This window comes from Lolium rigidum, chromosome 4 (assembly GCF_022539505.1).
Source record: "Lolium rigidum isolate FL_2022 chromosome 4, APGP_CSIRO_Lrig_0.1, whole genome shotgun sequence".
NCBI classification, from domain to species: Eukaryota; Viridiplantae; Streptophyta; class Magnoliopsida; order Poales; family Poaceae; genus Lolium; species Lolium rigidum.
The window spans coordinates 136,578,100-136,650,188 of record NC_061511.1 but is presented as its reverse complement, the minus strand read 5'-3'; the positions used below and the strand labels follow the sequence as shown (position 1 = coordinate 136,650,188).

Below are 72,089 nucleotides of genomic sequence, written 5' to 3'. Positions count from 1 at the left end.
TATTGGGAAGACCTTTTCTTCGAACCGTTGGTGCTACTATTGATATGAAGGAAGGTAATATTAAATATCAATTTCCTCTCAAGAAAGGTATGGAACACTTCCCTAGAAAGAGAATGAAGGTACCTTATGATTCTATTATTAGAACAAATTATGATGTTGATGCTTCATCTCTTGATGTTACTTGAGAAACACTTTCCGCGCCTAGCTGAAAGGCGTTAAAGAAAAGCGCTTATGGGAGACAACCCATGTTTTTACTCCAGTATTTTTGTTTTATATTTGTGTCTTGGAAGTTGTTTACTACTGTAGCAACCTCTCCTTATCTTAGTTTTATGTTTTGTTGTGCCAAGTAAAGTCTTTGATAGAAAAGTAAGTACTAGATTTGGATTACTGCGCAGTTCCAGATTTCTTTGCTGTCACGAATCTGGGTCTATCTCCCTGTAGGTAGATCAGAAAATTACGCCAATTTACGAGCATGATCCTCAGATATGTACGCAACTTTCATTCAATTTGAGCATTTTCGTTTGAGCAAGTCTGGTGGCCTAATAAAATCCATCTTTACGGACTGTTCTGTTTTGACAGATTCTGTCTTTTATTTCGCATTGCCTCTTTTGCTATGTTGGATGAATTTCTTTGATCCATTAATGTCCAGTAGCTTTATGCAATGTCCAGAAGTGTTAAGAATGATTGTGTCACCTCTGAACATGTGAATTTTTATTATGCACTAACCCTCTAATGAGTTGTTTCGAGTTTGGTGTGGAGGAAGTTTTCAAGGATCAAGAGAGGAGTATGATGCAATATGATCAAGGAGAGTGAAAGCTCTAAGCTTGGGGATGCCCCGGTGGTTCACCCCTGCATATATTAAGAAGACTCAAGCGTCTAAGCTTGGGGATGCCCAAGGCATCCCCTTCTTCATCGACAACATTATCGAGGTTCCTCCCCCGAAACTATATTTTTATTCGGCCACATCTTATGTACTTTGCTTGGAGCGTCGGTTTGTTTTTGTTTTTTGTTTTGTTTGAATAAAATGGATCCTAGCATTCACTTTATGGGAGAGAGACACGCTCCGCTGTTGCATATGGACAAATATGTCCTTAGGCTCTACTCATAGTATTCATGGCGAAGTTCTTCTTCGTTAAATTGTTATATGGTTGGAATTGGAAAATGATACATGTAGTAAATTGCTATAATGTCTCGGATAATTTGATACTTGGCAATTGTTGTGCTCATGATTAAGCTCTTGCATCATATACTTTGCACCCATTAATGAAGAAATACTTACAGCTTGCTAATTTGGTTTGCATATTTAGTTTCTCTAGAGTCTAGATAACATCTAGTATTGAGTTTTGAACAACAAGGAAGACGGTATGGAGTCTTATAATGTTTACCATATGTCTTTTATGTGAGTTTTGCTGTACCGTTCATCCTTGTGTTTGTTTCAAATAACCTTGCTAGCCTAAACCTTGTATCGAGAGGGAATACTTCTCATGCATCCAAAATCCTTGAGCCAACCACTATGCCATTTGTGTCCACCATACCTACCTACTACATGGTATTTATCCGCCATTCCAAAGTAAATTGCTTGAGTGCTACCTTTAAAATTCCATCATTCACCTTTGCAATATATAGCTCATGGGACAAATAGCTTAAAAACTATTGTAGTATTGAATATGTACTTATGCACTTTATCTCTTATTAAGTTGCTTGTTGAGCGATAACCATGTTTCGGGGACGCCATCAACTATTCTTTGTTGGATATCATGTGAGTTGCTATGTATGTCCGTCTTGTCCGAAGCAAGAGAGATCTACCACCTTCATGGTTGGAGCATGCATATTGTTAGAGAAGAACTTTGGGCCGCTAACTAAAGCCATGATTCATGGTGGAAGTTTCAGTTTGGACATATATCCTCAATCTCATATGAGAATAATAATTGTTGCCACATGCTTATGCATTAAAGAGGAGTCCATTATCTGTTGTCCATGTTGTCCCGGTATGGATGTCTAAGTTGAGAATAATCAAAAGCGAGAAATCCAAAATGCGAGCTTTCTCCTTAGACCTTTGTACAGGCGGCATGGAGGTACCCCATTGTGACACTTGGTCAAAACATGTGCATTGCAAAGATCCGGTAGTCCAAGTGAATTAGGACAAGGTGCGGGCACTATTAGTATACTATGCATGAGACTTGCAACTTGTAAGATATAATTTACATAACTCATATGCTTTATTACTACCGTTGACAAAATTGTTTCATGTTTTCAAAATAAAATCTCTAGCACAAATATAGCAATCGATGTTTTCCTCTTTTAAGGACCATTCTCTTTACTTTTATGTTGAGTCAGTTCACCTATTTCTCTCCACCTCAAGAAGCAAACACTTGTGTGAACCGTGCATTGATTCCTACATACTTGCATATTGTACTTGTTATATTACTCTATGTTGACAATTATCCATGAGATATACATGTTACAAGTTGAAAGCAACCGCTGAAACTTAATCTTCCTTTGTGTTGCTTCAATACCTTTACTTTGATTTATTGCTTTATGAGTTAACTCTTATGCAAGACTTATTAATACTTGTCTTGAAGTACTATTCATGAAAAGTCTTTGCTTTATGATTCACTTGTTTACTCATGTCATCACCATTGTTATGATCGCTGCATCCACTACATATGTTTACAAATAGTATGATCAAGGTTATGATGGCATATCACTTCAGAAATTATCTTTGTTATCGTTTTACCTCGCTCGGGACGAGCGAGAACTAAGCTTGGGGATGCTTGATACGTCTCCGACGTATCGATAATTTCTTATGTTCTATGCCATATTATTGATGATACCTACATGTTTTATGTACACTTTATGTCATATTCGTGCATTTTCTGGAACTAACCTATTAACAAGATGCCGAAGTGCCGGTTCTCGTTTTCTCGCTGTTTTTGGTTTCGTAAATCCTAGTAACGAAATATTCTCGGAATTGGACGAAACGAAGACCCAGGGCCCTATTTTTCCACGGAGCTTCCAGAAGACCGAAGAACACACGAAGTGGGGCCACGAGGTGGCCAAGCTATAGGGCGGCGCGGCCCAAGCCCTGGCCGCGCCGACCTATAGTGTGGAACCCTCGTGACGCCCCTTGACCTGCCCTTCCGCCTACTTAAAGCCTCCGTCGCGAAACCCCTGATGCGAAAAACCACGATACGGAAAACCTTACTGAGACGCCGTCGCCGCCGATCCCATCTCGGGGGATTCTCGGAGATCTCCTCCGGCACCCTGCCGGAGAGGGGATTCATCTCCCGGAGGACTCTACACCGCCATGGTCGCCTCCGGAGTGATGAGTGAGTAGTTCACCCCTCGGACTATGGGTCCATAGCAGTAGCTAGATGGTTGTCTTCTCCTCATTGTGCTTCATTGTTGGATCTTGTGAGCTGCCTAACATGATCAAGATCATCTATCCGTAATTCTATATGTTGTGTTTGTCGGGATCCGATGGATAGAGAATACTATGTCATGTTAATTATCAAGTTATTATACATGTGTTGTTTATGATCTTGCATGCTCTCCGTTTCTAGTAGAGGCTCTGGCCAAGTTTTTACTTTTAACTCCAAGAGGGAGTACTTATGCTCGATAGTGGGTTCATGCCCGCATTGACACCGGGACAAGTGACGAAAGTTCTAAGGTTGTGTTGTGATGTTGCCACTAGGGATAAAACATTGGCGCTATGTCCGAGGATGTAGTTGTTGATTACATTACGCACCATACTTAATGCAATTGTCTCGTTGTTTAGCAACTTAATACCGGAGGGGGTTCGGACGATAACCCGAAGGTGGACTTTTTAGGCATAGATGCGGTTGGATGGCGGTCTATGTACTTTGTCGTAATGCCCAATTAAATCTCACTATACTTATCATGTCATGTATGTGCATTGTTATGCCCTCTCTATTTGTCAATTGCCCGACTGTAATTTGTTCACCCAACATGCTTTTATCTTATGGGAGAGACACCTCTAGTGAACTGTGGACCCCGGTCCATTCTTTAATACTGAAATACAAATCTGCTGCAATACTTGTTTTACTCGTTTTCTCTCGCAAACAATCATCTTCCACACAATACGGTTAATCCTTTGTTACAGCAAGCCGGTGAGATTGACAACCTCACTCGTTTCGTTGGGGCAAAGTACTTTGGTTGTGTTGTGCAGGTTCCACGTTGGCGCCGGAATCTCCGGTGTTGCGCCGCACTACATCCCGCCGCCATCAACCTTCAACGTGCTTCTTGGCTCCTCCTGGTTCGATAAACCTTGGTTTCTTTCTGAGGGAAAACTTGCTGCTGTGCGCATCATACCTTCCTCTTGGGGTTGCCCAACGAACGTGTGAAATACACGCCATCAGAGACAAAGTGTAATCTCAAGTTTTTACGGCTTTATGTCACCTCTCCTATATCGGTGTCTTGCGCAACAACTTCTTCATGGAGTGCGCCGTCAAAAACATCTAATACAGAGACCGAAAACAGATGGCCGAACAGGCGACGACCATCTACTTGGCCCGCCTCTGTGTATCTTAAGAGGGGCATCCATCATGTATCCGGTCGAATCGGATGGACCTTACCCAAATAATGTATCTCGGAGTTGGCGTTCTAGCTAAGTGAGAAAAAGAGTTCGACTGAACAAAGTATTAGTGGAAATTTGTTCATTCCCACGGGTATTTGCAAAATTCGAAACGAGTTTGCTTGTACATAGGCCGGTGCTATTAGGAAGCTAGCTTCAATCAGTCAGCCCTGTCAGAACCAGCGGGCCTGTCAGAACATCGCACCACCCAACTACACGCGGGCCTGCACACACCTCCATTCGGATCTGGAGATCCCGACGGTGTAGGGGTGTAAATGGATCGGATCGGATCGGATTTTGCTCATACCATATTCTCTACCGTATATTTTTCTCGGATTCGGATTGGAGCGGATATTGATCGGTTTCGGATTCAATTGAGGATATTTCGGTGTGCGGATTCGAATCGAAAATGGAGCGGACTTGAACCGGAAACAAAAAATAGTCGGATATATGCTCTCATCGGTATATAGTTATAGTTCTTGCAAATCTTGAGAGAGATTTAAACTTTTAATCTTATGCAGTTAAGAAGCAAGAGACATAATGGTACTAGTAGAATAAGGGCCTATAGTCCTGGTTGATAAGGGCATTTAGTCCCAGATTTGCAACCGGGACTAATCAGTCGGGACTAAAGGCCCTCTCCTTTAGTCTCGGTTGTAAAAGGTCTCGCCACGTGGGCTGCTGGCAAGCATCGAGGAAAATGATCTTTAGACCCGGTTTGTAACACCAAACGGGACTAAAGGCTATTTCGTTAAAAAAATTATCCATTTTTGTTAACCTCATTATTTTTCGCTCCCTCTTTGTTTCCATTTCTTTCAAAATTTCTAGTATTTCAGTTAGTCTCGGTTAGCCTCTAACCACACTTAACCTCTAGTTAAATTACTTACCCGTGGTCAAACTTCTAACTTCCCGCTCGGTCACCCATCCTCCCACTACTTCAACACTAGCACACTTTTCCCAACCTGATTCCAAGTGTTTCGCGCGCATGTTGTTGATAGTAGTATCATATCAATCATATTAACATGTTGATCGATATCACACTTCTTTATTGTTTGAATTCCAAACAATTCTTTTAATAAACAAAACTAATGATATAGTAATCCTGGATTATAATTTCTTGTATTATAATTTTAAATTTTTTTAAATATTAACTATTTAATTTGTAGTAGAATTGTTTTTTAATTTTAAAATTTTTAATTTTTTTACCAAACCTGAAAATTTGAGATTCTAAAAATTGGCTAAAATGGTTAATGAATAGTATGCAATTTTAATTAAAAAAAATATAAAATCCTAACTTTCTGGAAAAAACTAAAATCTTTCTACTTTCATATTTTCATTTGGAATTTTGAGAATCTAAAAATTGGCTAACTGGGTAAACCCTGGTGAATTCGGATGTAACTTTTTTCCACGATCATTTTGATATATTATATGCTTTTTATGACGTGGTATGCAAAAGTTAATGTCGTTTTACCTTTTTCTAAACTTTATATGCAAAAAAGTCAAAATTTAAATTTATCAATTTTCCCTAGTAGTAGGTTGCGTAACATACATGAATCTCAAAAACCAAAAATTCCTTTAGTCCCGGTTAGTAAAACGAACCGGGACTAAAGGGTAGACCTTTAGTTCCGGTTGGTATTACCAACCGGGACTAAAGACTTTTGCCCCGGCGGCCACCCCTTTAGTCTCGGTTGGTATTACGGACCGGGGATAAAGGGTCCAAACGAACCAGTATTAAAGGGTTTCCACGATGAACCGGGACCAATGTTCTCCATTAATCCCGATTCATTTTTAAACCGGGACTAAATCTCCGAGGAGTGCTGGACAAAAGGCATGTTTTCTACTGGTGTGCGCTAAAATTCGATCATTGTTAGAAATTTAGATATGAACATGCTTGCCAAATGAATTTGGTTACTTAATAACTACTAAGCTTCCAAGATTGGCCTCTGCTTTTACCTCAAAAATCGGATTATCCGGTTTTAAACCTTCGGATTATCCTAATTAAATTTCGTATAATCCATATCCGCATACTATTTGCTATACTGTATCATATACCATATCCGGAGCATCACATCGGAATCGGCTATCCTAATCCGCCGGATCCTTTAAAATCGGATATAGATACCTTAAAACGAATTCGGCGCCGGTTTCAATGCGGAAATTATCCTATCCATTTACACCCCTACGACGGTGCTACGTTAGAGCATCTCCACTCGTTTCCCGTATAGATTTCGACGCAGCTATTTTTTAGCCCATATGGGGCTCCGGCGCTAAATAAAAAATGTGGGACGACCAGCCTTCATCCGTAAACCCCATACAAAGTGTGCACATTTTAAATAAAATTATTTTTATTTCATTACATAAATAGAAGACTAATCGTACTCATATCTAGGTCTATAGTACAGGTACTTGTAGTCACCGTCGTCGGAGGAGTTGTCGTCGTCGCTCGCCGGGCGCGGCTCGAACCTATGAGGCGGCGGTAGTTGTTGCATCCGCAGATGATGTGATGGCGCACACGGCGGGGATAGATGGCCGCATCGACTACAACATCAGTCGTCGCTGCCACGGCGTGCACGGTAGGCATGTTCCTCCTTCACCCACCATAGCCTCCACCGGCGACGGCAGTGGCGGCTTCAGGGAGGCGCGGATGGCCACGCGTTGACTCGGGAAATCATTCGGGTCACCAGGGCACCTAAAATCGTTGGCGACCATGGCCTGCTCCGGCGACGCCTTCCACTCTGGTCCATCCTCTGGCTCCTCCAGTTGCGGGTGGATATGGCGTCCGGGTAATGAAGTCGCCGCCGTTGTTGCCACCCTTCTTCGGCACCTGGAAGTGAGGGTATCGCAGGCGGGGATAGTCACCCGCCAAAATGTTGTTCATCACTCCCTCAAGGGCCTGGCTGCCCCACCGTAGTCGTCGGCCGGCCTCGTTGTTGTCCACGGGAGGCGGCCCATCCCCCTCGTATCTGGCGAGCTCCATATCCCGGCGATTGGCGAAGAAGGTGTCCCAAGTTGTGGCGTTGTCGGGATCCCAGCAGGGATCCATGCGCTGCTCGGGGGTGAGATCGACGTAGTAGTGGTGGGTGATGGCCGCACACCGAGCTGCACCTTGCGGGCTGGGGGATACTGGTACACCTCCGTCGCTCAGGCGCCAGCCCAGGGGGCATATGAACCCCTGTGGGTAGGGGTAGTTTGAGGCACTAAGCGCCTCCTCCTCCGCGTGCATGAGGGAAAGATCACCAGACGCCATGGGTGAGATGCGTGGGAGAAATTTGTGAAATTAGGATGAGATGTGGCCCTTTCACCACTTCCCGGCTTTATATAGCGGCGACAATGGCAGGAAGCGGTGAAAAGGCGGGAAGATATAGACGGGAACCGGCGAACTGGCGGGAAGATGCACGTCTAGCTGCCAAGGCTGGTCCGCGGCAATTTTCTAGCCATCCGGCACCGCCGCTAGGTTCCCTTTCTACTGGGTTGGGCCTAGGGGCACCGGATGGAAGGTTTGGCCGTGCCAGACGAAAAAATATTTTAGGGTCGCAGTTAGATGCGTTTTTTGATGCGCTTTTTTATGTCGGCACCTCTAAAAATGCATAGGGGATCTTTAAAGAGGGTGAGTGCAGATGTTCTTACGTCCCGAGGCCAACGGCGGCGATAAATAGGAAAGCCCACACCGGAAGCAACTTCCATCCTTCCCGAGACGAGACATACATACAGAAGCTGAAAACAGTCGACCGAGTGGCCGGCGTAGACTACCTAGGCAGTCGTCTGTGTCTTAACGGCATCCATGATGTATCTGATCGAACGGATGAAACCTACCCCAATCCTGTATGTGGAGTCGACTTTCTAGCTAATTGAGAGAAGAAGAGTTCGACCGAACAAAGTTCAAAACAACCAAGACGAAGGAAACCTTATTTCTTTTATTTTTAAATATTAGGTATAGATATGGATAGAACATATAGATATTGTGAAAATACACTTTGTTGTCTATTTATTGGCATTGAAAATATTAATATATTTTTTATAAACTTGGTAAAGACTTTGGAAAAGACGTATACATCTTATTTTTAGGAATAATGGAAGGAGTACTAGACCTTTATAAAGACATTTCTTAGACTTGAAAATTCTATAGCACTCTACCAAGATATTCATATAGTAAAATAAATAAGCATACCACAATAGATAACTATGGCCTAGTAATCCATGAAGATATGTCGCTCTTCTTGTCCTCATTTTGCTTTGGTCGGATCAGCTAAAGAAATTTTTGAAGTGTGGGAAAATAAATTTGCAAATCTAACAAATAGTGCACAAGTGTAATTGTGTATATATGTTACAATTGTATAACGAACATAATACTAAACAATATACATGATGATCACATTGCTTCATTTAGAAAGAGATAAAAATGGTAAGTTACTGGGTGTACAATTGAAAAAAAAAACACATATATCTAGTGAAAAATAGAAAATAAGGAGGTTAAAGAGTTTAGTATAAATATGTGGGTGCCATTTATTCTTACTTATCTCTACTAAACGATTTTAACAAATCTAGCCAGCTTTGGCTGATCCTACACATAATCATCGATGAGGTTTTGGGTTATCACATAAAGAACATGTTTCTCCCGATTAAACCTTTTTTGAGATAACGATGGCCACGACCAGATCTGCGCGATAGTAGCAAAAATATGCTGGATGTCATATGTACGCCCTACATCTGTCACACATCAATCTCCGAATGAGTGTCAAGAGTCGTGAGACCACGCATATAATCAGGCGGTGTTAAAGAAACTTCAAGATATCCTGAGCTACCCTCATTACTAGGAAAGTGAGTGAAAAAGAGGCCGAATGTGTTCATCTTCATAACAGTCATGGAAAAGCTCTTTGTAGAAATTTAAGTTTGTGAAGTTACAATTTGAGTGCTTTTTTTGTAATTATTTATGATTTTTTATAATTAACTTACAACCCACGAATGATAAATTTTGTGCATGGTTGTTGAGTAGTGTAGGAGACACAGTGTAATCTTATTGTTTACGGCCTTATGTCACCTTGCCTATATCGACGTCTCGCGCAACAACTTCTTCATTGGAGTGCACAGTCGAAAAACTCTAAAGGCATGTATAATGGGAGGTGCTTAGAGAGATGATTAGAAAAAAAATTGGTTTTTATCTAAGCATGATGCTTAGTTGTACTATATCAGATGCCTAACCAGACACATCTCATGTACAAATAAGCACATGTACTTAACTGAAAAAATTAAAAATTTCGTTTGTTTTTCTAATAACCTCTCTAAACATCTCCCATTGTACATGGCCTAATACAAAGACCGACAGCCGACCTAACCCGCGGTGACCATCTACTTAGCCTAGCCAACCGTCTCTGTCTTGAAAGGGACATCCATCATGTATGCGAAGAAGAGTTCGACCGAACAAAGTGCAAAACAACCGACGAATGAAGGAAAGCTTATTTCTTTTATTATTAGTTATATATATATATATAGATAGAATATATATTGTAAAAAATACACTCATGGTGTATCTATTGGCATTGATTTTGTAGTATACGTCTTATTTCAGGAAAATGGAAGGAGTACTAGACCTTTTTAAAATATTTCTTAGACTTGAAAACTCTATAGCACTTTCCCCAGATATTTTAGTATAATAAAATAAAAAACCATGCCATAATATATAACTGTGGCCGAGTAATCCATGGAGAGTTGTCATTTTTCTTTACTCATTTGCTTTGGTATGATCTAAAGAAAATTTCATTCAGCTAAAAAAATTGAAATTGTGAAAAATAAAATGTTCACAACTAACAAAATCTTCATAGTGCACAAGTCTAATTCCATATATATGCTACAACTGTATAACGAAACATAATACTAGACAATATACATGGTTATTTATACTACATAATTTAAAAAGAGGTAAAATTGTATGTTAGTACCAACAAAAAAACACATATATCTAGTTGAAAAAATAGAAACAAGGAGGTCAAAGAGTTTAGTATAAATATATGGGAGATCCTACACATAATCATAGATAATATTTTGGGTTACCATGTAAAGCAACCATTTTTCTCGGTTAAACCTTTTTTGAGGTTAGGATGGCACTGACGGGAGCCGGGCCTGGCATAACGATAGTACCATGAGTTTGTTGGATATAGACAACATTTAGTTAGCCAGATATCAATCTCGGGAATCATGGCATGCAGCAGCTAATAGGAAGGTGTTAAAGAAACTTTAAGACATATTGAGATAGTCTCATTGATAGGGAAGTGGGTGAAAAAAGATGCAGAGGGTGTTCATCCTCATAACAGTTGCGAAAAGATCATTGTACCATTCAAGTTTGTGAAGTTATCATTTAAGTGATTTTTTACACAGTTATTCATGATTTTTTATAGTTGACTTATAACCCAAGAGTGAATAATTGTATGCATGGTTGTTGAGTAGTGTTGGAGATACCCTCTAACCTCATGTTTTTTACGGCCTTATGTATCCTTGCCTATATCCATGTCTTATGCAACAACTTCTTCAACGGAGTGTACCGTCAAAAAACTCTAAGGACATGTATAATGGGAGATGCTTAGAGATGTGCTTAGAAAAATAAACCAGTTTTTTTTATCTAAAAACTGCTACTTACCTCTCGTGTACAAATAAGTACTGGTACTTAGCAAAAAAATAGTTTATTTTTCTAAGCACCTCTCTGAAACATGTCCCATTGTATAATGGGAGATGCTTAGAAATGTGTTCTAGCTAATTGAGAGAAGAAGAGTTCGACCGAACAAAGTACCCGCGACAAATTTGAACATCCCTACCGGTATTTGCAAAATTCTGAACGTGTTGCCGTGTAAATGGGCCAGCAGCTGAAATCGGTCGGGTCATGTCAGAACATCGCGCCACTCAACTACATGCAGGCCCGTACGATCCGGTATCCGCGCCGGACCCCGATGACGCTACGTTACGTGCCGATCCTGAACGGCGGCGGCGATAAATAGGAAAGCCCAAACACGAAGAAACTCCGTGGGCCACATCATGACCTGCAAGATCGCCGAGGTACGCTGCTCTGCTCCGCTCCCTCCCTCGCTGACAAAACTCAGCTAGATCGATCTACATGTTAGCTCGTACCATGAGGAAGATGTCAGGAAGGAAGGAATGCGTTAGTCATGTTGCTGAATTATGTGTCGCGTTGCAGAGGTACCTGCCGGAGGACGCCTCCTGCACCCGGCCTCGGTGGCCCATGAAATACCGCACCAGCTCGTAGCTGCGCCCGGGATAAAGTAATACGTCCAGCGCCGCTACGGGCCGGTGCGCCGGCGATATTTCCTATGCCTGTTCCAGACCGTGCCGCATTTTATCACCGGCGGACGGATACAAGAGTATGCCGGCCATATTCAAGCTAATTGTACATCACAATATGTACGTATATACATCAACCTGATAAAAGTTGTACCGTGGTAGCTGAAATAATTAGAAAATCGAGGCTTTCTCTTCAATACGGAGTGACTGAATGAGCAACCATTAGGCCCAGCAATGCAGAAAATCAAGGTTTTCTCTTCAATACGGAGTGACTGAATGAGCAACCATTAGGCCAAGCAATGCAATGCGTAGAAAACCCGTTCGCCATGCTCACCTTCAAGGCTCCAATTAGCCATTCCCCAATCGATCTTCTCATCTGCATTTCAGCACAACGAGTGACCGAGAGAGCTCAGCACACGCCTCCAGGCTAGGTCGCGTGTTGATTTTCTTCGAGGTGCGATCGCGGACCACCGATGGAAGGTTATTTGCGATTCCGCAGATTGACCGAGTGAGCCATGAAACTGGCGTCCATGATGTTGGCTCCGCCCATGATGCCGGCGGTAAGTTGGCACCATCGGCGAGCCTTCGGGGATGTGCGCCGGCGGTAAATCCCGTTGGCGTGCACAATTTTTGGTGTGCCGGTGGTACACCTAGGTCTATAGGCTTTTTCCTAGTAGTGGTCCCTATATCACTGTATTTTGCAACAACTTTTTCATCGAAGTGCGCTGCTAGAAACCTCTAATACAGAGGCTGAAAATAGTCGACCGACCGGGCAGCGCAAACATCTACCTAGCCCAGTCGTCTATGTCTTGATAGGGGCATCCATTATGTATTTGATCGAATGGATGAACCCTACCCCAATCATGTATCTGGAGTCGACGTTCTAGCCAAATAAGAGAAGAAGATTCGACCGAACAAAGTGCAAAAACCAATGATCTAAGGAAATCTTATTTCTTTTATTATTAGGCATAGATAATAGATATTGATGGGACATGCATATATTGTGAAAATACACTTTGTGGTGTATCTATTGGCATTGGTTTTGCATTGAAAATATTAATATTTTTATATACACTTGGTTAAGAATTTGGACAAAGGTCTATGACTTATTTTCAGGAATAATGTATGGAGTACTAGACCTTTTCAAAGATATTTCTTACACTTGAAAAGTCTATAGCACTCTACCAAGATATTTTAATAAAATAAAATAAATAAGCATACCGAGTAATCCATGGAGAGATGTCATTCTTCTTCTCCTCATTTGCTTTAGTCAGATCTAGAAGAAAATTTCATTCAACTAATGAAAATTTTAAATTGTGAGAAAATGAAAATTTGAAATCTAGCAAATAGTGCACAAGTGTAGTTCCATATATATGTTACAATTGTATAACGAACATAATACTAGACAATATACATGGTTATTATACTGCTTCATTCTAAAAGAGATAAAATTGTATGTTAGTGGGTGTACCAATGAAGGAAAAAACATATCTAGTGAAAAAATAGAAATAAGGAGGTTAAAGAGTTCAGTATAAATATGTGGGGACCATTTATTCTAACTCATCTAAGCTAAACAATTTTAACAAATCTAGCTGGCTTTGAACATTCCCATAGGTATTTGCAAAATTCAAAACGCGTTGCCTGTACATGGGCCGGTGCTATTAGGAAGCTTCAATCAGTCGGGCCCTATTAGAATATCGTGCCACCCAGCTATCCGCTTTCATCCGGATCGAGACCGATCCCACGAGGCAAGAGCCCGACGATGCTACGTTAAGTCCCGACCTAACGAACAACGGTGATAAATAAGGAAGCCCAAACCCAAAGCAACTCACATCCTTCCCCGAGACTAGACAAACAGAGCCCTCCCCCTAGTCGTCCTGTCAGCGAAGCAGGGGAACAAATCGTGCAAGCTCCGGTTGTGTCCGTCAAGGTTCTGCTCTTTTCTGTGGTCAAGCACGGCAGCGAGCGTCCGCTCGATTTTCGTATGGAATCGGGATCCCAATCTAATCTGATTTCGTGAGGAGGCTACGCGGCGCGGTTCTTTCCCTGAGTAAATGGGTGGAGGATGTAGGATAACGTTGCATAGAAAACAAAAAATTTCCTACCGCGAACACGCAATCCAAGCCAAGATGCAATCTAGAAGACGGTAGCAACGAGGGGGTATCGAGTCTCACCCTTGAAGAGATTCCAAAGCCTACAAGATGAGGCTCTTGTTGCTGCGGTAGACGTTCACTTGCCGCTTGCAAAAGCGCGTAGAAGATCTTGATCACGATCGGTTCCGGCGCCACGAACGGGCAGCACCTCCGTACTCGGTCACACGTTCGGTTGTTGATGAAGACGACGTCCACCTCCCCGTTCCAGCGGGCAGCGGAAGTAGTAGCTCCTCTTGAATCCGACAAAGCACGACGGCGTGGTGTCGGTGGCGGTGTAGAAGTCCGGCGGAGCTTCGCTAAACTACGCGGACTATATGGAGGAGAAGGGGGCGGCTAGGGTTTGGGAGGGGTGGCCGGCCACTCTATGGGGGCGGCCAGCTTGTGGTCTTGGGGTTGGCCGGCCCCCTCCCCTTGGCCCCTCATTATATAGGTGGAACCCCAAGAGGTGGTGTCCAAGTCTTCGAATAAGACCCGAACCAAAACCTTCCATAGGAGGGGCAATCCTAGCCCAACTAGGACTCCCACCCAAAGGTGGGATTCCCACCTCCCATGTGGGGGTGGCCGGCCCCCTAAGGGGAGTCCACTTGGGACTCCTCCCCCACTAGGGTTGGCCGGCCATGGAGGTGGAGTCCCTTGTGGACTCCACCTTCCTTGGTGGTTTCTTCCGGAATTTTCTAGAACCTTCTAGAACCTTCCATAGAACCTTCCGCGACATTTTATTCACATAAAATGACATCCTATATATGAATCTTATTCTCCGGACCATTCCGGAACTCCTCGTGATATCCGGGATCACATCCGGGACTTCGAACAAATATTCGAACTCCATTCCATAATTCAAGTACTACCATTTCAACATCCAACTTTAAGTGTGTCACCCTACGGTTCGAGAACTATGCGGACATGGTTGAGTACTCACTCCGACCAATAACCAATAGCGGGATCCGGAGATCCATAATGGCTCCCACATATTCAACGATGACTTTAGTGATCGAATGAACCATTCACATACATTACCAATTCCCTTTGTCTCACGATATTTTACTTGTCCGAGGTTTTGATCTTCGGTATCACTCTATACCTTGTTCAACCTCGTCTCCTGACAAGTACTCTTTACTCGTACCGTGGTATGTGGTCTCTTATGAACTTATTCATATGCTTGCAAGACATTAGACGACATTTCACCGAGAGGGCCCTGAGTATATCTATCCGTCATCGGAATGGACAAATCCCACTCGTTGATCCATATGCCTCAACTCATACTTTCCGGATACTTAATCCCACCTTTATAGCCACCCATTTACGCAGGTGGTGTTTGGTGTAATCAAAGTACCTTTCCGGTATAAGTGATTTATATGATCTCATGGTCATAAGGACTAGGTAACTATGTATCGAAAGCTTATAGCAAATAACTAAATGACGAGATCTTATGCTACGCTTAATTGGGTGTGTCCATTACATCATTCATACAATGATATAACCTTGTTATTAATAACATCCAATGTTCATGATTATGAAACTAATCATCCATTAATCAACAAGCTAGTTTAAGAGGCATACTAGGGACTTCTAGTTTGTCTACATATCACACATGTACTAATGTTTCGGTTAATACAATTCTAGCATGATATATAAACATTTATCATAAACATAGAGATATAAATAATAACTACTTTTATTATTGCCTCTAGGGCATATCTCCTTCAGTCTCCCACTTGCACTAGAGTCAATAATCTAGATTACATTGTAATATACCTAACACCCATGGCATTCTGGTGTTGGTCATGCTTTGCCCTAGGGAGAGCTTTAGTCAACGGATCCGCTACATTCGGATCGGTGTGTACTTTGCAAATCTTTACTTCTCCATCTTCGATGTACTCGCGAATCGAGTGGTAACGCAGCTTGATATGCTTCAGCCTCTTGTGTGACCTTGGCTCTTGTGCATTGGCGATGGCACCCATGTTATCACAGTAAATGATTAATGGGTCCAATGCACTAGGAACCACACCGAGCTCTACAATGAACCTCTTCATCCATACCGCTTCTGATGAAGCCTCCGAAGCCGCTATGTACTCGATTCTGTTGAAGACTTCGCCACCGTGCACCGCTTCGAGCTTGCCCAGCCTATCTGCAAGCACCATTCAATATAAACACGTACCCGCATTGTGACTTAGAGTCATCAGGATCGTTGTTCCAACTTGCATCGGTGTAACTTGTTACAACGAGCTCTTGGTCACCTCCATAACAAAGAAACATATCCTTAGTTCTTTTCAAGTACTTCAGGATATTCTTGACCGCTGTCCAGATGTTCCATTCCTGGATCACTTTGATATCTCGCTAGTCAAACTAACGAGCATGTGCTATATCCGGTCTTGTACATAGCATGGCATACATAATAGAGCCTACTCGCCGAAGCATAGGGGATTTGATTCATCCTTTCTCTTTCTTCTGCCGTAGCCGGTCCTTGAGTCTTACTCAAGACCTTGCCCGGTAACATAGGTAAAAACCCTTTCTTACTTTCGTCCATTCTAAACTTCTTTAGAATCTTGTCCAGGTATGTACTCCGTGATAGCCCTATTAGGTGTCTTGATCTATCTCTATAAATCTTGATGCCTAATATATATGATGCTTCACCAAGGTCTTTCATTGAAAAACTGTTATTCAAATAACCTTTTACACTCGCTTAATAGTTCTATATCATTCCCAATCAATAATATGTCATCTACATATAATATCGTGAATGCTACAGAGCTCCCACTCACTTTCTTGTAAATACAGGCCTCTCCATGACACTCGTATAAACCCGAAGTCTTTGATCACCTTATCAAAGCGTCGGTTCCAACTTCTCGATGCTTGCTTCAGTCCATAGATTGAACGCTGAAGTTTGCATACTTTGTCAGCATTTTTAGGATCGACAAAACCTTTGGGTTGTACCATATACAACTCTTCCTCAATGTCTCCATTAAGGAACGCCGTTTTGACATCCATCTCGCCAAATCTCATAATCGAAAAATGCAGCTATTGCTAACAAAATCCTCACAGATTTTAGCTTCGCTACGGGTGAGAAAGTCTCATCGTAGTCAACTCCTTGAATTTGTCGGAAACCCTTTGCGACAAGTCGAGCTTTATAGACAGTAATATTACCATCAGCATCTGTTTTTCTCTTGAAAATCCATTTATTTTCGACAGCCTTTCGGCTATCAGGTAAGTCTACCAAAGTCCATACTTTGTTATCATACATGGACCCCATTTCGGATTTCATGGCTTCTTGCCATTTGTTGGAATCTGGGCTCATCATCGCTTCTTCATACGTCGCAGGGTCCTCATCATTGTTATCCACAATCATGACATTTAGACAAGGATCATACCAATCCGGAGTGGCACGTTCCCTTGTCGATCTGCGAGGTTCAGTAGTTTCCTCGTTCGAAGTTTCATGATCATTATCATTAGCTTCCTCTCGTTGCCGGTGTAGGCGGTACAGGTACATCTTCCGCATCGCGCTACTCCGATCAACGAGTATAGATTCATTAATCTCATCGAGTTCTACTTTTCTTCCAGTCACTTCTTTAGTGAGAAATTCTTTCTCAAGAAAGGTTCCGTTCTTAGCAACAAAGATTTTGCCTTCGGATCTCGTGATAGAAAGTGTACCCTATAGTTTCCTTAGGGTATCCTATGAAGACGCATTTCTCCGCTTTGGGTTCTAGCTTGTCCGGTTGTAACCTTTTTACATAGGCTTCGCAACCCCAAACTTTAAGGAACGACAGACTTAGGTTTCTTATTAAACCATAATTCATACGGTGTCGTTTCTACGGATTTTGATGGTGCTCTATTTAAAGTGAATGCAGCTGTCTCTAATGCATAACTCCAAAATGATAACGGCAAATCAGCAAGAGACATCATAGAACGAACCATATCTAAGAGAGTTCGATTACGACGTTCGGACACACCGTTTCGTTGTGGTGTTCCCGGCGGTGTCAATTGTGAAAGTATTCCGCATTTCTTTAAATGCATGCCAAACTCATAACTTAGATATTCTCCTCTGCGATCAGATCGTAGAAATTTAATCTTCTTGTTACGTTGATTTTCTACTTCACTTTGGAATTCCTTAAACTTCTCAAAAGTTTCGGACTTATGTTTCATGAAATAGATATACCCATATCTACTCAGATCATCTGTGAAGGTTAGAACATAACGATAACCACCGCGCGATGCTATACTCATTGGTCCGCACACATCGGTATGTATGATTTCCAATAAGTCAGTAGCTCTCTCCATCATACCAGAAAATGGAGTCTTAGTCATTTTTCCCATTAGACATGCTTCGCATCTATCAAGTGACTCAAAGTCAAGTGATTCAAGTAATCCATCAGTATGGAGTTTCTTCATGCGTTTCACTCCAATATGACCAAGACGACAGTGCCACATATAAGTAGAATTATCATTAAGTTTAATTCGCTTAGCATCAATGTTATGTATATGCGTATCACTACTATCGAGATCTAACAGAAATAAGCCATTCTTTTGTGGTGCTCGACCATAAAAGATATTATTCATAAAAATAGAACAACCATTATTCTCAGACTTGAATGAATAACCGTCTTGCATTAAACAAGATCCGGATATAATGTTCATGCTCAACGCAGGTACATAATAACAATTATTTAGGCTTAAAACTAATCCCGAAGGTAGATGTAGAGGAAGTGTGCCGACTGCGATCACATTGACCTTGGATCCGTTTCCAACGCGCATCGTCACTTCATCTTTCAGCAGCTTGTCGTTTATTCTTTAGTTACTCGTTTCGAGTTACAAATATGAGCAACCGAACCAGTATCAAATACCCAGGTACTAGAACGAGAACTAGTGAGATAAACATCTATAACATGTATATCGGATATACCTTCTTTCTTCTTCTTGACAAGGCCGCTCTTCGGATCTGCCAAATACTTGGAGCAATTACGCTTCCGAGTGTCCCTTCTCCTTGCAGTAATAGCACTCAGCATCGAGGCTTAGGGCCGTTCTTAGGTTTCATAGGAGGCGTGGCGGCTTTCTTGCCACCCTTCTTGAATTTTCCCTTAGACTTGCCCTCGTTTCTTGAAACTCGGTGGTCTTGTTGACCATCAACACTTGGTGCTCTTTCTTGATCTCAATCTCAGCAGCTTTTAGCATGCCAAAGAGTTCAGGTAACTCCTTGTTCATGTTCTCGCATATTGTAGTTCATCACAAAGTTCTTGTAACTTGGTGGCAGTGATTGAAGGACACGATTAATCCCCAGCTCTGTTAGGAATCACTATTCCCAAGTCACCGAGTTTCTTCGCATGCCCGGTCATGGCGAGCATGTGCTCACTAATGGAGCTGCCTTCTTCCATCATACACCGAAGAAATGTTTCGATGCTTCATAGCATTCCACGGCCGCATGAGTCTCAAAAATAGCTTTCAGCTCATTCATCAACTCATGAGGATCGTGGTGCTCAAAACGTTTTTGAAGATCGGATTCCGGATCGCACAGGATGGCACACTCGAACTTGAGAGTACCGAGTTTTCCGAGTCTCGTAAACAGCTTTTACTTCATCGGTTTCAGTTTCTGCAGGAGGGTCACCTAGCGGTGCATCAAGCACATATTGCAGATTTCCGCCCGAGAGGAAGATCCTCACATGACGGAACCAGTCGGTGAAGTTGCTACCGTTGCTCTTAAGTTTTTCTTTCTCTAGGAACCGGTTAAAATTGATTGAGGACGCCATCTCTACAACATATATTTGCAAAAGTTTAGACTAAGTTTATGACAAATTGAGTTCAAATTTTAATTCAACATAATTAAAAATCTAGGTGAACTCCCACTCAAAACAATATCCCTCGCATTGTCTTAGTGATCACACGAACCAAATCCATCGCACCTCAAATCGATCATCACGAGAAAAGGTGTAATTTCAATGGCGAACACTCAAAGTGTTCATCATATCAATCATATGATTCATGCTCTACCTTTCGGTATCACGTGTTCCGAGACCATGTCCGTACATGCTAGGCTCGTCAAGGCCACCTTAGTATCCGCATGTGCAAAATGCGTCTTGCACCCGTTGTAAGTACTTATCGAATCTATCACACCCGATCATCACGAGATGCTTCGAAACGATAAGACTTGATAACGGTGCTACTAAGGATGAACACTTTATTATCTTGAGATTTTAGTGAGGGATCATCTTATAATGCTACCGTCGCGATCTAAGCAAAATAAGATGCATAAAAGGATTAACATCACATGCAGCTCATATGTGATATGATATGGCCCTTTTGTCTTTGCGCCTTTGATCTTCATCTCCAAAGCACGGACATGATCTCCATCATCTTCGGGCATGATCTCCATCATCGTCGGCGAAGCACCAAGGTCAATGGCGCCGTCTTCATGATTGTCCTCCATGTAGCAACTATTACAACTACTTTGAAATACTACTCAACATGAAATTTAAAGACAACCATAAGGCTCCTGCCGGTTGCCACAATACAATAATGATCATCTCATACATATTCATCATCACATTATGGCCATATCACATCACCAAACCCTGCAAAAACAAGTTAGACGCTCTCTAATTTGGTTTGCATATTTTACGTGGTTTAGGGTTTTCGATATAGATCTAATCTACCTACGAACATGAACCACAACGGTGATACTAATGTTGTCAATAGAAGAGTAAATTGAATCTTTACTATAGTAGGAGAGACAGACACCCACAAAGCCTCTTATGCAATACAAGTTGCATGTCGAACGAGGAACAAGTCTCATGAACGCGGTCATGTAAAGTTAGTCCGAGCCGCTTCATCCCACTATGCCATAAAGATGCAAAGTACTCAACTAAAGATAACAAGAGCATCAACGCCCACAAACCATTGTGTTCTACTCGTGCAACCATCTATGCATAGACACGGCTCTGATACCATTGTAGGATAACGTTGCATAGAAAACAAAAAATTTCCTACCGCGAACACGCAATCCAAGCCAAGATGCAATCTAGAAGACGGTAGCAACGAGGGGGTATCGAGTCTCACCCTTGAAGAGATTCCAAAGCCTACAAGATGAGGCTCTTGTTGCTGCGGTAGACGTTCACTTGCCGCTTGCAAAAGCGCGTAGAAGATCTTGATCACGATCGGTTCCGGCGCCACGAACGGGCAGCACCTCCGTACTCGGTCACACGTTCGGTTGTTGATGAAGACGACGTCCACCTCCCCGTTCCAGCGGGCAGCGGAAGTAGTAGCTCCTCTTGAATCCGACAGCACGACGGCGTGGTGTCGGTGGCGGTGTAGAAGTCCGGCGGAGCTTCGCTAAACTACGCGGACTATATGGAGGAGAAGGGGGCGGCTAGGGTTTGGGAGGGGTGGCCGGCCACTCTATGGGGGGCGGCCAGCTTGTGGTCTTGGGGTTGGCCGGCCCCCTCCCCTTGGCCCCTCATTATATAGGTGGAACCCCAAGAGGTGGTGTCCAAGTCTTCGAATAAGACCCGAACCAAAACCTTCCATAGGAGGGGGCAATCCTAGCCCAACTAGGACTCCCACCCAAAGGTGGGATTCCCACCTCCCATGTGGGGGGTGGCCGGCCCCCTAAGGGGGAGTCCACTTGGGACTCCTCCCCCACTAGGGTTGGCCGGCCATGGACTCCACCTTCCTTGGTGGTTTCTTCCGGACTTTTCTAGAACCTTCTAGAACCTTCCATAGAACCTTCCGCGACATTTTATTCACATAAAATGACATCCTATATATGAATCTTATTCTCCGGACCATTCCGGAACTCCTCGTGATATCCGGGATCACATCCGGGACTTCGAACAAATATTCGAACTCCATTCCATAATTCAAGTACTACCATTTCAACATCCAACTTTAAGTGTGTCACCCTACGGTTCGAGAACTATGCGGACATGGTTGAGTACTCACTCCGACCAATAACCAATAGCGGGATCTGGAGATCCATAATGGCTCCCACATATTCAACGATGACTTTAGTGATCGAATGAACCATTCACATACATTACCAATTCCCTTTGTCTCACGATATTTTACTTGTCCGAGGTTTTGATCTTCGGTATCACTCTATACCTTGTTCAACCTCGTCTCTCGACAAGTACTCTTTACTCGTACCGTGGTATGTGGTCTCTTATGAACTTATTCATATGCTTGCAAGACATTAGACGACATTTCACCGAGAGGGCCCAGAGTATATCTATCCGTCATCGGAATGGACAAATCCCACTGTTGATCCATATGCCTCAACTCATACTTTCCGGATACTTAATCCCACCTTTAGAGCCACCCATTTACGCAGTGGTGTTTGGTGTAATCAAAGTACCTTTCCGGTATAAGTGATTTATATGATCTCATGGTCATAAGGACTAGGTAACTATGTATCGAAAGCTTATAGCAAATAACTAAATGACGAGATCTTATGCTACGCTTAATTGGATGTGTCCATTACATCATTCATACAATGATATAACCTTGTTATTAATAACATCCAATGTTCATGATTATGAAACTAATCATCCATTAATCAACAAGCTAGTTTAAGAGGCATACTAGGGACTTCTAGTTTGTCTACATATCACACATGTACTAATGTTTCGGTTAATACAATTCTAGCATGATATATAAACATTTATCATAAACATAGAGATATAAATAATAACTACTTTTATTATTGCCTCTAGGGCATATCTCCTTCAGAGGAAGACGGTGTGGTGGAAAAAAAAAGAAACATCTTTTCGATTTGCATGGCAGGTACGACTTACAAGTGGCATGGTGGGTAATTTAGATCAATATTGAGGGCAGTTTAAAGTAGGACGAAATTTTTGGCAGAAACATTACTTTCTTTATTACTACTATATATATTAGGTAAAGATTTTATTGCCTCCCTGACAAGTCTAGAGCTACATACAATAAACACGGTTGGGTCATGTTGAAGAAGACTCCATAAATTGGGCTTCTGATGGGTTGGGCTTTATCAAATTATAGGCATAAAATTGCTTATTACTTCTGGATTTGTAGGCCTTTTTGCCCCAGCATAGTTCTGTGAATGTCTGCTCGACGCTGACAACATCGTCCACACATGCTCCTCAATACATTCAGCTACTATACCTACTGAAATTTGCAACGAAGCAATCCATCCATCACAAACCCATCTTGCTAATAGAGGGCTTGAGAAGATTTCTCTCCTGCTAGGGGTGTAAACATTAGGATAATTTTCGCACCTAATCCGGTTCTGGATCCATTTTAAGTGTATAGAAAAAATATCAACAATTGGAATACTATATATATATATATATATATATATATATATATATAGAGCCCAACTATTCTCGAACCCCCCTTAAGAGGGGTTCTAGAATAACTATTCTCGAACCCCCTAAACCGACCAACCAACTCGCACCGAACCGAACCCACCCAGACAAAATTAGACCCACCACACCACCGCACGAACCCCACCTATTCACCACCTTCTTTCTCCACACTTTCTGCCCCAAATCCACGCGCGCCGCTGGCCGCCCCCAAATCCACGCGCGATGCTGGCCGCCCCCAAATCCACGCGCGCCTCCGGCCGCCCCCAAGCTACGCGTGCCTCCGGCCACCCCCAAGCCACGCGCGCCGCCGGCCGCCCCAAATCCACGCGCGCCGCCGGTCACCCCCAAGCCACGCGCGCCGCCGGCCGCCCCAAATCCACGCGCTCCGCCGGCTGCCCGATCCACGGGCGACACCGGCCGCCCCCCAAGCAACGAGCGCCGTCGGGCCCTTCCTCAGGCGCCAGCTCGAGGGCTGCCTCCCTCCCTTGGTCGCTCCCACTCCCGCCTCCTCCGGTGCCAGGTCGTGGGCCGCCAGTCTCCCTGGGTCGCCGCCATTTCCACCTTCCTCGGCCGCGAGGTTGAGGCGCGCCGGCATCCCTGGTCCGCCGCTAGCCGGCTACCCCCACCTTCCTCCGCCGCGAGATCAAGCACAGGGGGGCGCCATGGGCGCAGGACAAACCCCGTCGCGCGAGTTCACATGCCCCGCCGCGGGTAGTTCACATCACTCTACGCTGCCAGCATGTGCAGCTCCATCTTCAGGTTCGTGAGATGTACCTCTCGGCAGTTTGCTGTGCGATTTTAGGGAGTTTCTTGTGCGTTTTGGTGGCCACCCGAGGTGCTCCGGATACCTGGCCTCCCACTGGCTATACCCTGTCCATTTCTCTAAACTGAAGTGCCTTGCCTTGCCCTGGGCAGTGCACTTTTTCGGTGATATAAAAACTATTGCAAGTGTTGTACTATATTTCTTAACTGCTGCTCCGTGTGTGATTTTTTTTCATAAAGATTGTTTGCTAGCTTTGTATTTGAGCAGATGTTGGATGATTGCAGCACATAAAAAACTGTTTCACCTAGTTCACACATGAAGTTTACTCATTTTTATTGGAAATTCGTTTCATAGACTGATTACTATCAAAGCACATAAGCACTAAACTGTGAAGTTCGATTTTATTTAAAATGCAAGTGCACTTTTATTTCAAATGCAAGTTTGCTTGTCCAACTCAAGAAGTTCACCTTTTTTATCGCTAAGTTTTGTTTTGTCAGGAAGTTCACCCCATATGTGGCTGAAAGTTCATCATTAGCTAGACAGTAAACTTAACTGAATAGCTATTCTAGAAGAACTAGGGTGTGATCGAGTAAGAGCAAAAAGTTCATAAGTGCAAATTTGTAATTTCATGTTTGAACTGCCGTAGTCTGTATTTATTCTAATCAATGCACTGGAATACTAGTTCAGTAGTACTGAGATTCTATTTAATGGAAGTTCAGAGAAGCAAGTGAGCTGCTTCTACGTAACATGTATAAGTCTGGTTATTTACTACACCTGGTCGTTTGCTGGTTCGTTCTCTCTCGCTAATGAATTCTCACCTATAGCATTTTCCCTCTACATATTTGTTTGATCTTATTTTTTGTGGAGTTCACTTCAACCTACCAAGGAAATCCATTTATTTTGGTCAGAGAAGTTTTATTAGTTCACACAGTAAGTTTGCATATATTTCTGTTGCCACCACCTCAGTCTGGGTAAGTCCATTTAGTTGTGTTTCAAGGGTTAAGCTACTGTTGTCTGCAAGATTTTGTTTCATAGAGAAAATATGTTCATGTTTGAAGTATTTATATTCCTCAATTGGCATTTTTCTACAAACCTTTGACGTCTGATTTTTCTCTCTTTTACCAAGGTAACTGGGAACCCCTTAACTCAAAGGAAAGATGACACAACTACAGTCTCAGCCCCCAGCTACGTCGCACGTCGCCAGTCCAATTTCGACGACACTACATGGGCAGCATGGGGGAAGTTCACTTCCATTGTCCCATGTTTCTTCTTAAACAGTGCGTCCACAACTGCTAGTCCGGCCTCCGTCTCTATATATGGTGACAAGGCTCTGGGTCGGGCTAGAATTTCATTTCATGTCTGGATTGATTTTGCTGCTGGTTGGTTTTAGAATTGCCAGTGAGGTTGTAGTGTTTCTGAACTACTGCTGGTGTGTCTGAACGTTTTTTACAAGAAAATTACATCACAATATCACACAAATATAATTTCAGAAGTTCACTTTTCGGTATCAGAAAAGTTCATTGCTTGTTTCTCTGACGATGTCTTTTTGGAAAAATAGTACATGAAAATATGCATTTTCCGTTGATGTTTGTCTAATAGGAAATAACTCAAGTTCACCTTTTGTATTGACGAAGTTCACGTTTATATTTCCAGGAGCCTGGGGAGCCGGGGAGTGCAAGGCCATTCTCGATTTGTTGACGTGTCGGTGGAGTCCAGGAGAAGTTCAGATGTGGGAGCCCATTGGTTGCCGCTGCGGGAGTTCACAAGTAAGATAAGAAACAGTATGTTTCTATGTTCTTTGTGAAGGTTTTTACAGCCAACTAATATTTTGTTGGCACATATAATTATTGTTGAACTTTTCCATTTAAACATATTGGCTTATATTATTCATCGTGAATAAGTTTATAAGTGACTTAATGACTAAACTGAACTATGGAATTAGCACTACTGTGTCCTGCAGTTTTGTTTACATGGAATTAGTTAAGAACTTCTGTAGAACATCTTGCAATTCTCACTGAAGTACTAGCACTTACAATAATTATAATACCACCTTCCAAATTCAGAAAACTTCACTATAGCAGAGTTGGAAATTCATCAAAAATGAACTCTACCAATCGCTCCTTGGCCTACCACGAACGCTGGTGTGGGCTCCCATTTTCTCCGATGTGGAATCCCGTCTGTTCACTAGGCGCGCTGCACCGTGCCCTTGATCTGGTAGGCCAGTGTAGGTCACTACAATAAGCTCTGGATAATAAACATCTTCTGTGTGGCAGGACCTTTGAGGCTCCTGATGACAAGCATGCTTTGTATTTTCTAGAAAAATAAGTGTATGAACATGAAGACCAATTTGTTTGGTATGCTTGTGAATTTGGGTTGATGCTGCATTCCAATGATATTTTATTTTATTCTTTGAAATTTAGACGCAACTAATAAACTTGATCCTTGTAATCTATTTGTGTAGAATGAATCATACATGTTAATCTAGAAAATGCATTATTGCCTGTGGATGATCTATTTCTTGTGATTTTTATGCTGATAAGATATGTGGAATTTCTTTTTTGAAGTTCACATTACTTGATTGGTGTAGTACACATTTTGCAGTAATAGAAATGGTAGTAAGCATCAAGATAATTCAGAAGTTCTGAACTTTTAAAAAAGTGAAGTCCAGTTCGTCTCATGCTAGAAGTTCACTTGGTTTTGTCTCGCTGCAATTTGTCATCTGGTAGTGTGCATGGCTTAACTATCTTTATTCTACTAGCTGTCCTGATATTCAGTATTCACAAGCTATATGATGTCATGTGTGTGTGCCAATTCATCTATTATTTCTTATGTATGAAAAATTCACCTTCACAGGGCATGGGCACTCAAATTCTTCATGTTTTACCTCAGGTGATTTCATCCGGGAAGTTCACCGTGCCCCCATCGGTAGTCCACCGTGCTCAGACCTCGCGTGTTGCCCCTGCGTATGCCCGAGTCCTACCCCATTGCTGTGGGAAAAAATATCAGGAAGCTCAATTTAATAACATCAGGAAGTTCATTTTTAACCAAACTGGGTAATAAGTGCTGCTCTACACACATATTTTATTTCATCATTGCCAACTGAAGCACGTCCACAACCCCCGTGTCTTCACTCAGATGCACTGCTAGGCACCATCGACAACAAGACCGGTGCCACAACTTCTCTGAAATGCCCATGTTGTGGTGTCATGGGCTGCCCGTGCTTCCACATTCATGTACAAGATGAAAAAAAGATGGACAGAGGTACACTTACTAAAATTGTATCTCAACAATTCACTTCTATGTATTCTAGCAGTTCACTTTTGTGTTTGGCTCCTATACCAACTTTTTTTTGCAAGAAATGAGAATCATTTATGTGTTGTCATGTGTCCCTCATAAGAAATGAGAAGTTCATTTTACTCACATGGAAAGTTCACTACTCATTTTTTGACACAAATTCACTATTCATTATCATGGAGTTCGTTTTGTCCGCATGTATTCAGTTCACATATTCCAGCAAAAAATTTCAATTCACCCACGAGGAAAAAGTTCAATTTTGTTGTCACGAAGTTCACTATTTTCAAAACCTGAAGTTCGCATCTTGTTCAAAAAGATAGAAGAAAAAATGACCTCTATGAAGTTCATTCGTTCAATTTGGAGAGTGCACTTGTTTATTTACTTCCATCTGAAAATTCAAAATTTTAATCTAAGTTCGATTGTAGTGTCGGAAAAGTTCATTTGAAGTTAACTTCGTCCCTAAAAGATTGAAGAACACTCTGCAAGTTAACTTCGTACCTAAAAAATGAGTTACTATTAAAAGCTGCTCTTAAAAAATGATTTGCAACTTTCATTTCACGGAGTTCACAACTCCAACTCAGGAAGTTAACATGCATTGATACCTGGGAATAGTAGTTCCTCTAATATGTCGTAAATTAGTAACTTCTTTTGTTGATTTATCTCAGTATGAGATTAAGTATCGTAACTTATTTTGTTGATTTATCTCAGTACAAACAGTGTTTTAATTGATGTATGGAGAAGATTACTGTTTGTAGAGTTGTAGATTCATGATATGTGTTCTTTGACCGGCTACACATGAAGTTCACTAAATTAAATATTCGAAGTCCACTTTGCAATTTTTAAGCCGATAAGATTTGTGGGATTCTTTTTTGAAGTTCGCATTATTTCATTAGCACAGTACACCTTTTTTTCATGCGAAGCTCGCTTCTCTTTTTAATAGGACTTAACTACCATAACAGTGCCCACAAGCAGCATGGCAACAAGCTGGGTGTTCTTGCGGCTGCCTCCCGCTGGATGCCATGGAAGCAGTTCCAGATGGACACCATGGAAGTTCACTGGTTAGTTAAATCACCTCTTTTGGGACGGTCCTTTTCTTCCTCTGTATGTATTTGATATAGAGACATAGGTTGATCCTTCTACGGAAGAAAGGTAGTTCACATGGTTCACCACTGTGAGTTCACGTGATATTTTCTTGGAGTTCATTTTCCTACTGACGCTTTAGTTCAAAAGTGAAAAAGAAAAGATACATTGCTTTAAAGTTCACCTTTATCTCTCTGAAAAGTTCGGTTTTAAATTACTAGAATGTTCCCCTTTTTTGAATAAATAAATGATTTTTTGGTTGGAAGAATTTGATTGGACCTGCAAAAATAAATTTAATTTACCATAAAAAGGAAGTCCTCTTATTAAACAACAGTAGCTTATTAGCTTAAAAAAATAGAAGTTCAACAGAGTATAGCTTATTAGCTTCAAAATTCCTGAGGTTCAGTTTTGTATTCTTCCGAAGTTCTGTTTAGAATTTCTTCTGAAATTCAGTTCAAAGTCATGTAAAATAAAATTAGAAACTTCACATTCTCTATTACATACAGTACACTTCTTCGGTATTGGTCGTGCAGATTCGTTTGACAGGATGCAGAGAAGTACAGCCGTCGGGGGCTCTTGCTGAAATGTTGCTGATACGAACTGGTAAGAATTACAGCCGTAGGTTTCTCGCGGACCTGTTCGTATGAATATTAGTTTCCCAGCCCTTTTTCACATGTCAATATGGATGCACTCGTAAGAAAATGCATATGTATGGATGATGCATATATGGCCAACTCTAGTACTTCACTCTTAAAAGCTCCAGTAGTTACTTTTTATGAAAAAAATAATGTTTTTGTCTTGGATGTATGTGTTGAACTAAATAGAAAAGGATGGTGGTTGCCAAGTTTACATTAGTAACGTCAGTTCACGTTTTGTTTTGCAAGGAGTTCATACTTTATATATCGGACAGTTCACGTCTTCCATGTAAAAAAAATCACATGTTTAATCATTGGAGCTCGCTTTGTTTGTGTCCAAATATTATTAGTGCACTGATTCGGTCCGAGCGGTACACTCCAGTTGATGGAACTACAACACTCACATGTAAGGAAGTGCACTCTTTTAGCTCAGGCTGTATATTTTTCGCTGGGGAGTTCAACTAATTTTTATCAAAAGTTCACATCATCGCCAGAAATTTATTTCTTGCTGTCAAACATTTTACTTTATCGATGAAAATAACTGTAAAGTTCGTTGTAGAAAACAAAAGAAGTGCATCCCCAATCTTCGATAGTTCACTGTATGAGATATCGAAATCTAGATGGGTGTTACTAGATGACAATATAATACGGCTATGAACTACTGGTCAACTATCTGCCTTTATTATAATTCCAACTTTTCTGATTTTTAAATTCACCTAATTTAATCAGTTTTGGTGCCTCAATAAGATACACCTGAGATGTCCACTATCATTTTCCAAGAAAATTGTGAAGTTCACTTTTATTAAAAAACAAGTTTGCTACTTATTTGGTTCACAATGTCTGCTAGTGTATTGTGTATCACGCTTGATGGCAGAATGTTATGTCTTACTATCATCCTATTTCGCATGATATAATAATGTCGCGGTAACTTCGGATTGATTTTATATAGGCAGCATTTGTGTTTACTCTGTTGATTTCCTGATGACTCTACTATCTTGTGTAGTTCAGTTTGCTGCTGTGTGTCTCCGCCACATGGTGAAGTGAATACAGATTGGTGTTGCTCCGCCGCTTCTGCCTCCGTGTGTATGATCTTTCAATCTTTTTCTTATCTTTGTGTACTACTAGTACTCTAATTGCTACTTTCTTCTATCATGTGAGAAGCATTTCATCAAATAATCATGTAGCCAGGTTAGATGCATAGGGGGAACACAAGCTAGTGGTGGCCCCTTTTACTTTCAACTGTGGTTTTCTCTTGATCTGGATGTAATTCCCGTTAGCATGTCTAAGTGGGTTGGATTATGGTTTCTTGTTTGTTCTTGAAGTTCCCTAATCACATGAAAAAAATAGGGAGGCTCTATAAGGATAGATATTGTGGACGACCAAGACATCCCACCTGCCATCATATAATAGATCTTTTATTATGTTGGGAGTTTGTTTCAGCTATTAGCAGAAGTTCAATTGGGTTGAAACCATTCGATTGGTTGGAGTTTATATTTTTATGTGAAAGTTCTCTTTTGTAAACAAGAGAATTTCACTTGGAATATGCTCAAAAAATCATCTGGAAAAAATAGTATGTTTAATTTTTTGGAAGTTCATTGAAACGTTTTCCGGAAGCTCAGTTATTATTTGCGCAAAAGTTCATCTTTTTATGCAAAAAGTGTGGTCTTGCTGTGAAGTATAATTTTATTAGATAAGAAGTTCACTTTGACCAACAAATGTGAGTTACCTTTTTTTAATCTACAGAAGGTTTAGTTTATTACAACTGGGGTTATATTTTCTTGTCGAAAATAACATAAGTTCATTGCTACATGTGCAGAAAAGAGAAAAGTTCACGGAAAAAATTAAGAGATGCACCATCTACTCCAAAACATATGTCCAAAGCATGGCAGTTCACTACGCGCTCTCCTGGATTCTGTCGCTTACAGCCACCGGTAGTCCAGTGCGTGAGGCCGAGAGTCCACCTGTGCCTTATGCCGGGAGTCCAATGGACCAGCACCCGGAGTCCACCTCATGCGCGCATGTTTGGATGCTCAGGAATGAGGCAGTGCTTTTGTGTACCATTGCTGATGATTATTTCATTTCTACAGCTTGTGACGTTCACATTTTTTTTCTGAGAAAAGATCACTTTGTAAGCACAGAAAGTTAACTGTAACAAAATATGCAGTATAATTGGCATGAATATTGGTTTCCTTGCCCTTTTTAGCATGTCGATATGGATGTTATGTTCGTCTTCCAAGGTGCTTGCTTTTTTGTTGTCTAATAAAGGTTCATTTATCCTCGCAAACATTGTTCACTTATTTAATCATAGAAGTTTCAGTAATTTTCATTTGATTCTTGGTCCAATGTAGATGTTTGGTTCAGGCTCGTAAGAAGCTCACCTCACATGCGACTGAAGTTCAGTGACGTGAGTAGGGTATAAGTTGTGAACTACCAGGATATTGTTGCTCCTCAATTTTGAAAATATTTCACTTAGATTAAATGTATATGCATGTTGTGAGTTCTGGGCATCATATGGTGAGGTATTTTGTATTTTTGGGCAACCAAGTATTTTCATTATTAGGAGTGACATGTACGATGCTAACCCATTCAAACAGCTGAGTTCTGTTGGGTTTCAATTCTGGGCGGTTATGCCGCTGTTGAAGTCTTTTTACCTTTTTTTCTTGTCAAAGTTCACTATGAATATGGTGGAATTCAATTTCTGAACGACGGAAGTTCACCAATGTAGAAATGCACTTCGGTAAGAATCATCTTTGCCATACCGAAAAGTTACTCTTTGTCGAAATTCACTTTGGTCGGGCGAAAGTTTACTTTGTACCGCGCAGAAGTTCACTTTAACACAAGCCCATTTTTTTTTGTCAAGGTCAACTTTGGTCAAAACGGAACTTTTGTCTAACGGAAGTTCATCTTGTACGGCGTGGAAGTTAACCTTTGGCATGACCAAAATATACTCTTTGTTGAAATTCACTTTGGTCAGGGAAAAGTTTAGTTTGTACCACACTTCACTTTAAACAAGCTAGAAAATTATTTTTTGTCAATATTAACTTTGATCATGGACGAAGTTCGAAATTTATTTTTTGTCAATATTAAATTTAAACGCGGAGGATGTTCACCATGAACATGCTGGAAATTTGCTTTTGATGACCTTTATTTTGTACCGTGCGTGAAAGTTCACTTTGAACCATGTAGGAAGTTCATTTTAAAAATGCCTGAAACTTTTATACCGCGACCGGAAGTTCACTAACAGCTATCGGGAAGTTCACTTTCATATTCGAGCGGCTCATGCACTCCGTCTTTTCCTGGGCGGAAATCATACGCATAGAAATCGTTCGTACGACCATCGATTACAAAAATCGACCAACTCCACATACAATTAGCACTAATATAACTCTAGTAATACCCCAACACACCACAATACCACACCTAATCAATCTAGATGAGCCGTTCTAGTGTCGGCGTTATCTTCGCTTTTGCATATTTCTAAAATTAAATTTAAATCGTTTAGAATTTGGAAAAACATTCAACATGAAAAATATGCGCCTAATCAATATCTTTTCAACTCAATATCATTTGGAATATTCCGACAAGTGGTTCGGAAATAAACCCCAAAAAATAGTACGAAAAACCGAGAAGTTCAAAAAACTGAATCAAGTATTTTCAAATCTGCTCTTAAACTATAAAGAATTTGGAAAAGTGGTCTTCATGAAAAAGATGCGCCTAGTCATCAGCTTTCCAACGGCATATCATACACATCAATCAAATAAACGGTTCGAAAATTAGACCCCCAAAACTGCACGGAAATCGAGAAATCCGCGAAAACGTTGTTTCGTATATTTAAAATTATTTCTAAACAGTACCGAATTTGGGAAAACAGTGAACACAAAAAAGTTGCGAAATTTTCATACGAATCCAACGGTATATTATATGCATCGTTCTGATAAGCGGTTAAGAAATCAACATAAAAATACTATCCGCACGAACATGCAATTTTGGTGTTCCATCGAGAAGTTCACTAGGAAAACATCAGGAAGTTCAGAAAGGGTTCGAGAATAGCTATTCTCGAACCGGTTCGAGAATAGCAGACCTATATATATATATAGGATAAATACTTCCAAAATAGTATGATAGATACTTCCAAAAAAATTTAAATACACCCATAGTTTGCACTATATATACAAAATACATGCATATTTATACGTAAATAAATAGTGTACGTAAAAAAATGTGCATACTACCTACAAACTAGTATAAATACTACCAAAATATTCTTATATACTTCATACTACATGTATATACTCTTCAGTATGATAGATACTACCTAGATTGTGTGAAACACACATGGGAGTAACTACACCCGGGTGTAGTATGAATATGTCCTATATATATATATATATATATATATATATATATATATATATATATATATATTGTGAAATTACACTTCATGTTGTATCTATTGTCATTGGAAATATTAATAATTTTATATAAACTTGGTTCACTTTGTATTGTTTGACTTTGCACAAAATGTATACGATCTTATTTTGAGGAATAACGGAAGGAGTACTAGACATTTATGTAGATATTTCTTAGACTTGAAAACTCTACAACACTCTACATTATAATATAATAAAAGAAATAAGCATACCACAATAGATTGGGACAGAGTAATCTATCAAGAAATGTCATTCTTCTTGTCCTCGTTTGCTTTGGTCAGATCTACATAAAAATTTCATTTAGCTAAAGAATTATTTAATTACGACAAACTAAAAAATTGTAACTAACAAAATATTCCTAGTGCACAAGTGTAATTCCATATACATATGTTACAATTGTATAAGGAACATAATACTAGATAATTATATTGCTTAATTGTGAAAGAGATAAAATTGTATATTGGTGGGTGTACCAAGGAATAAACACATATATCTAGTGCAAAAAAAGAGAAATAAGGATGTCAAAGATTTTAGTATAAATATGTGGGGACCATTTATTCTTACTCGTCTCTGCTAAACGATTTCAACATGTCTAGTTAGATTTGTGAGATCATGCACATAATAGTCGATGAGGTTTTGGGTTACCGCATAAAGGAACCATTTTCCCCGGTTAAAGCTACTTTGAGATATGGATGGCCATGCCGAGAGCCGGGCTTGGCAAACTAATAGTATCAAGAATATGATGGACATGAACATCATGTTTACGGCATACATCAGTGACATCAATCTCTAACTGAGTGTGGAGACTTGTGAGACCATGCAGCTGAATGAAAGGTATTAAATAAACTTCAAGACAATCTAAGCTAGGCTCACTAATAGGGAAGTTAGTGAAATAAGATGTAGAGGGTGTTCATCCTCGTAACAGTTGTGGGAAGCTTCCTGTAACATTCAAGTTTGTGAAGGATCTGAGTGATTTCTTCGTCAATTATTTATGATTTTCTATAATTGACTTAAAACCCAATGATGATGACTCTTTTGTGTGGTTATTGAGTTGTAATCTCAGTTTTTTACATCCTTATGTCAGATTGCCTATGTCGGTGTCTTGCGCAACAACCTTTTGGTCGGAGTGTGTTGCCACAAAGCTCTAATACAGAGACCGAAAACAGTCGACCGAACAGGCAGCGACCATCTACTTAGCCTAGTCGTGTGTGTCTTGAGAGGGGCATCCATCCCCGATCGAACGGATGAACCCTACCCCAATCCTGCTGTATCTCGGAGTTGACGTTCTAGCTAAGTGAGAAGAAGAGTTGGACCGATCAAAGTACCAGTGCCAAATTTGAACATTCTCACGGGTATTTGCAAAATTCGAAACGTGTTGCCTGTATATGGGCCAGTGCTATTAGGCACCTTCAATGAGAATATCCGGATCTGGGCCCGATCCGATGAGCCGAGATCCCGATGGCGCTACCTTAGGTCCCGGCCGACGGCGGCGATAATAAATAGCAAAGCCCAAACACGAAGCCACTCCCATCCTTGCCGAGACGAGACAGACACAGCCCTCCCCGTCGTCCTCCTCCTGTCAGCTAAGCAGGGGAGCACCGGAGCAGAGCAGAGAAGGTCGGGGGGAGCGAGATGGCGGCACCGCGCCCGCAGCAGCAGCTGCTCCTGCTCCTCGTCTCGCTGCTCGCCGCCGCCGCGCCCCGCCGCGCGGACGCGTGGGGCAAGGAGGGCCACATCATGACCTGCAAGATCGCCGAGGTACGCTGCTCTGCTCCCTCCATCACTGACACAATCCAGCTAGATAGATCGAGCTGCCTTCTTGCTCCGACCATGAGTTGCCAAGTCTGGAATGCGTTAGTCCTGGTGCTGAATTATGCGTTGCGTTGCAGAGGTACCTGTCGGAGGACGCGAAGGCGGCGGTGCAGGAGCTGCTGCCGGCGTCGGCGGGCGGGGAGCTGTCGACCATGTGCCCGTGGGCGGACACCATGCGCTTCCGCTACCACTGGGCCAGCCCGCTCCACTACGCCAACACGCCCAACGTCTGCAACTTCAACAACTCCCGTCAGTACCCTCCTCCTCCTCCCCTCTCCATCGCATCTCTCCAAGTTCAGTTATGGTTGTCTTCCGTATAAGCTGATGCCTAGTTACGCGCCATCAATAATATCGGAAGTCAAACAAAAGCACCACGAAAATGCTCTTAAACTTTGAAGTCCGGATAAATACGGGCTACCTCTTACAAAGAATTTTGCTTTTCAACAATTAGACAGAATTATACACACTTTCAGTCATACTTATATAAATTTGCCAAATTGCACTTTTACATGCTATGTTGGCTGTTACCATTACCGAGAGACAGTGAAACCAGGCCATATTTTGACGTATGGACAAAAAAAAATCTGAAACTCCAAATGGAGTTCAAGCTAGCTAAAGAGAGCCCAGTTACCAAAAAATCAAAACTTTGTTTTCGAGTTTCAATAAATATGAAGTAGTACATATGATGTCCAGTATGCACATATAAATTTTACGCGCCATTAATATCGAAAGTCAAACAAAAGCACCACGAAAATGCTCTTGAATTTTGACTCGGCGCAAATACGGGCTGCCTCATACAAAAATATACCTACATGTGTCACAGTTTTGCTTTTCCACAGTTTGCTAGCATTATGCACAGTTTCAGTCATATCCTCTGTTCCTATTACCGACAGATTGTGAAACCAGGCCACATATTTGACCGTATGGACAAAAAGATCCGACACTCTAAATGGAGTTCGGGCTAGCTAAAGAGAGCCCAGTTATCAAAAACTCAAAACTTTGTTTTTGAGTTTCAGTAAATATGAAAAAAAAATCATAGAAACATATTTTCAGCTGTGGTCTACAAAAGAAAAATACAAATGTGAGGACCAAACCGACTTTTTTATTTGCATACTTAGAGCCACATGTTTGTGTAGCCCCATGAAAACAAACAGAAACGAGTGAGCACTTTCTTGTATACCATTTTTTTTTATTTAACTCGGGCGAGCTCCAAAACGCCACACTTGAAAAAGAAAGTGCTACAAAGTGGAATGCAATCCCACTTGTCACTCTCACAAGAACGCATAGTTTCCCCTTCCATCTGTAGCAATCAGAAGCTGTAGCAGTCAGGAGGAGTTTGTCATCCAAAACTGTATCTCTGTGATGGACTTCTTTTTCCCCACGAAACGCTCTGCCGTCTATGATGGACGTGGACGTCTCTCCCCGGCAAAAGAATATACGATTTGAACTAAGTATAGTCTAGTGCGATATAGTATCAGTAGACGTTGCTTGTTAGAGATGACTTACAGGTTGAGTAAAGCTAAACAACTCTCCGACTGAGTCGATCATCTCTGAGTCTGGTCGCTTGCTTCACGCATCGCCCACGCCGTGATGCCATCCATCGCCACTCGTTGAGCCCAATTCACTTTGACTATGCATGCACGTTTTTTTTCCATCCAAGCTTTCATCCTAAAGAGTTTGAACATTTTCACTAACTAATATGCAAAATTATCTCTGAATTACACGGTTTGTGTAAATTGCACGAGGGGAGCGAATGAGATCGATAGCAAGTTATATGTTGCCACTTGCTAGGTCAGAAGTTCAGAACAAAACACTGTATACTCGTTATCCTGTCCACACGTAGTTGTTGGGTTGGCCAAGTGTGTATGTGACCCACTGGCAATCACATGCAAGTGTCCACTTGTCCTTTCAGATCTCAGTTATGGATTATGTTATCTATGTTCTCCCAACCGATTGATAATTGTGTTGGTCTTCACGCGTCGCAGACATGATATGATCCCATCCAATTTCCCCACGTTCTTCTCTTCAGCCGACGACTTTCATCCGATCTGAATATCAGAGGGGATCAATACAATTGCTCTCATAAATATCAGACAGGATAGTGTATTCAGCATCGACTGTTATAATTTCTACTCTCCTAGTGTAACATCAAGCATGAGCTCATGGCTTCGTGTTACATTTCAGGGGACTGCCACAACCCTAAAGGCATGCAGGGGATGTGCGTCGTCGGAGCCATCAACAACTACACGGAGCAGCTCTACACCTACGGAGACTCGCCAAAGAGTTCATGTAAGTAGATGCCATGACCAACATCCAGTTAATTTCACTGTCAAAACAGACAAGGAGATCTCTGAAATATTCACCCCTGTTTGCGCAACAAAGATAACCTGACGGAGAGCCTCATGTTCCTGGCACACTTCGTCGGAGACGTGCACCAGCCGCTGCACGTGAGCTTCGAGGAAGACGAGGGCGGGAACACCATCCAGGTGCACTGGTACCGGAGGAAGGCCAACCTGCACCATGTCTGTCCTGCTCTCTTCTGTTCTTCTACACCTCCCATCAGACATTCTCTGTCTGAATTAAAACTTTATTATTTGGAAAGGGGAAACGATTTTGGTCTGAACTGCATTTTTGTGATGTTCTGTATTGCTAGGTGTGGGATGTCAGCATCATCGACTCGGTGATGAAGGACTTCTACAACAAGGACCTGGACACCATGGTGGATGCCCTCCAGACAAACCTGACGCTGAGTGCACCAGTAAACCATCATGCTTCCTTTTCTTGTTCTCTTATTATCCACATCTAAGTACAATTATATTGCCATTCCTGTTTCTAATGCTGTGAGTTGGTAGAATGGGTGGTCTGACGATATCAGCGACTGGGAGAACTGCACGAACAAGAAGGCAACCTGCGCAAATGAGTAGGATTCATATCCCAGCACTTAGGTTTCGGTTCATGTCTTGTGCAACTAACTTGATCGACATTTGACGTGGTATAATATTAAATCTGTGGTGCAGCTATGCAATTGAGAGCATAGATTTGTCGTGCAACTATGCGTACAAGGATGTGACGCAAAACATTACTCTAGGAGGTAATTAACTGTCTATGTTAGCTAGTACTATGGAAACTACAGTACAATATGCATTTTGCGTAGAATCTGGTGCTAATGGTCATCAATTCTGGGCTCTGGAATGCAGATGATTATTACTTCACCAGGTACCCAGTTGTGGAGAGGAGATTAGCACAGGGCGGGGTCAGATTGGCGATGATACTCAACCGTATATTTGACAAGAAAGTAGATACTATGCCATTATATGTACAGTAAGGTTGTAATTACCACACACACACAAAAGGCTGAAATGTATTATAGCAGCCGCTGCTACTATGTTGTTTGATCAGTTGTCACCTCAATAAGTTTGCACATTCTGTAATATATAGAAACCACATTACCTTAGCATAGCATTCAGACATGCAATTGTTGTAAAGTTGTAATATAAGACATCTATTAGCTTGAACAATAAACAAACCAGATGTGTAGTTCAAAACAATGTTTGTTTTGCCTCATCTTCTTCATTTATATTTATATTTGAGAGTAAATGTTCCCCAGAGATCATATATGAATCGACTGTACATATCTTTGTAACAGACAGTACAACAGTACGATCAGCTGTTCTACCCTACAAGGAATCCCTGACGATGAGCAGATTTAGGTGCTCAACCCATTCCAACAAAATGGCTGGCAACAATCGATCTGGAACAAATGGTGCATCAAATCAATTTTATTCATACCTTACTGAACCATACACAATATATCCACCATCTAAACAACGGGACCCTACACACAACCGTCAATCGTCAATGTGAGCGACCCACCGAGCCCGCGAGTACCTTAGTGAGGGCGTGAGCCGCGATCCCGACGGGGCAGAAGAGCAGGCACAGCGAGATGGAATGTCTGGTCTCGATGTTATTCTTGATGCCATCATGGTACACCTGCCTGCATGACCAGTCCAAAACAGGGACATCAATACTTATCCGCGAGTCGTATGTCTGTTTTGCAAGTGGGGGTAGAAGAGAAGAATGGCTAACCTGGCGGCGAAGAGGTCGACAGCTAGGAGGTGGATCCAGGCGGAGGCGACGGTCATCTCGCTCGCGAACATCCTCACAATTCCCGGTAACTGCATTGCAAGATTGAGGAACCACACATATGTTACGTTTTGCTAGGCGCGAGAACACATTCAGACAATGCATTGTTGCTGAATTTAGTACTGTTGCTGTAAAGAGTGTAGTGGTGACAGTGGGTGGCTGACCTCCGGGAGCCAGTACTTGCTGGCGAACATGGCGCGGATGGTGTCGGGCGTCCAGGAGAGGTAGAGCAGGTAGGCGTAGAGGAGGCCGAGAGCCACGTAGGGGGCGGTGCTCTCCACGGTTCGCTTAGTCTGCGGCGGCAACGAGAAGAAGAAGACATGAGTGCCCGATGATGCTGCAGCCACCGTTTGTTGTGTGTGTGTGTGTAGAAAAGTCAGGGAAGAAGAAGGGGCGTGCTTACGATGTCGGCGTTGGGAGCAGCGATCATGAGCGTGTAGAAAGGCAGGACGGCGACCGTGCCCACGGTGAATGCTGTGCTGGCGATCTGGGGCGTCGTCAACCCTGTCGTAAGCAAGAAAATCAGTCAATGGCGCTGCCAAGTCGTCGTGACTCGTGAGCACCTCGACCGGCTACTAGAATTGAGAATTCTTGGTGAAAATAGAAAGAGAGCGTGCGTACATGCGCGAGGCCGGAGCAGAGGCGCCCTGGCCCGCGCACCGGGGCGAGGGGCCACGGCGAGGTCCGGCCGAAGAGGACTCCAGGAGCAGGTGACTCCATGGCCGGCGGCAAGGGCAGCAGCGCGCGTGCCTGCCGGCGCCGGCGTCCGCCTCAGCGCCAGCAGCAGGGGAAGGCCAGCAACCTGCAGGGAGCAAGCAAGAAATCAGAAGAATTCAAGTGGAGAAGGCACAGCCATGGCAGCCAAGCTAAGCTTACCCGGGAGGTGGTGGAGATGGCCAGGGCAGAGGGGCAGGAGGAGGAGGCCGCCATTTGTTCACGAGGACGAGCAGAGAGGGGGAAGGGGGTGAGCTGCCATTTCCCCCACCTCCTCTATGTACTTGTGGCGAGCAGGCAGGGCGCCGAGCCGAGCTGTGAGCTGATTGAGTGACCACTCCACTGCCTTACCATCTTGGGCAAGGGTCGGTGGCGGGTCCCGCCGGAGTGGGAGGGGGCAGGGTCGGCCGGGGCGGTTGCCACCACCGTCCAGCTCCCAGACCAACCACGTCCAGGTCCATTGCAAATTGCAACTTGCATCACCTCACTTACCGAGAGCAGCTGTAGCCATGTGCTCATATGACGAGCCTTGACTCGGACTGCTGGCAGGATCTCCTCCCACCTCCGTCGGCGGCCGCCAGCACGCTCCGCCACCCTCGACACGTGGCTGATAGTTCCGGCACTATATCATCAGTCACCCGCACGGCTCTGCAATCCATTAGAGCAAGTATAATAAGGCTAACTCAGCAGGCTATAAGAATTAAAATATTATTGTTTTGCTTAGGTAGATGAGAGAGAAATGGAGAGAGAAGAAAGATGAGACCTACGCAAGAAGCTGGCCATACTGCGCGTCTTCCTAGCAACTTTGTACAGTATGTGTGGTAGACCTTTTATACATAAAGTTATCAATCCTTAAAGCCAACTATTATACAAGTTAGCTATAAGCTGACTATAGCTGGCCTTATAGCCAGCACCGAGCTGTACTATTAGAATTGCTCTTAGTAACCTCAACAAGACAACACAACACATAAAGTGAACAACAAAGCATACAACATTTAACATCAATCATCACACATCGCAACAGGATACGAACAATATAACCACACCAGCAACACAGATATAGTTTTAACAAATCTGGATTTAAAAAAGCAAAACTGTCTCAACAGATCCATCACAAGGCGCTAATCAGTCCTCGGGCCCAGCCGTTTGGCCAAACCATCTCTCCTCCTCTCCCTTCTCACGGATCAGTCTACCGATAATTAACAATTTAACTTAAAAACTCTGCCATCTCCCTCCCAAGAAGACGTCTCCCTGGGATGAAGACGCTAAAAGAACGGGTAACAACAACTCCGACTAGTATATATTTTGTCTAGAACCTATCCAACCCCTTATTATTTCCCTCCCCTTTTCACTGCCTGTATAAATAGAGAAGGACGGTATGTTCAGAACGACCCCATGTACTCCGACGCCATCGCCTGGAGCTTCTCAGACAACACGGACAGGTGCTCTGGGACCGTCGCCAGGTGCTCCGGGACCATCGCCAGGTGCTCCGGCACCTTCGCCAGGTGCTCTTGCACCATCGCCAGGTCAGCGGGGAGGTCCAGGTTGGGGGAGAGCGCGAAGCCCGCGGCGGCGGCAAGGGCGATGACCAGCAGGCTGCCCTTGAGGCAGGTGGCGCCACGGGACAGCCTCCCGATGATCACCTTGCAGTGCTTGTCTGCTTCCTTGATGGATGCCTTCTTCCCAGAGTCTTCGGCTTCTTCCAGAGCCACCTCATTCTGCAATACCAGCAACCAATAGGCAGATTAGAACATGTGCAGATATATGCTGGTAGTTCAAGTCAATGCTATCTCTGATCAATGAATAACTTGGCTTAAGTGTCAATAACACTATCTCTGATTAATAAGTAACTTGGGTTAAAAATGTTGATAGCAGTATTTCTGATCAATAACTAACTTGGCTTAATAGTGCCACTAAAACTAAAACCTATTCAATATAAGTAAATTGGCTTATGAGTGTGAATAACACTATCTCTGATCAATAAGTAACTCGGCTTAAAAGTGTCAACAATACTATATATCTAATCAACAAGTAACTTGGTTTAAGAGTGTCAATAACATCGACTAATAGATATGTAAAGGTCATTTCCACATCACGGAAGACCAAACTAGTTCGTATAGAACAACTCACTATGACTAGAACTTTGCTGTGCCAATTTCAGGAAGCATCTTAACAGTTAAAAACTACGAGACAGCAAAACAATTTGTACACATAGCTCACCTTGGCCTTTATGCTCTTCAGAGTTGTTTTGAGAGCTTCAGAATTGAGCTTGGGAGCGAGCGTCTTCCAGTCAGCCGTTATTTTGCTGAGGACAGCAACACTGGCTCCAATGTTTTCTGGGTGAAGTTTGTCCTGAAAACAGAAATTAAACATCAGTAGCGACCAACTTGTGTAAAACGGCTCTACAAAGGCAAACAAGCAAAATATTACTTACCCACTGCTTGTAGCACTCTGGACTCTGAGTCAGGCACCAAATAAAAATATCAGCAGCCTCCCTGGAGAGCTCTGCATTTTCTGAAACATACATAATACAACAGTAAGGTAACGGGAATTTGCAAAACATAATTAACTGCCTATGTATTGCAAATCAAGCTACTGATTAAAAATAACTCACTTTCTTGCATTGCTTTCACAGCCAAGGGCAAAAGCTGCTGCGCCGCTTGCCTCACAGTCTTAGAGCCGGGAGGACCAGCAAGAGCTAGTTCCTTTATTATTGGGTAGGCCGCTTCAAATCTCTCTGTAGCCTAAAGAGATCAATGCACCAGTTAGAACATTGCCTCGAATTAAACATGCCGTAGAAAGCATGTGAGAATTAACATACCTTCACACGTGCATTAGGCACGGGAAATGCTCCTCTCATGAAGAGATCAAATGTTCCAGCAGGAACCAGGCGCTCCCCCCTTCTAACTGCGCCGTTCAATAAGATACCCCGAGCTTTGGAAGCATTGGGAGTAGTCAAAAACCTGCACATGAAAATCCCATTAAACGCTTCTGAAATGTAACCACCAAGATATAATCAGAAGATGTTATACAGCAGAAAACATAGCAACAGTGTGTTATACATAATTGCAGCAAGTTATACCTTTCCAGCAATTGCAAAACAAGATCTCTTGACTGAGGATTCCCACTTTTTGCACATAATGCAGGAAATAGGGAATGAGACCAGTAAAACATTCCCGAGACTAGGTCACCTTGAGATGCCTATGGTAAACATGAAATGAATATGTATAAGGAAATAGGAAATATACAGATTAGGTCGTCAAAAGTAATCAGCGAGCAAAAAGGTTACAAGGAAAAAGTTGATACCTGATTAATAACCCAGGCAATGATAGGAAGCTTTTCCTGTCCAAGATATTTATTGTTCCCCACTATCTTGGGGAAGAGGTTTACTAGTACATCTGGCTTCCTTCTTAAAGTCAAGGCAAGCACAACAAATATTGCAACCTGACAAGATGAATGTTCAGTTAAAAATTCAAGTAAAACCATCAACGCAAACAAATAATCACAAGCTCAATAATTGAAAATGTTACACCTATTCTAAGATTACTTCTTGTTGGTGAACAGAAGTTCTTTAAAGAACACTTCGGCAGTGCTGGATATCCAGAAACTGAAGTAATAAAAACAATACACTAACTGTATTTATATAAAGTTTTGTGGTCTTTACACTTTCCAGAAAGCACAAAAGTTGTGTGTCTGTTGCATTGATGAGATAAGACTTGCGTAAAGATGAATGAAATTACTTATGTGAAAAAGAAGGAGCGCCAAAAGAACTACAGATTTACAACACTGCCACATACATATCAACAGAAAGAATGTAATTTGCATTAGATGAAGCTAATATACCTATTCATCAATGTAGGATGCCAGCAAATGAAATATATAATTTCCATAACCTATCTATCAATTGGAAAATGGTTATTTAAAATCAAGTGCTTCTATATGCATCAAGCACCTCAGTGTGGCACGTTGGTTGCTAGACTCGGTTGACACAGGTTCAGTATTACAACATCATTTGCAATTACAAATTTAGAATATTATTAATTGTATTCCCAATAATCATGAATCAACGATACTTTATATGATTAACTCATGATATAATAAAGTCATAATGGGATGAAAGCTACCTGGGCTTTTGGAGTCTGCTGAACAACCTTCTTCGAGCCCTTAACTCCCAAAGGTTGACCTGATAATTCAGACATGATGCTATCTATACACCACAAAACAAAATCTCCCAAGGCATCAGAAGATCTCTGATTGATCCAATCACTGGCAGTCTTGCAAACTGGCTCGGGAACATGGTTCAAGGGTACCTGTTAGATACATCCAGTTAGGCCCATCACAGAAAAGACCCAGAAGTGTAAAGCAACGCCATCCTCAATCATAAATGTACTTTTAAGGTGAAATTCAATCATAATGATTAAGTTGAAAAGGCAATATGGACAAGCATCAATATATTAAACAGTTAACTCATCTCTACAATCCATCTTACAGTTTAACTCCCCAATCCTGGTTCAGAAATTAATAAAAGGAAACCACCCTATGATAAATAATACTAGACAACCAAAAAAGGTAGCACAACCGCTTAGTAAAACACTAATGACAGTGCTTGAATTAGTACCATTGTTGGGCGCAATAATAACAATTTAGAAAATACCATAACCGCTACCGCAAACCACCACTACCAACAACACAAAAATTAGTATCAACATTGGTGCAAAGTTTTAATAATAATGGACACGAAAGTAGTGTAACCATTTCACGGACCACTGCACATGACGCTTCAATCAAACAAGTGTAGCATAATAATACTTAACAGTTACCAAAAATGGCACAACAGTTACTCCAGTACTCGACTACTACAGAGGATGCACAGATTAGTGTCAACATTGGCGTTAAACCTTTATTAATCTGACGCATAGTGTACAACACATCATTGGCGTGATGTAAAACGCTGCCCTCTAACTTCTAAGACGACACCATATATTCATATTACTTCTCTGACGGTCTTAAAGAACTTTCCTCAATAGATTTTCAGGAATTCGGATGATTAATAATACTTGACAGACAATGAAGGTTGCATAACTGTTTCGTGAACCACTAAAAACAGTGCTTGAAGTAGTATTAGTGTTGACGTAATAATACTGAACAGCTTAGAAAACACCATAACCGCTACGAAAACACCACTGCCGACAAAGCATTAATTAGTATCAACTTTGGCGCGAAATCTGAAAAATAGTGGACAAGAAGTAGCCTAACCGTTTTGTGGACCACTACAGATGATGCTTCGATTAAAACCAGTGTGCCATAATAATACTGAACAGCCAACTAAAAATGCACAACCGTTACTCTTACTTAGAGGATGGATGGATTAGTGGCAACATTGGTGCAAAACCTAAAATAATCTGACATATAGTGTACTAGTCACCATTGACATGATATAGAACCCTGAATCTAACTTCTAAAATAACACAATAGTTACTTAACAACCTGATGCCTTAATGAACTTTACTCAACAGATTTCCAGGTAGACAACGAAGGTACCATAACAATTTCTTGAACCACTAAAGACAGTACTGAACAGTTCAGAAAGCTACCATACATTCTCGTGAAACCAGTATGGTGTAATAATACTAAAAAGTGTAACAAAAATACCAGTTATTCTAACCACTACCAGGATGCATGGATTAGTATCAACATTGGCGCGAAACCTTAAAAACTTCCTAACCATCCTACTAAGTGCAATTCTATTTCACATTAATTCAAATGCACAGCTCAGAAAACTACCATAAGCGCTATGTGAAACACCACTACTGGCAACTCATTAATTAGTATCAACAATGGCGCGTAACCTTAATAATAGTGGACACAGAAGAAGCCTAACCGTTTCACAGACCACTGCAAATGATGAAACCAGTGTGGCATCATAATACTAAACAGTGTAACAAAAGTACCATAAGAGTTGCTCAAACCACTACAGAGGATGCATGGATTAGTATCAACATTGGCGCGAAAACCTTAAGAATGCATAACCATCCTACTAAGCACGATTCTACTTCACGTGTAACTGAAATGCAAACCATAGAATTGCATAAGCATCCTATATCAAGCACAATTCAATTTGACATGTAATTCAAATGTAACACGCGGACGCATAAAGAATTAAAGATGGTAAAGCGAACAAATAGCTCACCTCCACCATCTTGGACATTGGTGATTCCTTGAACATCTTTGCCCACGGGAACTGGGCTGCGCTCACGTTTGCAAACGCTCGGCCGAAGTAGTCAGCAAACCGCATGAGCTGGATACCCTCCTGGTTCTCATACGAGGCCTGCAAAACAGAGGGAAAAATCAGAATCTAACAGAAAAGAACACAAAAGAGCTGCACCCTTTACAGCATACAGTCCTCGCAGCACAGTACCAATGAACCTTTCCTGAGATCCCATCTTACATCATGCGATCCCAACTTTCTAGAAAGCCTAATATATCCATACTATAAATACCAGAATTATCGGCTTACGCAATCCGAAACTCCATAAAACCGAACGTTCAACGGGAATTAGAACAGAGCAGGCGAGATCCAGCACTAAACCTTGGCCAGATCCGACCGTGAGGAAGGAGACAAAACCATGATCCAGACCGGGCCTCGCGAGATCTGGCCTCTAGACAACGCATTTCAATCACGGACGGGGAGAAGGTGGGGGCTAGCTCTTACCGAGACTTCGATGAGGTGCGCGGCGAGGTTCTCGGCGTCGATGAGCGCGGCGGCGTCGGCGACCGTGACCTTGGGCTTCTTCACCTTGGGTTTCTTGGGCTTCTTGACCTCCTCGGGCTGAGGCTTGGCGGCCTCGTCGGAGTCGGAGCCGTACTCGTCGTCGTCGGAGCGCGCGCCCCACGCGGCGATCGAGCCGTCGGCCTCGTCGGCCGCGTCCCGGGCGGCCCGGATCGCGCGGTGCCGCTCCTGAGAGCGCTTGTCGACGCCCTCGAACACGTTGGACTTGGCCAGATCGGGCGCGGCGTGGGCCGGAGCGGCGGCCGGGGCCGCGTGCTTGCGGGGTTTCCGGGGGACGACCTTCTGCCAGCCGTGGGATGGGTCGGTGGGCGCGGTGGAGGAGGAGGCGAAGGCGTCCATGGATGCGGAGGAGGAGCCGGCGGCGAAGGCGACGTCGTCCATTGCCATGGCGGAGGGGGGCAAGTCGTTCGTTCTGCTACGAGTTGTGTTTTGGTTGTTTGAGAGCGTTGAGGAGGAAAACCGAGGAAGGGGCCGAGGATTTTATTCTGCGCCGGGGCAGAGGCGTGGTGCGATTTTCTGGAAATCTTTCGTGAGCGTGCGTGCGTGACGTGCACCGTCGCCTCTGTCAGACGCTGCTACCTGATCGTGTATTTGGACGTGATCTTGGAGATAGGTTTTCACATTGATTGTGAGCATTTGATAGTTTTTGGAGCCTTTTTATTGGCTTTTATTTGTATTATTAATTTCATGATCGTTTGGATATGCAGCCTCTTATTTTGGGCCATTAACTTTATGATCTTGTGTGGATATGCTGACATGAATGTGTGAGTGCGTCACCAGGTTGTTTCGAGATGTGTGCAGGCTGGCAGAGGGTTGGATTCAGCAAAATAATAGTTGGTAGGGTCACTCTTGTGAGCAAAGGACGCCAATAGGGAAAACTTTTTGTTTACCACCTTTTGGTTTTGCTTGGTGTCTAATAGGATTTTTGTGTGGTGACACGAAGCCCTGTTTAAAACCTGAAACATGAACAAAGAACTCACTCAGGTCAACGATGTGCCGGTGTGTAGGGAGCAAGAGGATGGCAAGAAAGGAGGAGTGGGCCTCTTGTTTTCAACGAGATGATTGGTAGGTCATGTTTAACTGTGTGCGGGAAACATAGGGTCTTTGAAACATGGTTCATATTTTCCGGCGCCTACGTGAACAATGTGAGGTATTATCGATTTTGATGATAGAGCAAATGAGTTGGAAAGTCGACCTTTGATGTTCAATCTGAAACTTATCTTCGCGTTCTGTTATACTTCCTTCCAACCGCGTTACATTCTTTATGATGCTTTGGATATGCATACGTTGTACAGTCGTGAGCATTAAGTTTGCTACTAGTGGATCCAAAAAAAAGTACTAACGGTTTTAACCTCTCTAAGCACAATGGCGTGAGCGCTGAGTTTGCTATGGGTGAATCCGACAGAAGATAGTAACCAGTCTAGGTGACGTGAGCGTTATGTTTGTTGCACGTGAATTCGACGGAAAATAGTTATTTTAACTAAAAATTCTTCGGTGAGAGATCTTTGGGTGTTTGTGAATCAGATGCTTATGAACTATCCAATTAATTTAGGAACTTTGTGATGCTCTACATATGCACATGGATAGTTAGGTTTTGTGTTGGGTGAAACCGACAAAATCAAAGTAATTCACTGCACTTGCCTTGACAGGGGAATCGTTATTCTTCACGAGGGCAATTGGTAATTACTCATTAACTCAAACAACTTTAGCAAGAAGTTGATGGGTGCACCAAAAGCTGGTGCTTGTAAGCTATCCATAATTTAGATGATTTGTGATGCACCAGATATACATATATCGCAAGCATTAAGGTTTTTATGGATGAAACCGATAAAAATAATTGTTTGTTTCGCTTCTTAAGCAGGTGGCATTGTTATTATTCACGAGGGCAACTAGTTATTACTCATCAACTAAAACAACTTTAGTGAGGAGTCCATGGGTACACATGACCTATTTGTAGTTAGAGACTTTATGATGCCATGGATCTGCATAGGTCGCAAACTTGTTAGCGTTAAGTTTTATATGGAAGAAACCGACGAAATTAGTATTTTTGTTACCTTCTCGAGCACGGGGACATTGCTATTATCCAAGAGGGAAATGAGTTATTACTCATTAACTAAAAATGCTCTCGTGATAAGTCGTTTAATGCCCGTGAGCCCCTATTCTATAAAATTCTCAATTAGTTTAAGAACTTTATGATGATTTGTATATGCATGTGGCACAAACTTGTGAGTGTTAAGCTATATATAGTTGAAACCATAAAAAGTTAATTTTCTTCACTTCCCCGAGCACATGTGCCATCGTTGTTCTTAAGGGTAACTAGCTACCATCAATTAATTGAAACGGTCCATGTGAAAAGTCATTGGGTTCGCGAGCAAGAAAGGACATGGATAAAGTGGCATGACGAAGCAGTCAACATAAGATGGTTTGCACAACATATTTAAATATGTGCATAGGTTGTCGTGTCTTTCAAACCTAGGTTATTTTTTGCCATGTGTGGATGCGCGAGTGTTAGATACTATCAGTTTAAGGAAATGGCGTAAGTGAAGTGGAAGTGGACCTTTTAGTTAAAATCTTATAATTATTTTTTTTGAAGGAATATTTTTCTTTTCATTATACAACCTTTCAGTTAATTTACTGACTATATGATGCCTTGCATGTGCATATGTCACACATTCCTGAGCGTTAAGATTAACATGATAGTTACCGAAAAAATAGCAACTAGTTCCACTTTACTAAGCACACGGTACATCCTTATTATTCATGAGGAAAACTAGTTATTACACATAAGTATATAGCGATTGTGATGAGAAATTTTAGGGTGCACATGAACTCGATGATTGCAAAGTATTTTGTGGTGCCAGTGACTTTATGATGCTTTTTAAGCGTTTATTTGGACTAGTGAGAGTTAAGTTTGTTACGAGTGAATGTGAACAAAAAATAGTAGTACTAACTAGTTTCATTTTTAACATAGTGGCATCATTATTATTCACAAGGAGAACTTTCTATTATCATTATTTATATATTTACCCTCATGACAAAGTTGTTGGATGCCCGTGAACTCGATGCTTGACCAACTCGTTTGATTGTGATACATAAAATTTATCGTTGAGATGAGTCTTTCATCATGTTATATAGTAGTAATGCATACGAGGATTCTCTAGGTGGGAATTAAAACACAATTCACTCTCTGTAAGGATCTTATAGACGTTATATGCTTCAACGGATACTACAAAAGACTCCCTTCTCCTTTGAATCATATGATAGGAAAATAGTATGAATGGAAAATGTGTAGGATTGATATGTCATGTCTATGGGAAGAAAATTTCTCTTTGAGTGTGGTGATAGAATTTACCATGAGGTCTAATTTACTATGAAATTTACAATACCATATTCCTATGGAGTTACTTCGTCCTATGGGATATAGTCCTATGAATCAAACGACTTCTGCAGGAAAAAAAATCGTTGGATTTCAATCCTACATGAATCCTTTAAAAACATATGAATAAACGGAGCCTTAAGTTTTGAACTATGGTGGCAAGTCTGATTTCAAGCCATAAATTATGAAAGCATCAATATCAAGACATGATTTTTTTAACATGTTTAACGTCAACCTTACCCTTGTATTTGATAGTGGATTTGTGTTTCTTTTTTTCTTTTTTTCTTTTTCAAGAGTAAAACTGAAAGGACACGGATGCTGCCTAGAGGGGGGTGAATAGGCGGTTTAAAACTTTTACGAATATGTCTTAACAAATGCGGAATAAAACTAGCGTTTAATTTGTCAAGCACAAAACCTATATAACTAGGGTTCACCTATGTGCACCAAGAACTTATGCTAAGCAATACAAGAACTATGTGATAGCAAGATATATAACTTCAAGCACGAATGCTATCACAATGTAAAGTGCATAAGTAAAGAGCTCGGGTATAGGAATAACCGAAGTGACGCGTAGACAATGATGTATCCCGAAGTTCACACTCTTGCGAGTGCTACTCTCCGTTGGAGCGGTGTGGAGGACAAGTCACTCCAAATGCGCGAAGGCCACCTTATTCTCCTCGAGAATTCCCACCAAAAGGGATGTCCTCGATCCACTATGCAACCTTAGGGTGGTCACCGAACCCGCACAAAGCTTGGGGCTATCTCCACAACTTAATTGGAGGCTCCCAATAAATCGCCACAAAGGTCTTGCTCTTGAAGAATCTCCACAACTTAATTGGAGTCCCCAAGAGCACCACAAAGACCACAAAGACCACTAAGCCGTCTAGGGTCCAAAGACCCAAGAGGAACAAGCTCCGGGAACAAGCTCCCGAAGTGAATATCTCACGAACTTTCACCTCCACGTATCACCGCGGAGAAGTCAAACCGATGCACCAAATGCAATGGCAAGAACACCACAAAGATGCACACATCCTTCAATCTCAAATTCCAACAAAGCTACTAAAGCTATTGGGGGAATAAGAGAGAAAGAATCAAAAAGGGGAACACAAAATACCCCAAGATCTAGATCCCAAAGATTCCCTCACAAAGAGGTGATTTGGTTTGGTCAAAGTGTGGATCTAGATCTCCTCAATATGATCTCACTCGGCCCCCGCGTCGCTCCTCCTGGAGCGGCTCGGGCGGAGCCCCAAACCAGCACCGCCTAACCGCCCCCTCCCCCTGGTTCCTCCCCCGCCGCCGCTGGTGGATGCCGCCGGGCAAAGCCCGTGCGGTGGCCGGTGGCGGCGGGTCTTCTCCGCGCAGCGACGCAAGTCCAAGCGGGTGTGGGTGCGGGCGTTCGTTGGTGCGGGAGTTGCCGGCCGCGCCCAAGCGGGCGTCGGTGCGGGCGAGGCCGACCGCGGCCAAGCGGCCGCTGGTGCGGTGAGGCCGGCCGCGCTCACGCTGGCGGCGGTGCGGTTGGGCGCCGGGGCGGCGACCCCGGGCTCCGGTGGCGGTGGCCGGCGATTGTAGGATGCTGCTCGGCGTGGACGGCGTCGGCGCCGGTGCGAGCGGCCTCGCCCAAGCGGGCGTCGGTGGTGGAAGCGTGAAGGGACGCGGCGGCTCGGGCCGATGGTGGTCGGCGGCTGCGGCGATCTGCGTGCTGCTTTGCGCCCGGCCACGCGGGCCCGATTGGGCCGGATCTGGGCAGCCCGGGCCGTGGCCTTTCCGTGGTGGCGCGATGCTCTGCTCCGGCTGCTTCCAGTCATGGTGGAGCGGATGGCCAAGCGGTCCCTGCTCCAGATCTGGGGCCTGGCGGCTGAGGCTGTTTGCAGGCTGCCTGGATGACGGCTGGAAGTAGGTGTGGTGCACATAGGCTCCTGGTTGCCGGCGGGGGTGCTGGTCATGAAGGCGTCTTTTTGATGGTGCTCCGGCGAGGTATGTGGAGCGGTTGGGTGTGACTGAAGTGTGCCGGGAACTCAGGTTCCGGCGAGATGCGCGATTCTCCGGATGAAAATCTTGCTCGACTTCCGTCGGTGCCGGTGACGACGTCACTATTGGGTGTCGTTCGCCTTGTTGAAGGCGTCACTGTGGAGATCGTGCACCTCTCCGACTCTTGGTTCTTGTCTTTGGGTGAAAACCTAAATTCGCTTGTCGGATTGGCGATGGCGGCATCCTCGATGTCGCGACTTCGTTGGAAGCATCGTTTTGGAGACTTAGTACCGATGGGAGCACCGGACTGCGGTCAAGCGGTTGGCCGGGCACTATCAAAGGCGGACGTTCTTGGAGTCTGTGGTGATCGTGGGGTTGCCTCGTGGTGGCGATAGCAAAAACACTCTCGACATGCAGACGGCGTCAGACGAGTCCTGTTTTCCGCCCTCTCAAGACCGGAGCGGCACATGCCGCCTCCCTTCGGTTATGTCTTCTCTCTCTGGTGTTGTTGAAACCGACGAACAAGCTCGTGGCAATTGTGATCGATGCGACATGTTTGGAGTGACCTTGGTGCTGTTGCAATGAAGTCGAAATCGTCCCATCGTAAGCACGATGGATGATGTTCGCTGACGCTGCTTGCCCCGGTGGTGTGCTTTTCTGTTTGTTTCGCTCCTAGCCTTCCTGGCGTCCTTTATGTCTAGCGGTGCTTTTGTTGATGTAAATGTTTTCGCTCGGTTTTCCTTAAATAAACTGAGCAGTTTTTTGTCTCTGTACCTTTTTCTCCTAATGCAATGAACACTGCAGCTCTCCTGCTGTTATTCAAAAAAGATCTCCTCAATATTTCTCTCAAATATATGCAAGAATCATGGGGTGGAGAGAAAGATCTCAAGCTCACAAAGAGTCAAACAATGGAGAGAAAAGCTTGAGAGAGAGATAGGCAGTAGAAGCAACTTGAGAAAGATGGGGGAGGAAGACTTAAAAAGCAGGCCCTCAAATTTCTGCCCGTTGGAGCTGCCTCGACTTGGGGCCGGTAGTACCGGCCAGCTAGGGGCGGTACTACCGCCCCTGTGTGCAGCGCGCGTGAAGGAGAGCGAGGCGTTGGAGCTGCGGGCCGGGAGGGGGAGGCCGGAGCCTCCAGCCGAGGTACCGGCCGGGTACCGCCGAGCGCCCCAAACTCCCTGAAAACCATCTGTGAGGCTCGACCTCTTTTCCGGTACCGCGGGCAGCAACACGAGCAGAGGTGCCGGCCTTGGCACGGCGGTAGTACCGGCCATGCAGCCATAGTACTACCGGCCAGCCCAAGCATGCTCAGCTCCACCCTACAAACGTCAATCACTTTCCATTTGATGGTCAGCGCTGCAAACTTCCTTTTCTTTTCATTTTACTTTGCCAGCACAAGTACTCGATCAGCACACTAGCTAGCTCCTGGTCCTTTTTCATGATTAGCACACTCAACACCACACGGCCAGCTGCATATACACTTCCTTCTTTTCAAAACGTTGCCCACTTCTTGAGACAAAGAAAAAAGGCAAGTAGCAAACTAAATACTAGAAACACTATAACTAATGTTAGGAAAATCCGATCGAGGTGAAACCAATTTTATTGAAAAAAATGACGACAAGATCTACCCCACAAAAATATGAAAATATTAAGAATAATTGGGGGTAGATTTTCAACGAATTTATAGATGAAAACTCACAACACTAAGAACCGGTAAAAACGACAATATCGAAAACACAACAAATGATATACCCGGAATCCATTTTCGATGAACTAGTGCTTGTCATAGAAATAACCATAAGCTCTAAAATACCACATGGATAAGATCCAAATAACAACCAAGAAATGTGATGCAAGGATGCAAATGTTTGACCGCACTCCGAATGATACGATCGAGTTACTCACTCGAGATCCCCTTGATAGAACAACCACTATCCTATAAACCGGTCTCCCAACTAAACCACGAGACCGGTAAGAAAGAAACCCTATCAAGAGCAAACCTTAATCTTGTGCATTCCACTTGAGCTTGATGATGATGATCTTAACCGCAACAAGGATGGAACGCCGTTCTTGATTGTGCTTGCTTGATGTCTTGCGGATTGCTCCCCCATAATCCACTATAGGAGAGCTTCTTCTTCGGTGCATCTTCACATATCCGTGAGCACATATGAATGGCAAGATTCAAGCATGTGAGCTCCTCGAGTTGACTCATCTTGAACTTGCACCTCATTTCTTTGTATTGCAACCTTGACGCCAACTAATCGTTCAAGCATTGCCTATGGACAACTCCTACACATATAACTCAATGCAACCATTAGTCCATAGGGATTGTCATTAATTACCAAAACCACACATGGGGGTACTATGCACTTTCAATCTCCCCCATTTTGGTAATTGATGACAATCTCTTTGAGAGGGTTTATATAAGGAATTTAAGAAACAAAACAAGTTGAATATATAGAGCAAACTCCCCCATAATATATGCACGTGTGAATGAACTTGAATTTCATTGCATATATTGGCAATCAAAGCCTAGCGGAGTTTCCTATAAATTATCAACCAAGCAAGGCAACAAGATGCAAAGCATGAAGGGCAAATACTTTGGCACAAAGTAAGAAGCATAAAACCCAATTCCCTTAAACCCTCAAAACTTCTCCCCCATTGGCATCCATTGCCGAAATGGGCAAAAAATCTAGAAAGTTCAATATAGTGAGACTTCCTTCATAAGGTGTGCATTTCTCATATTGTGAGTGGAATCAAATGCACGTATCCCATGATGGATACTCGAAGGGATTCAAACTATATTTAGGATCAAAGATTGCAAAAAGATAACAAAGTCAAGAAGCTTCAACACATGAAGCAAGCAATCAAATGAACCCAAACATGGAACCAAATGAAAAGTAAATATTATGATAAGATCAAGAAGAGTACTCTAAATCATATAAGGAAGCTCCCCAAGGTTTGTGCACAAGGATATACACGGAATATAGGTGCACAAACATGATATCATCACTCCCATAATATCATTTAAAGAAAAAGATACCAAGTGAAATAAAGTCTTATGATCACCGCAAAATAGTGCTTTAAATAAAATGAGGAAGCTCCCCAAGGTACATGCATAAATTAGATTGTTGTATTTGAAAAAAAAGTTATGCATAACATGGAATCCTCACTTCCTCATTACCATCAATACAAACAATTTGCAATAGATCATAGAAAATAAATTAAGTGTGACACTTGGAGAAAATAAATGGTTGAGCAATAAGTAAGAGATACCGTAATTGGAGGCTCAACCAAAGCAATATGTAAGAGGCATTGCTGTCTACGGGTGCTTCTATTCTTGTAGACAGTGTTGGGCCTCCAAGAGCAGAGGTTTGTAGAACAGCAGCAAGTTTCCCTTAAGTGGATCACCCAAGGTTTATCGAACTCAGGGAGGAAGAGGTCAAAGATATCCCTCTCAAGCAACCCTGCAATCACGATACAAGAAGTCTCTTGTGTCCCCAACACACCTAATACAGGCTTGTCGGATGTATAGGTGCACTAGTTCGGCGAAGAGATAGTGAAATACAAGTAATATGGATGTATATGAGTGGTAATAGCAATCTGAATAAAATATGGCAGCGAGTAAACATGCAACGGAACGATAAATAGACGGAGTTTCAGTGCTTGGAAACAAGGCCTAGGGATCATACTTTCACTAGTGGACACTCTCAACATTGCAATCATAATGGGATATAAATAAGCACTTCACTATGCTATTCCGAATTACTCTCTGGCAAGATAACGAACTCTAATTCATCATGTAGGCAAACCTTAAAGATGTATTCCCAAGTACTAATGAACACCCCATGCTGTCACTTTGAGCATTCATAGGAGGTACTAACACACCACAATTTCATAGAGACATCCAACTCAAATCATAACTCAGTGAATAAGTATTCCGTGAAATATAGCCTAAGAGACCCACACGGTGCACACACTCGTCACCTTTACACACGTGGGACAAGGAGTCTCCGGAGATCACATAAGTAAAATCCACTTGAATAGCATAACGACATCTAGATTACAAAGCTCATCATATGAATCTCAATCATGTAAGGCAGCTCATGAGATCATTGTATTGAAGTACATGGGAGAGAGATTAACCACATAGCTACCGGTACAGCCCTTAGCCTCGATGGAGAACTACTCCCTCCTCATGGGAGACAGCGAGCGTTGATGAAGATGGCGGTGGTGTCGATGGAGATGCCTTCCGGGGGCACTTCCCCGTCCCGGCGGCGTGCCGGAACAGAGACTCCTGTCCCCCAGATCTTGGCTTCGCGATGGCGGCGGCTCAGGAAGGTTTCTCGTACCGTGGCTTTTCCGTATCGAAGATTTAGGTCAGAGGGCTTTAAATAGGCGAAGAGGCGGAGTCGGAAGGGCTACGGGGGACCCACACACCAGGGGGGCGCACCCCCCTGGGCCGCGCCGCCACCTTGTGTGGTGGGCCTGTGGCTCTCCTCTGGCGCCTCTCCGGTGTTCTAGAAGCTTCGTGCAATTATAAGATGCTGGGCGTTGATTTCGTCCAATTCCGAGAATATTTCCTTACTAGGATTTCTGAAACCAAAAACAGCAGAAAACGAGAACCGGCACTTCGGCATCTCGTCAATAGGTTAGTTCCGGAAAATGCATAAAAACGATATAAAGTGTGAACAAAACATGTAGGTATTGTCATAAAATTAGCATGGAACATAAGAAATTATAGATACGTTTGAGACGTATCAAGCATCCCCAAGCTTAGTTCCTACTCGCCCTCGAGTAGGTAAACGATAACAATGATAATTTCTTAAGTGACATGCTACCAACATAATCTTGATCAATACTATTGTAAAGCATATGAAGTGAATGAAGTGATAGTAAAGATAATGACTAAACAACTGAATCATATAGCAAAGACTTTTCATGAATAGTACTTTCAAGACAAGCATCAATAAGTCTTGCATAAGAGTTAACTCATAAAGCAATAGATTCAAAGTAAAAGGCATTGAAGCAACGCAAAGGATGATTAAGTTTCAGCAATTGCTTTCAACTTGTAACATGTATATCTCATGGATAGTTGTCAACATAAAGCAATATAACAAGTGCAATCGGTAAACATGTAAGAATCAATGCACAGTTGACACAAGTGTTTGCTTCTAAGATAGAAAGAAGTAGGTAAACTGACTCAACATAAAGTAAAAGAATGGCCCTTCGCAGAGGAAGCAGGGATTAAATCATGTGCTAGAGCTTTTTAAGTTTTGAAATCATATAGAGAGTATAAAAGTAAAGTTTTGAGAGGTGTTTGTTGTTGTCAACGAATGGTAGTGGGCACTCTAACTACCTCATCAACCGGACTTTCAAGAGCGGCTCCCATGAAGGACGTTATCTCTACCAGCAAGGTAGATCATCCCTCTTCTCTTTTGTTTACACATGTACTTTAGTTTCATTATTTATGGATGACACTCCTCCCAACCTTATGCTTACACAAGCCATGGTTAACCGAATCCTCGGGTGCCTTCCAACATTCACATACCATGAAGGAGTGTCTATTTGCAAAATTAAGTTGCTTACTGATAGATCAGGGCAAAGCATGTGAAGAGAATTATTAATGCAAGTTAATTAATTGGGGCTGGGAACCCCATTGCCAGCTCTTTTTGCAAAATTATTGGATAAGCGGATAAAGCCACTAGTCCATTGTGAAAGTCTGTCCGAAGTAAATGACAAGATCGAAAGATAAACACCACATACTTCCTCATGAGCTATAAAATATTAACACAAATAAGAGATAATAGCTTTTGAATTGTTTAAAGGTAGCACATGAAGTATTTGCTTGGAATGGCAGAGAAATACCATGTAGTAGGTAGGTATGGTGGACACAAATGGCATAGATTTGGCTCAAGGATTTGGATGCACGAGAAGAATTCCTCTCAATACAAGGCTAGGCTAGCAAGGTTGTTTGAAGCAAACTCAAGTATAAAACGGTACAGCAAAGCTTACATAAGAACATATTGCAAGCATTATAAGACTCTACACTGTCTCCTTGTTGTTCAAACACCTTAACCAGAGACTCTAGATAAACCAATCATGCAAACCAAATTTTAACAAGATCTATGTAGTTCTTCATTAATAGGTGCAAAGTACATGATGCAAGAGCTTAAACATGATCTATATGAGCACAACCATTGCCAAGTATCAAATTATTCAAGACATTATACCAATTACCACATGAAGCATTTTCTGTTTCCAACCAAATAGCAATTAACGAAACGGTTTTCAACTCCGCCATGAACATTAAAGATAGAACTAAGAACACCAGTGTTCATATGAACAAGCGGAGCGTGTCTCTCTCCCACACAAGCATGAATTTATTCAGAGAAGGAAAATAACAAAACGAAAATAAAAACAAACAGACGCTCCAAGTAAAGCACATAAGATGTGACCGAATAAAAATATAGTTTCAAGAGAAGAAACTCGATAAATTGTTGATGAAGAAGCGGATGCCTTGGGCATCCCCAAGCTTAGATGCTTGAGTCTTCTTGAAATATGCAGGGATGAACCACAGGGGCATCCCCAAGCTTAGACTTTTCACTCTTCTTGATCATAGTATATCATCCTCCTCTCTTGACCCTTGAAAACTTCCTCCACACCAAACTTAAAACAAACTCATTAGAGGGTTAGTGCATAATCAAAAATTCACATGTTCAGAGGTGACACAATCATTCTTAACACTTCTGGACATTGCCCAAAGCTCCTGGAAGTCAATGGAACAAAGAAATCCATCCAACACGAGCAAAAGAGGCAATGCGAAATAAAAGGCAGAATCTGTCAAAACGAACGAGTCCGTAAAGACGAATTTTTAGAGGCACTGGACTTGCTCAGATGAAAATGCTAAAATTGAATGAAAGTTGCGTACATATCCGAGGATCACGCACGTAAATTGGCAGATTTTTCTGAGTTACCTACGAGAGAACCCCGCCCAAATTCGTGACAGAAGAAATCTGTTTCACGCGAGTAATCCAAATCTAGTATGAACCTTGCTATCAAAGACTTTACTTGGCACAACAATGCAATAAAATAAGATAAGGAGAGGTTGCTACAGTAGTAACAACTTCCAAGACACAACAAAACAGTAGCAAAATAAAGACATGGGTTATCTCCCAAGAAGTTCTTTCTTTATATCCATTAAGATGGGCTCAACAATTTTAATGATGCACTCCCAAGAAATAAGAGTTGAAGCAAACGAGAGCATCAAGAAGCAAATTCAAAAACACATTTAAGCCTAACCCACTTCCTATAAAAAGGAATCTTGTACACAAATAAATTCATGAAGAACAAAGTGACAAGCATAAGAAGGCAATACAAGCGCAACTTCAAAATTCTCAACATAAAGAGGGGAAACTTAATATCATTAAGATGCATATAACCATGTTTCCCTCTCTCATAATAACTTTCAGTGGCATCATGAACAAACTCAACAATATAAGTATCACATAAAGCATTCTTATCATGAGCTATATGCATAAAATTATTACTCTCCACATAAGCATAATCCATTTTATTAGTTGTAGTGGGAGCAAATTCAACAAAGTAGCTATCATTATTATTCTCATCAAGTGTAGGAGGCATAGTATAATCATAATAAAATTTACTCTCCATAGTAGGTGGCACCAAAAGACCACTATCATTATAATCATCATATATGGGAGGCATATCATAATCAAAATAAACTTTCTCCTCAATACCCGGAGGGCTAAAGAGATCATTTTCATCAAAACCGACCTCCCCAAGCTTATAACTTTCTATATCATTATCAACAATGGTGTTCAAAGCGTTCATACTAATATTACTACTAGCATGCAAATAAGGTTCCATAGGTTTTTTAATTTTCGCATTAAACCATTCATGTCTTGACTCAGGAAATAGTTTAAAAAGCTCACAGATGTTTTCCATTATGCCTTACTAGTGTTTAACAAGAAACAAAAAGATGCAATTGCAGGATCTAAAGGAAATATCTTCGAGCACTCACACACCGGCAACAGTGCTAGGAAATAGCTTAGTAGTCGGAGGATGTGAATACCTTTTACCTTACCTCCCCGGCAACGGCGCCAGAAAAGTGCTTGTTGTCCACAACTGGCGCGTGGTTGACGTGGGAGGTTTGATGGAGGTTGACGGGATTGATGGAGTGTCTTGATTCGTCCCCGGCAACGGCGCCGGAAAAGTGCTTGATGTCTACGGGTGCTTCTATTCTTGTAGACAGTGTTGGGCCTCCAAGAGCAGAGGTTTGTAGAACAGCAGCAAGTTTCCCTTAAGTGGATCACCCAAGGTTTATCGAACTCAGGGAGGAAGAGGTCAAAGATATCCCTCTCAAGCAACCCTCCAATCATGATACAAGAAGTCTCTTGTGTCCCCAACACACCTAATACAGTTGTCAGATGTATAGGTGCACTAGTTCGGCGAAGAGATAGTGAAATACAAGTAATATGGATGTATATGAGTGGTAATAGCAATCTGAATAAAATATGGCAGCGAGTAAACATGCAACAGAACAGTAAATAGACGAAGTTTCAGTGCTTGGAAACAAGGCCTAGGGATCATACTTTCACTAGTGGACACTCTCAACATTGCAATCATAATGGGATATAAATAAGCACTTCACTATGCTATTCCGAATTACTCTCTGGCAAGATAACGAACTCTAATTCATCATGTAGGCAAACCTTAAAGATGTATTCCCAAGTACTAATGAACACCCCACGCTGTCACTTTGAGCATTCATAGGAGGTACTAACACACCACAATTTCATAGAGACATCCAACTCAAATCATAACTCGGTGAACAAGTATTCTCGTGAAATATAGCCTAAGAGACCCACACGGTGCACACACTGTCACCTTTACACACGTGGGACAAGGAGTCTCCGGAGATCACATAAGTAAAATCCACTTGAATAGCATAACGAAATCTAGATTACAAAGCTCATCATATGAATCTCAATCATGTAAGGCAGCTCATGAGATCATTGTATTGAAGTACATGGGAGAGAGATTAACCACATAGCTACCGGTACAGCCCTTAGCCTCGATGGAGAACTACTCCCTCCTCATGGGAGACAAGCAGCGTTGATGAAGATGGCGGTGGTGTCGATGGAGATGCCTTCCGGGGCACTTCCCCGTCCGGCGGCGTGCCGGAACGGAGACTCCTGTCCCCGGATCTTGGCTTCGCGATGGCGGCGGCTCAGGAAGGTTTCTCGTACCGTGGCTTTTCCGTATCGAAGATTTAGGTCAGAGGGCTTTAAATAGGCGAAGAGGCGGAGTCGGAAGGGCTACGGGGGACCCACACACCAGGGGGGCGCGCCCCCCCTGGGCCGCGCCGCTACCTTGTGTTGTGGGCTTGTGGCTCTCCTCTGGCGCCTCTCCGGTGTTCTAGAAGCTTCGTGCAATTATAAGATGCTGGGCGTTGATTTCGTCCAATTCCGAGAATATTTCCTTACTAGGATTTCTGAAACCAAAAACAGCAGAAAACAGGAACTGGCACTTCGGCATCTCGTCAATAGGTTAGTTCCAGAAAATGCATAAAAACGATATAAAGTGTGAACAAAACATGTAGGTATTGTCATAAAACTAGCATGGAACATAAGAAATTATAGATACGTTTGAGACGTATCAGGCATGTCCAAGCATATTATAAGACTAATATACCAATAAGATCTTTGCTTAATAGTGTGCCCAAGGGCTCAATTTTATCTTATTGTACATTAATGTACTTCAAACACAAACACATCAAAGACATCACAAATATCAACAAGGGAAAGAAGATAGTTGGGATGTTTTGAGAAAAGCAACAAGTATCACAACTAAAGGATACCAAACGAAAGAACTCAATTTGCAATAAGGAGGTTTCATTAAGGCATTTGAAAATAGAGAGATTCATGCCAAGATGCAATCACGAGGTTGGATACAAGAAAAGTATGCATGAAAAGATACTTGTTACCAAGATAGCATTGGTGTGGATGTAGTAGATATGAGTTCGTTGATCATCCTAGCTTGCCTCAAATAATCATTTAGTAACCACTTCTTCCTTATGAATTTGGCAAGCATCCAATGCATCTTCATGTACCTAAAACACATTTAAGTACAAAATGGTTCCCAAACTAAGTGGGTCCAAAGTAGTTAGACACTACAACATATAGGACAAACTCCACATAAATATGTGCATATTGATATGAAATTGAATTTCATGCACATCTTAGCCCATTTAGGACTTGTTGCAGTTTACCCTATATATTGGAACAAGAAAGCAAAGCATGCCATAGAATATACTTTTAGTAAATGCATGAGACTCTCAAGAACCAACCGGAAATACAATTTGGACGAAACACCAATTAAATCAAGAACAATAGTTGTCCAAATTATATTGAAGAATCAAATCAACACAAGATTGATTTCAAAGACTTATCTCATTACAAGAAGCTAATTAAACCCAAAACAAGCAATGAGATAACCAACTCCCAAGAGAGCAAGGTTCCAACAAATAATCCAAACCCTCACACTTTTCATGATGGCACAAGTGCCGAAAAGAAAGGTTTGTCTTCCAAAATCAAGTACTTGATGAAGATCAAGCAATGAAATGATAAGATCATAAAATTAACATTCAAACACAAATACGAGAGCTCCCCCAAGATTAGTGCATTGTTTAGGATTTTGCATTTGAATACACAATGCACAAAAGTGGGATCATTACTCTACCCATATTTAATGAAACGCTAAGAAAGTTCAAGTAACAAAATATATCCGTAAAAAGCAAGGAAGACACATGGGAGTCAAAATCAAAAACCATTTCATGGCAAGAAATAAAGCAATTAAACACAAGAGCCAAGGTAAAGATGATCAATAAATAGCTACCTCATCATAGATTACCAACTGTCCTAGGACAAGAGGTATTTGGGAAATATTTCCCGGTGGTAGTCTCCAAGTATATCCAAGATCATCTTCACACCAAAGAAAGCATATGGTAAAAGATACGAGTTAACCATCATGCAAAGAGAGTTTCTTGATAGCTTCAATTAATTACACCATCGTGCAAAGCAATGAATAGCATAACTTGAAGCACATGATTTCCCAAAAAGGATATGAGACACACATTGTGGAAAACTATGTCAAGAAAAACTCTCACAAACAAGATCCACAAGGATATTAACAAAGAAGCCATTTAAGCAATTCGGACTTGTTTGGGAAAACCATGCCACATAGGGACGAGATAATTTACAATATCAATACTATGTGACACAACCTCAAATATACACATTTTCATGGCTTGTAATATGCACAAAGCATAATACTCCCCCATAATGTGATGTAGAATTTATTTTCACAAGAGGCAACAAGGAACCAACAAGAGATAATTAATGGATATTATAGAATTTGAATTTCTCATGAGGATGACATACCACATAGAGACTAGATAAACTTGTAATATCAATTCTAAGTGGTATTCCTCATGTACACACATTTTTAGGGTTGTGACATTCCCAAGGGCATATCACTCCCCCAAAATGGGATAGTCCATTAATCACTCCCAAGAGCCATTATAAGATACAAAAAGATGCAAATAGGCTCCAACACAAACACAAATACATGGTGCGCAACCTAACATTCATAGACTTGATTTCTCAAGATAAGTCAAGTAGGAAGCACAACATATACAAGCATATGCAAGGTACAAAACCAACATATGCAAAAAGGGGCGAGTAACTTTCAATGTAAACAAGTTAAGTACAAGTTACCGCAAGGAGAAACATTGGATATGATAGAAGTGAGTGTTATCACCAGGATTTAACCGCGATCAGGAGGTGGGCCGCGGTCAAGGTGGGCTTGGAAGAGTATGTATGGAAAATCCTGGAGCGGCCTGACACGAAGGAATTGGGCTGAATTGCCCGTGTATCTTTATGGTAGATTGTATGTTAGATTAAAAGTTAGAGTTTGTCTCGTGTACGGTTTAGTGCACGCCCGCATTAGAAAGTCCCCTGGACTATAAATATGTACCTAGGGTTTATGGAATAAACAACAACTCACGTTCAACCCCAAAAACAAACCAATCTCGGCGCATCGCCAACTCCTTCATCTCGAGGGTTTCTATCGGGTAAGCGACATGCTTGCCTAGATCGCATCTTGCGATCTAGGCAGCACAAGCCCACGTTGTTCATGCGTTGCTCGTCTTGAAGCGCTTTTGATGGCGAGCAACGTAGTTATCATTAGATGTGTTAGGGTTAGCATTGTTCTTCGTTTAAGCATGCTTACGTAGTGCAGCCCTTGCATATCTAGCCGTCCTCACGCCTATCTCATGTGTGGGGGCGGCACCCCGCTTGATCATTATTTAGTAGATCTGATCCGTTACGATTGCTCCTTGTTCTACAAGGATTAGTTTAATATACTGCAATAGTTTGGCCTTACAAAGGGGGGAGGATCCTGTGGCACGTAGGGTGGCGTTCGCAAGTCCTAAACGGGATGTTCCTAGGATCAACTTCATGTTGGTTTTTTGGCCTTGTTTAGGATCGGCTTACGAGCACCGTGCGTGGCCATCCGGCCCAACCTGGAGTAGGATGATCCGATTATGTGGTGAAAACCCTAAATCGTCGTAGATCTCATTAGCTTCATCTTGATCAAGCGGGACCACCAAGTATTCGTACACCCCGTACGGATCATGGGTGGATCGGCTCTTTGAGCCGATTCACGAGATAACCCGAGAGCCGATCGAGGCTCGTATTTAACGTTTACATGTATGCCCTGCGAGGAAATTAAGCGAGGCAATCTCATCACCTTCCGACCGGGTATAGGTCAGGTGGCACGCCCTGCACTCCGCAACGCCGCGTGTGACCGGAAGAGCATTGCGGGCCGTCGCTCGGAGGGGTCTCGGCCGGCCGCGGCTCTAGGCTCCCCCGGCTCTACGGTGTTGACAAGGCCGCTGCCCGCCGGTGGGTTTTGGCGATCAACACATTCGGCACGCCCGGTGGGACAAATCGTCTACATCAACCACATCGCCATCTACATCCGAGATGGCGGACGGCACGCCGGTCACCTACGAGGATCCGCACGACGACCTCAAGAAGCAATACAACGAGATCAAGGCTACCCTCGAAGCCGACCTCATCGGCTCTTTTCAGAGAACCCGTTCCGGTGGCATCCGATGGAAGGGGTTCTCACCAGAAGGTGCACTCGATGGGGTAGACCTCTCTTCCCCGTCGGAGGAACGCACCGGGGGTACGCGGCGGGAGATCAACTACACTGGTGGCTCACTCGCTACACCGCCACTGCGAGAACTTGGTCAACGTGCTTGGAGCGTGTCGCTCGCGCGTGATCCGGGAGATCATGAGCCACCGGTACTCGCCGTCGGGGCCAGCTCTCGGGACTCATCAAGGAGAGTTGCCTTTCCAGTCCCGTCCACCGCTGCCATTTGCGTTGGCGGCACCTGCTGAAGTGCCGACTACACCGGCATTCCTCGTCTACAGAATTGGTGGCGACCCCAGTGACTACCAGTTCTTAATGGAGGCGCCTAAGGAGATCCCTCATGGGTACGCGTGCATGTATGTGCCGGATTGTGGTGACCGGGCACTCACAAACCAGGCCACAACATCGGGGACTCCGGCGAAGACGAGGAGCAACGTCGGCGACGGAAGCGGACGTGGCTAACTAAATACGCCACACCGACGAAACTCCCGAGCCCGGCTCCTGCGGGCGGCTCGGAGGCTGGAAAAGCAAACGTGGCAGGCCAAGTACGCCACCCCGGCGAATCTTCGGAGTGCAACTCCTACGGCCGGCACACGGCGGATCGGATCGGTACCATGCCGAGAGACCGGTTCGGCATGATGCCGAAAAGAAGGGCGATCGGCTATTCCAAGCCGTACCCCGACGATTACGAGATGATCCCGCTGCCACCAAAATATCGGCTCCACGACTTCTCCAAATTCGGTGGATCGGATGGCTCCAGCTCCATCGAGCACGTCGGCCGGTATTTGGCTCAACTAGGACCGGCTTCGGTGTCGGATCAGCTACGCGTGAGGCTCTTTTCACGGTCCCTCACGGGATCGGCTTTTGGATGGTACACCTCTCTACCGGCGAACTCCATCCGAGTCTTGGAAGCAATTGGAAGAACAGTTCCATATGCAATACCATTCGAAGCTTCCGAGTCCGGCATTGCCGATCTAGCACAACTACGTCGAAGCGCGGGGAAACGGTGACGAGAATACATCCAGGCGCTTCGGGAATCTTAGGAACCGATGTTATTCGGTTCGCATAACTGAAAAGGAAGCGATCGAGTTGGCGGTGGCAGGCCTTGCAACACGGCTCAAGGACATGGCCTCCCAAGCAGATTATCCCTCGCCGGCGCACATGGTTCGAAACTATCGGCATATGAACAGGCGCCACCCCGACCTGTACCAAGACAAGTTCAAGCGTGCGATAGTCATGGTCGATACGGAGGAGGATGAAGTGCTCGCGGGAGGCCAAGAGATAGCGATGGCTGAGTGGACTCGGGGAGGAACCCCTGTGGCCTGCAAATGGGTAAAGCCACCGGGGCCGCCCGGGGATTCGATTTTGACGTGACCAAGGCCGAACAAATCTTCGACCTCCTGCTCAAGGAGAAACGAGTTGACGGTTCTCGAAGGTCTCAAGTTCCCCACGGCGAAAGAGCTAAACGGAAAGCCGTACTCGCAAATTCCACAACTCGCTTTCCCATGCCACCAACGACTGCCGGGTGTGGCGTCGGCACATCCAAGCGGCGATAGAGAAGGGGCGGCTAATTTTTAACCGATACGCCATGAAGGTCGACACCCAACCCTTCCCCGCCGTTAACATGGTAGAAATCACCTACCTCGAAGGTTGCCGGCCGGGTCCCTCGTTCGGCATCAACATGGTAGGACCCGGAAACCACTGCGGCAAAGATGGAGATGAGGGCGGCTGCTCTCACGAGCGGGGATACGAAGAGGCCGCTCCACGCGATCGGCTCCGTCATGATGGCAAGCGCTATGTCACGGAGGGAGAGGTGAAGAATATAAGATATCGGCGACCCCTCTGCGATCACCTCCTCAACAAATATGTTAGTCGGTATGGTCAACGCCGGCGACCCAATTACGGTGATAGAGAAGATCGTTTGGCTAGAGAAGCCAGAAGATATCGTCGGCAGGATCACGATGAGGAGGAGCACGAGCGTTGTGCCGCGGAAGCATCCAGGGAGCAAGATGACAACAACAGACACTGGGACTGCCCCTTCTTCAGACACTGCTGGGATTCAGGAATGAGCCGATTGCCCACAATCGGCAATTGCCCAGAATGCAATCAGAAAAAGAAGGAGGCAGCCAACGTGTCTGTGTTCGAGCGCTTAGGGCCTCTCCCACCACAAAGCAAACGCGCTTGAGTCACCTCGTTGGGCAGATCTTGAAGATTCGGAAGACGAGGGAGAAGTGGAAGAAGACAGGTACCACCGGCCAAGGTGGTGCCCCGACGGACTCAGCCGTTCCCGGAAGCGCGGGGTTCGGCGATTGCGCGGCTCGGAGGAAGCCGAAAGGTTGTACCTGCATACGCTAAGAAAGGCACGGCCTGATCGGCTGCAAAGGTTCAGCGAACCCTGGATAAAGAGGGTCGTCCACGGAAAATGGAGTGGCGCCCTAAACGGAGGAAAGCCGATGATGAGACATCGGGCCGGCACAAACATGGTACTCGTCTTGCCGACGGAGCGTAGCGCTCCACGACTCTACGGAGCACACAAGGTGGACGACGGCGGGCGCATCAAGTCGAGAGGTTGGGTTGGTTTCATCCGGCCGACCAAGTAGCAAGATCAAACCAATGGGCAAACCGGGAGAGGCTGATCCTTGTGATCAGCCCCAAAAATTTACGAAGGGAACTTACAAAACCTTCAACGAACAAGCAACGTGGAGGCCGATTCCGGCAATCGGCCGGAATTACCCTCACCTACCTCTCTGCCCGGGTTCAACATGTTATCCAACGGAGCCGATACCATCAATTTTCTTGACGAGAATCGGCTCGGGGGGCACCAGGTATATGGAAATATGAGGGTATACAACAGAAGCATCTCATCTTTTGTTGATGGGTATTGAAATATGGGGGCCGATGCACAGGTCGGCCGTAAAAATAAAAAGTGAAAATTCGAAAATTTTCGAGCACAGCCGATGACTTAAGGACATGAAAGCCGATGCAAGCAGGCATCGACTTCAGAATCAAGAAACAGCTGAAACGAAAAATTATCGGCTAACAGAGGAAGAAAAGAGGATCGGCTGTGGCACATTCTCGCCTCGAGTAAGAACTCGGGGGGCAGCTCACTTTGAAGGCTTTCCGCTCAGAGAAGCCGGTTTGTGTTCAAATCGGCTGACGCTGCATAAGGAACTTCCCCACATACGATCGGGCCCGAGTCTACACGGTTCATGCGCGTATTCCTCGTCTCCGTTTTGCATTGGTCGAGACTCGGGGGCAACGAGGCCTGGTAGATTGCTCGTTGGAGGACCGATGCGTTGTTATCGGCTTATTACACATTGGCGGAGAGGCGAATCGGCTCAATCAAACTCGGAAGAAATCGGCAAAATCAAAGTGGAGAACGAGTGCTTCATTGATAGGCGGGATTTCTTACATGAAGAGCCGAATTGCTCTCAAAAGGAAATACGAGGGGATACATTGCCCCATCTACCACTACCGACCCTATGACGAGAGGTCTTATCTACGGGCCGTCATTGTCTTCATCGTCATCATCCGAGCTCTCATCGGCACTGCTGCCGATGGGCTCCTCGTCGCTACTCCCGTAGCCCTCCACGGGGGCTTCATCCCCGTCTTCGTCGTCGCTGCTGTCATCATCCCACCACATGCGAAGGCGTTTCGCTGGTGGGTAGCCCTCGAGGGAGTCGTCGTCGTCGTCCTCCTCCTCCTCTTCTTCCTCTATCACCCCCTCGGAAGAGGTGAAGTCGTCCCAGGAGAAGCGATCGTCGTCGCTCTCCTCCTCCGATTCCCCACCGGCGAGGAAACGGAGGTCGCTCTCCCCGTCCGTAGAGGACTGGGTCGTCCTCGGACCGGATGGAGAAGTCATGGTCCGACTCCTCCCCGGCCTCAATGGCGCGGCGGATGTTGGCCGCATGAGCTTCTTGTGGGCTCGGTGCTGGCATCGGTTCGGGGGAAGAGGATTCAAAGGAAAGTCCCGACGAGGCAGAGGAGGAAGAAGACATGGGGCGCAGAAGGGTTTTTGGGGTGCCGATGGTTGGAACAGAGGAAAGAGATGAAGGAAGCTAATCAATCGGCGCGGTTAAATAACGAGAAGCCTGGTGAGGATTTAATGTATAAGTTCCCGAGGAGATGACGCCGGGGTTATCGAATTTTGCGGAGAAGCGCGAGAAGACGGGGCATAATGATGATGGATACTGCAACGGCTACGCTCCGCCACGACATGACCCGACGAGAGCGTAATGATTTTGGAAATTCCATTTCCAAAACCAGGGGAGCATGTGTTATCACCGAGGATTTAACCGCGATCGGGAGGTGGGCCGCGGTCAAGGTGGGCTTGGAAGAGTATGTATGGAAAATCCTGGAGCGGCACGACACGAAGGAATTGGGCTGAATTGCCCGTGTATCTTTATGGTAGATTGTATGTTAGATTAAAAGTTAGAGTTTGTCTCGTGTACGGTTTAGTGCACGCCCGCATTAGAAAGTCCCCTGGACTATAAATATGTACCTAGGGTTTATGGAATAAACAACAACTCACGTTCAACCCCAAAAACAAACCAATCTCGGCGCATCGCCAACTCCTTCATCTCGAGGGTTTCTATCGGGTAAGCGACATGCTGCCTAGATCGCATCTTGCGATCTAGGCAGCACAAGCCCACGTTGTTCATGCGTTGCTCGTACTGAAGCGCTTTTGATGGCGAGCAACGTAGTTATCATTAGATGTGTTAGGGTTAGCATTGTTCTTCGTTTAAGCATGCTTACGTAGTGCAGCCCTTGCATATCTAGCCGTCCTCACGCCTATCTCATGTGTGGGGGCGGCACCCCGCTTGATCATTATTTAGTAGATCTGATCCGTTACGATTGCTCCTTGTTCTACAAGGATTAGTTTAATATCTGGCAATAGTTTGGCCTTACAAAGGGGGGAGGATCCTGTGGCACGTAGGGTGGCGTTCGCAAGTCCTAAACGGGATGTTCCTAGGATCAACTTCATGTTGGTTTTTGGCCTTGTTTAGGATCGGCTTACGAGCACCGTGCGTGGCCATCCGGCCCAACTCGGAGTAGGATGATCCGATTATGTGGTGAAAACCCTAAATCGTCGTAGATCTCATTAGCTTCATCTTGATCAAGCGGGACCACCAAGTATTCGTACACCCCGTACGGATCATGGGTGGATCGGCTCTTTGAGCCGATTCACGGGATAACTTCGAGAGCCGATCGAGGCTCGTATTTAACGTTTACATGTATGCCTGCGGGGAAATTAAGCGAGGCAATCTCATCACCTTCCGACCGAGGTATAGGTCAGGTGGCACGCCCTTGCACTTCGCAACGCCGCGTGTGACCAGAAGAGCATTGCGGGCCGTCGCTCGGAGGGGTCTCAGCCAGCCGCAGCTCTAGGCTCCCCCCGGCTCTACAGTGTTGACAAGGCCGCTGCCCGCCGGTGGGTTTTGGCAGTCAACAGTGAGATAACCCAAATGACTTGCTTGAGACAATATAATTGATGAAGATCCCTTATTTCTTCATGATATAGCCAAGTCTCCAATGCCCTCCAACAACACCTATTGATTAAGTTTTAGCTTGTTGGTCCCCAACCAAGTTGGGTCCTAAGAGGTTAGTCACAATAGGTTTGGCAACCCAAATGGTTCTTTTCTTGACACCACTTTGAGCACCAACATATTTGGCAAACACATTGCCAACCTCATCCTTACGAAGAGAATAAACATCATCAATGATGATAGGGTTGGACGAGGTACCAATAGTGCAAAAGGAGGAGATGTGGCCCTTCTCACGACATATGTAGCAAGTTCTTCTCTTCTCCTTCTTCTCACTTGATTTCTCCACAATGGGAGCATTAGCTTTAATCTTCTTAGGAAGGGGCTTTTCTTCAACACGAGGTTGGGCATTGCCTTGAACTTGAGGCCGCTTCCCTTTTTGCTTCTCACTAAGAGGCTTCTTCTTCAATGGGCAAGATCTAACATGATGCCCTTCAATTTTGCACTTGAAGCAAGTAATCTTGGACGGATCTTTGACTTGAACTTGGCCCTTCTTGTTCTTGGAGCTTTTGGACTTCTTCTTGTTGTTGGAGATAAATCCAAGTCCGCTCTTGTCATTGGGGGATTGTTGTACACTCAACATCTTGTCAAGTTTGCTTTTCCCTTCATGACCCTTTTTCAAGTCTTTCTTAAAAGAAGTGACTTGAGCCTTGAGCTCTTTAATTTCCTCTACATGGTTAGTAACAACACAAATACTAGAGGAAGTAGAGACTTCATTGTTAGAGCAACAAGGCAAGGAAGATAATTCATCACAAGATTTAGCAATACTATGTGTGGATGAATTAATAGGACTAGCACATGACAATGTAGCATTTTGAGAAATAGTGCGAGTACCCACATGAGGCTCACAAGATGTTACCTTTGACATAATAGCCTCATGAGCTAACTTTAGCTTCTCATGGGACACTAGAAGTTCATCATGGGAGCTAGAAAGCTTTCCAT

At 43.4% G+C, this 72,089-nt stretch overlaps 3 protein-coding genes across 3 annotated transcripts; 1 reads left to right on the top strand and 2 right to left on the bottom strand.

Moving 5' to 3' along the window:
* The first annotated feature begins 35,191 nt into the window (after nucleotides 1-35,191).
* LOC124708974 (endonuclease 2-like) lies at nucleotides 35,192-38,895 on the top strand. The gene is made up of 8 exons (XM_047240611.1): nucleotides 35,192-35,317; nucleotides 35,449-35,620; nucleotides 37,556-37,660; nucleotides 37,754-37,893; nucleotides 38,025-38,129; nucleotides 38,224-38,291; nucleotides 38,389-38,462; nucleotides 38,569-38,895. Exons 1-8 carry the CDS (start codon nucleotides 35,192-35,194, stop codon nucleotides 38,694-38,696), a joined length of 918 nt encoding a protein of 305 aa, XP_047096567.1. The 3' UTR covers nucleotides 38,697-38,895.
* A 237-nt stretch (nucleotides 38,896-39,132) lies between these two features.
* Nucleotides 39,133-40,444, bottom strand: LOC124647545 (protein MAO HUZI 4, chloroplastic-like). The gene is made up of 6 exons (XM_047187467.1): nucleotides 40,391-40,444; nucleotides 40,136-40,316; nucleotides 39,918-40,018; nucleotides 39,679-39,807; nucleotides 39,458-39,546; nucleotides 39,133-39,365 (listed from the first exon to the last, which is right to left on the bottom strand). Exons 1-6 carry the CDS (start codon nucleotides 40,442-40,444, stop codon nucleotides 39,227-39,229), a joined length of 693 nt encoding a protein of 230 aa, XP_047043423.1. The 3' UTR covers nucleotides 39,133-39,226.
* Nucleotides 40,445-41,288: 844 nt separating this feature from the next.
* On the bottom strand, nucleotides 41,289-47,438 carry LOC124705743. Its single transcript, XM_047237448.1, has 10 exons — nucleotides 46,941-47,438; nucleotides 46,419-46,556; nucleotides 44,353-44,538; nucleotides 43,535-43,672; nucleotides 43,311-43,429; nucleotides 43,050-43,191; nucleotides 42,843-42,972; nucleotides 42,663-42,742; nucleotides 42,449-42,580; nucleotides 41,289-41,946 (listed from the first exon to the last, which is right to left on the bottom strand). The coding sequence occupies exons 1-10, from the start codon at nucleotides 47,403-47,405 to the stop codon at nucleotides 41,611-41,613; spliced, it is 1,866 nt and encodes a 621-aa protein (XP_047093404.1). The 5' UTR covers nucleotides 47,406-47,438; the 3' UTR covers nucleotides 41,289-41,610.
* Nucleotides 47,439-72,089: the final 24,651 nt, after the last annotated feature.

Coding starts and splice junctions, on each gene's coding strand:
- LOC124708974 (XM_047240611.1), top strand. CDS start 35,192: ATGGCGGCACCGCGCCCGCAGCAGCAGCTGCTCCTGCTCCTCGTCTCG. Junction 35,318..35,448: donor TGACCTGCAAGATCGCCGAG/GTACGCTGCTCT, acceptor GTTGCGTTGCAG/AGGTACCTGTCGGAGGACGC. Junction 38,292..38,388: donor AAGGCAACCTGCGCAAATGA/GTAGGATTCATA, acceptor TCTGTGGTGCAG/CTATGCAATTGAGAGCATAG.
- LOC124647545 (XM_047187467.1), bottom strand. CDS start 40,444: ATGGCGGCCTCCTCCTCCTGCCCCTCTGCCCTGGCCATCTCCACCACC. Junction 40,019..40,135: donor TCTGCTCCGGCCTCGCGCAT/GTACGCACGCTC, acceptor TGCTTACGACAG/GGTTGACGACGCCCCAGATC. Junction 39,547..39,678: donor GCAAGTACTGGCTCCCGGAG/GTCAGCCACCCA, acceptor CTTGCAATGCAG/TTACCGGGAATTGTGAGGAT.
- LOC124705743 (XM_047237448.1), bottom strand. CDS start 47,405: ATGGCAATGGACGACGTCGCCTTCGCCGCCGGCTCCTCCTCCGCATCC. Junction 46,557..46,940: donor CGCACCTCATCGAAGTCTCG/GTAAGAGCTAGC, acceptor TCTGTTTTGCAG/GCCTCGTATGAGAACCAGGA. Junction 43,430..43,534: donor TTGCCTGGGTTATTAATCAG/GTATCAACTTTT, acceptor TGTTTACCATAG/GCATCTCAAGGTGACCTAGT.